Source organism: Notechis scutatus, chromosome Z, assembly GCF_049901735.1.
Source record: "Notechis scutatus isolate UNSWTSFEM ecotype Mainland chromosome Z, rNotScu1.2, whole genome shotgun sequence".
Taxonomy (NCBI): Eukaryota; Metazoa; Chordata; class Lepidosauria; order Squamata; family Elapidae; genus Notechis; species Notechis scutatus.
This window is the reverse complement of record NC_142025.1, coordinates 135,877,602-135,949,690: the sequence shown is the minus strand read 5'-3', so window position 1 is coordinate 135,949,690 and position 72,089 is coordinate 135,877,602. Positions and strand designations below refer to the sequence as shown.

The 72,089-nt window shown below is 42.6% G+C and overlaps 1 protein-coding gene across 2 annotated transcripts; it reads left to right on the top strand.

Annotated features, from left to right (window-relative positions):
- Nucleotides 1–13,097: 13,097 nt before the first annotated feature.
- Nucleotides 13,098–59,444, top strand: CACNG7 (calcium voltage-gated channel auxiliary subunit gamma 7). 2 transcript variants are annotated; one of them, XM_026677587.2, is made up of 6 exons: nucleotides 13,098–15,011; nucleotides 24,349–24,587; nucleotides 28,958–29,062; nucleotides 44,069–44,209; nucleotides 48,865–49,010; nucleotides 59,002–59,444. In XM_026677587.2, the coding sequence occupies exons 2-6, from the start codon at nucleotides 24,392–24,394 to the stop codon at nucleotides 59,257–59,259; spliced, it is 846 nt and encodes a 281-aa protein (XP_026533372.1). In that variant the 5' UTR covers nucleotides 13,098–15,011; nucleotides 24,349–24,391; the 3' UTR covers nucleotides 59,260–59,444. The 2 variants fall into 2 exon arrangements, with proteins under 2 accessions (XP_026533372.1, XP_087804048.1); XM_087947922.1 differs by lacking the exon at nucleotides 44,069–44,209.
- The last annotated feature ends 12,645 nt before the right edge of the window (nucleotides 59,445–72,089 follow it).

Below are 72,089 nucleotides of genomic sequence, written 5' to 3'. Positions count from 1 at the left end.
AATTAGAGAGACAGCATGGTGAAAAGATAGGTTTTTTAAAATTCCTTTTTAAATCAGTAGCAAGAAATTTGAATTGTATCTTAGAAAAGAGGATCCATTAAGCAAATAAATGAATGCATCTCTTCTATCTCTCTCTCTCTCTCTCAGCATCCCCTCGAAGTTACCTTCAATCTCTTTGCAACTACCTGAGTGAATGTATTAGCAATTGAAAGAGACTCTATGATCCTTGCTGCTGTCTTGGAATAAAGAGAAGAGGAAACAGGCAATAAAAAGGGGGCCATCTTTACTTTGGGTTTATGATGGTGGTCTCCAAGCAACCGAGTCGTAAATACCTTAAGCCACTCTGCATGGAAACCAACCCCCAACCTAAAGAGGAAATCTGACTCTAAAAAACTGAAAAAGGTGTTCCAGCTTGTAGCTAAAAGAAAGTTGCCCTTCAATGTCCTGTTGTCTTTTTTCCAAACTGGACAGCCCTTTGTCTGAAAAGTTATAGGGGCTCCTTCTTGAGCAGGGAATTGGACTAAAAGACCTCTAAATACCCTCCCAAATCTGTTATTATGTTATTCTGTTAGACCAAGCCAAGTCCAAAATCGCTAGAGGATTCTTAGAAAGCCGCATTCAGCCAAACCAGCCATCAGTAGGTACATAGAGATAAACAACATTCACATATCATTCAAAAGAGACAACCAAAAGTCAAAAATGAAACAAAGAGTTCAATCCCTTCTCATCTGCAATCAACACTGATGAGCAGAGATTAACACCAAGATTAGCATTAGGCCCAACAATCCACAAACAAGAAGCAGTCAAGAAACTACCAACCCAAACAAAGAAACTAACAGTAAACAGCCCAATCAAGGAAACACCAAGTCCACTCCCACTAGCACTGATAGGGCAAGCCACAATTCTATAAAATGAGAGCAAACCCTATTCACTTACTAGTACTGATGATATTACCTAGTTTGGTAATGAAATGTCTGCAAGAAAATTACGTCTGAAAGCTCAGAGAGCACCAAGAAATCTACTGTTCAACCTGAGCTACACATATTCTGTTCTATTGATTCTATAAACCATACTTCAGTATTGTAACTTAGTATGTGTTTATGAAATAGAAAAGGAGTATTTAAGCCATTAAATATGGACAGTATAGAAAACCAAATTAAAATATCCCAGAAAGATGGCTACCTAGCCTTGGGACCAAGACTTCCAGTGAAATGGATCCCACTGCCTCTGGGTAAATGGTTCCAGCTTCCTGCCAAAGTATTGAATTGCTATGCAATCCAGTCCACAATTAAGTAGTTTGCGAATCAGCACATTTTCAAGTACTCAAAGTCTATATATACTGTATGAAAGCATTTCCACAATCTATTTTGGAAGATACCTGATCAACGCAAATAATTTATTCTAAGCTACAAAGCAGGTTTGAAAAACTATAGCCTCTTAGTTCATACTACACATAAAGTCAAAATTAAACTGTAATATACATTATTTATTTATTTATTTATTTTTAAAACAAACTTTATTGATTATACAACTAAAATATCAAACAAACACATACACTACACACAGAAAAAAAAGGAAAAAAGAAAATGATTAAAAAACTAGCAGTTCTATTATCGACAGTTCCTTGTTTGTTATAAATATTGGTGATACATTTACAAATACATCTTAGTGCAAATATATAATTACTACCTCTTTTACATTTTACATTGTTTACTAATATATTTTCTATTTTTGTTCTATCCAGTCATACCAGCATTCCCAGCTTCTATAATATTCTGATGTTTCTTTTTCCTTAAGTGCTAAGGTTAACTTATCCATCTCTGCACAGGCTGTTATCTTCTGAATGACCATTTCCTCTGTTGGAATATCTGCTTGTTTCCAACACTGTGCAAAGGTTATTCTGGCTGCAGTAAGAATATGCAATATTATATATTTGACTTTTTTAGAAATTTGTCTATTAAATATCCCCAATAAGAAGGATTCTGGTTTTAATTCAATTTGCTCCACCGTTATTTCCTCTAACCATTGTTTTATTCTATGCCAGTATCTTTGGGCTTCAGTGGAGGACCACCACATGTCAAAGAATGTTCCGTGTTTCTTTTTACATTTCCAGCAATTCGGATTCATGTTAGGAGACATTTTCGCTATTCTCGAGGGTGAGAGATGCCATCTCTAAAACATTTTATAGGCATTTTCTTTATATGTTGCTGATTTTGTAATTTTATTGTTCCTTGTCTAGACCTTTTCCCATTCTAATAATGTAATGCTACATGCTATGTTTCTACTCCAAGCTATCATGTTGCCTTTGACTACTTCCTCTTCTAATTCCATCTCTAATAAATAATTATAAAATTTGGTTATAGTTTTTTATCTGGACCTAATAGGATTTTATCTAATTGTTGTGCCTTAGCATAAATTCCAAAAATTTTCTTGTCCTGGCTATATCTATTTTGAATTTGCAAATAAACCCACCGGTCTACTTGTAGCCCTTGTTCTTGGAGATCTTGCTATGATTTTAAAGTTCCTTGCGCAACAAGAAGATCTTTGTATTTTATCATTTTATTAAGATCTAGATGATTTGGATGTATCATCGCCTCCATCGTTGAGATCCAGATTGGAATTTTTAAATATTTTTTTTATTTTGTTCCAATTAGCTAATAAGGAATCTCTAATTATATGTCTGTGGAAATACTTCTGTTTAATTTTTCCAGTGTCCCATAAAAATGCGTGCCATCCCCTCTGTAAATCATGGCCTTCTAGAAATAAGATTCTTTTATTTGACAGATTTACCCACTCTTTCAACTAAAGTAATGAGGCTGCACTATAGTATAATTCCCAATTTGGGAATGCCATACCTCCCCTGCTGTTCATATCTTGCATTGCCTTTAGGTTTATCCTCGGTTTTTTCCCTTGCCAAATAAATTTGTGGAACTTAACAAGATAATTACCAAGTAATTTTTATGTATTTTTATTGGTATTGTTTGGAATAAGTAAATAAATTTGGGCAGAATGTTCATTTTTATAGTGGCAATCCTCCCTAATAAGGAGATTTGCAATTTAACCCATATCTCTAAATCTTTTTTGACTTGCTGTAATAATTTATTATAATTATTTTCCATTAGAGATTTGCATTGAGCTGTCAACCAAATTCCTAAGTATTTAACTTTTTTACTATTTGTTGTCCCATTATCCTTTCCAATTTTAGTTTTTGTTTTTCTGTTAAATTTTTAGTTATTAATTTTGTTTTTTCCCTATTAATTTTAAGCCCTGCAACTTCCCCAAATTGATCTAACTCTTTCAATAGTTCTTGACCTGTTTCAATTGGTTCCTCTATGAAAAATACCATATCATCCGCAAATGACTGGAGTTATATATTCTTCTTTTTTAGAATATATTCTTGTTTTTTAATTTTTAGTCCTTTTATTCCTGGGTTCTGTCTAATTTGTGTAAGCAATGTTTCCAAAGATAATATGAAGAGCAGGGGAGATAATGGACATCCCTGCCTGACTCCTTTCTCTATTTTTATTGAGTGCGTGTACTCTCCATTAATTATAATATTCGCCTTTTGTGAATCATAAATTGTAGTCACGGTTTTCAAATTTAGTGCCTAAATTCATATTGTAAATTTGTTGGATTAGGAATTGCCAATTTAGATGGTCAAAGGCCTTCTGCGCATCCAAGAATACAAGGGCTATTTGTTTTTCCAGGTGGGCTTCGTAGTATTCCAAAACATTTAATACTATTCTTAAATTGTTCCTAATTTGTCTATTAGGAAGAAATCCGTTTTGATCTTTATGTATATATACATTCAATATTTTTCTCAATCTATTTGTTATAATTGTGGTAAATATTTTATAATATAGTACTTAACAGGGAAATTGGTCTATAATTTTGTATGTCATAAATCTGAATCTTCTTTCGGAATCAACAATATCAGTGTCTCCTTCCATGAATCTGGCATTCTTGCTGCTAGTAGGACCTCATTATATACTTCCACCATGAGAGGTCCTATTTGTTCTCCTATTTTTTTTATAAAGTTCCCCTGGTATCCCATCGGGTCCTGGGGTTTTATTGTTCTTTTGGTTTTCTATTGCTGCTTTTAACTCGGGCCATGTAATATCTCTAATTAACATTTCCTTCGTCTCCTCCTTGATTATTTTATCTTTAGTAATACCCAAATAGTTTCTTATCATGTCCTCATTTACCTCCTTCTTTTTATAAAGATCTCCAAAAAATTTACATGCAATTTCTTTTTTCTGTTCTATCCCTTGTTGGGCATCCCCATTCTCATCTATTAATTGGTAGATCAATCTTTTTTGTTTTTCTTTTTTAAGTTTATAGGCCAACCACCTCCTCCTTCAAAAAATATCTGTCTGGCTGTATTTAACTTTGAAACCATTCCTTCTTGTTCAATTAAATTTAATTTATGTTTAGTTATTATCATCTGTTTTTTTCAATTTACAATCTTTTGGGGTGTTTTGCAGCTGAATTTCTAATTCTTTGATTCTTTGTTCTCATTTATTTTGTTGGGCATATTTTTCTTTATTTCTTTTAGCAATATATGATATCGTTTTGCCTCTTATTATTGCCTTCATTGTATCCCAAATATTCTGTTTCGTAGTTGCCTCATTTTTATTTTCTTTTAAAAAATAATCTAATTCCTCATCAAGTCTATTCATAAATTCTTTCTCTTTAATTAGCTGTGTATTTAGGGTCCACCTTTTCCTTGGTTTCTTCCTACCTTTCCACACTATCTGAATCAGATTGTGATCTGCCCATTCGTTTGGTAAAATTTCAATCTCTTTTAATTCATTTACTAACTCACCATTCATCCACACCATATTGATTCGTGTCCATGATTGGTGAGGATTGGAGTAAAATGTAAATTGCTTTTTCTCAGGATTCAATTTCTTCCACATGTCTTATCAAATTTAGTTCAATCATCATTTCTTCACATGTTTTTGGTAATTCTCTCTTTTTTTCTCTCTCCCCCCCCCCCACTACTGTGATCTTTCTGGTGGTCCACAATAGCATTGAAATCCCCCAAAATACAAATATTCCTTTTATCTAATTCCACTATTTTCCCATGTAATTGTTTAAAAAATTCCTTTTGGTTATCGTTAGGGGTATAAATTACCACTAGTAGAATTGTAGTGGTAGTTGTAGTTGTAACACCAGAATTCTTCCATTGGGGTCTATCCAAATTGGCTCTGCTTTCATATCATCTTTCACATATACTACTATCCCTTTCTTTTTCCTAAAATCTGCTGGCGACATATACAAATTCCCTAGAATGGGGCATTCTAGATATTTTTCTTCTTCGTTCCTTATATGAGTTTCCTGCAAACATATTATATCTGCATTTTGTTTAATTAATTTAATATTCTTGTCCTTTTTATCCTAGAGTTTAGGCCATTTATATTAATTGTTAGTATTTTCTTTTCTTCATCCATCACCTAATTGACTCTTGCTCTTTGTCTTGCAGTTACTCCTGTCTCTCTTTGTGGCTGATTGTGCGTCTTCGGTTCTTCTCTCTCTTGATGTTGTTTGTTTTTCGAATTCCTATGATTCCCATCTCTATTTTTTGATAGTCTTGGTCGTCTTGAGAATTTGTTTCTGATTCGTCTCTACTACTCAATTCTTCATGGCCTATCAATCGTTCATAGAATTCTTGGGCTTTTTCCACGGAGTCTACTTTAATTTTTCTTTCTTCTCAAGTGATTAGCATTCCCTCTGGGATTAGCCATCTGAATATGATACCTTTTTGGTTTAATTGGTTCACCAAGAATTTATAATCTCACCTCTGCTCTCTCACTCTTCTTGGGATTTGTTTAAGCACCAAGATTTCTTCTTCTTTATATGTAATTGTTTCTTCTCTAGAAATTTTGTATATAATATCTCGAACTTTCCTTCTGGCAAATCTCACATGGACCTCTTTTGGATGTTTATGTCGTCTTGCGTAATTTGTGCTCACTCTATATACTTCATCTAACTCTTTCAGAATATCATCCTTTTTCCAATAGGTCTGCTAATATTCCTGCCATCACTTGTTCTAAGTCCTCTTCTTTAGATTCCATTATATTTTGGAATCTCAGATATGCTGCAGCCTTGTCCATTTCCAGATATACCAAGGAGTCATCCATTTCTTTACTCACATTTCTTAATTGCTCACCAACCATTTCCAGCTTCTTTTCCATTTGTTCCGTCCTTTTCTCAACGTCCTTTATTGTTAATTCATTCCTTTCTAGTGCTTGCTGTATTGTTTCAATTTTTTGATCCAACTTTAAGATGTCTAATTTCATTTCTGCCTTTAAGTTTCCCATCTCTTCTTTTAGTTCATTTGTATCAGCTCTTGTTTCGGTATGATTTTTCACCATTATTTCCTGAAGCTTCAGCATGGACTCTTGTAAAGTAAGAAGGGTCGATTGGATATTGGCATTCGTGATGGTAGGTTGTTTTTCTCCAGGTAGAGTTTCTTTAATTGTCTTTTGTGCCATCGCTGAGGGTGATGGCATCGGAGTTGTTTGTATTGAAGAAGTCTTCTTTCCAGTTTTAAGCGTTGTGTTAGTGACAGAGGTCATTTCTTGTAAAATTTGTTTTTGTTTTTGTATTATATTAAATATGTTGTCCCAAATTAACATTCACTATTGAGAAGTATCAGCTATAAATGGCCACTAGCTTATCTTACAGGGCGAATCAAAGTTCTCCCTTGAGGCACAATTGACTTCAGGCTCAAATTATCATATTTTGGACACATAATGTAAAGGTCTAGCTTCCTTGAGAAGTCTATAATAAATAGCCATTCATTCATTCCTTCTTTCCTTGGCTGCCTCCTATGATTCAATATATAATTCAATCTCATTCATTCATTCATTCATTCATTCATTCATTCATTCAAAGGGTGCCCAACTTGAACTATTGGGATTTTGGGCAGCACACAATAAAATACAGGAAACAAAACTCTTTAAAATAACAGAAAAATTAACAACGATCAGAGCTTGGATTCCTATTATAGCTCACCTTATGGAAATCAAACCAACCAATCCAATCAGCCCAATACCTAATAAAAGAAGCAAATTTTTAGAGTCTTTATAAAAGCCAGCAGGGTCTGGGCCAGCCACATATGCTAAAGGAGGACCCTTCATTCCAGAAGGAAAAAGCAGGATTCCTGGGTCTCACCAGATGACAGGGACCCAAAGCGTGCCCATCTTTACTAAAATGTGTAGGACAGGGAGACAGCAGTGGGAAAGGTGTGTAGAAAAGATAGATCTATGTTTCTCAACCAGAGATGGCATTCAGCAGGTTCTGACCACTTCTGGAGAAACAGTAGCAGAAATTTTGAGTAGTTCGGAGAATAGGCAAATACCACCTCTGACTGGCACCGCCCCCATCTATTCTCTGCCTCCCATTGAGTCCCAGCTGATCGGCTGGATCTTCTTTTGTTGCCCTGCACAGGAGAACAAAGCTGGAAAGCAGGTTAGTGGAGTGGGGAGGGAATAGGGATTTTGCAGTAACCTTCCCCTGCCATGCCCACCAAGCCACGTCACACCCACCAAGCCACGCCCACAGAACCAGTAGTAAAAAAGTTTGAATCCCACCGCTATTCTTAACCTTGGTGAGTTTAAGTTGTGTGAACTTCAACTCCCTGTGCTGACTGAGGAATTCTGGAAGTTGAAGTCCACACACCTTAAAGCCACCAAGGTTGAGAAACAGTGAGATAAGGGGATGGCCTTGAGGGGGAGAGAGAGAGGGAAGATCCAGTAGCAAGGGAACAAACCGATAAACAATAAAGAAGACGGGGGAAGGGGGAACAGAAACATCTCAGATGGACACCCCTGAATTCACCTGCAGTTAAAAGAGAGAAACACTTTCATGATTTGCAAGATTCTGATACTTCAGTTCATCTTAATCAAAGTAGATATTGGCACATGTTTCTTGATCTGTTTTACTTTGTAGGGCTGGCAAGGTGGAAGGTAAGAGGGGAAGAGGACAACCAGCATCTAGATCAGAGGTGTCAAACTCTGCTTAAATCCGGCCCACAGGGCCAGCCTAGAAATATCAAGGGACCAGACTGCGGTGCCTCTGGCAGCTATAACAGGCCTCGTGCGGGGGGCCCCGCACCTCATTTTCACCCTCCTTGGCCTCTTGCAGCACTCTGCCTGCCGAAACTAGGCTGAAAAACAAGCCCAAAACAGGCCAAAAATTGGCCCCAAAACAGACCATGTGACACGTTTTTGGCCAGCAGAGTGCTTCAGAAGGCCATGGTGGGCGAAAACAAGGTGCAGAGGGGCTTCGTGCAGACCCCCCCCACACACACCCCTCATTTTGGCCAGTAGGGTGCTGCAGGAGGCATCCGGTCCCTCCCCCACTGCCCTGCCACCATCCCCTCCACTGCCTGCCCACAGAGAAGAACTACAATGCTGATCCGGCCCTCAAAGAAATCCAGATTGACACCCCTGATCTAGATGGATGGACTCCGTTACGGCAATAATGGGGCACCTTTGGAAGACCTGTGTGGCCCAACTAAAGAGAGACAATCCTGGAAAAAGGTATGTTTAGACCAGGGGTCTCCAAACTTGGCAAGTTTTAAGATGGTAGACTTCAACTCCCAGAATTCCTCACCTAGCCATCCCCCATGATTCCTGGGGAATTCTGGGTGTTGAAGTCCACCAGTCTTAAACTTGCCAAATCTGGAGGCCCCCAGCTTAGATAGTTGCTAGGATTCATCACCAACATAATGGCACATAATTAATCATCAGGCAATATCTTAGAAGAAAAATATCATTTGAAGCAACCTGCAGAATTCAGGAGAGAAGGATAAAAGGTGTGTTCTGTTCTATTATTGCTTGATGATAAATATATCTCTACCTTCACCCCCTCAAACTGGCAAGAAGCAAAAACCCATTCGCTGTTTTTGTAGCACCTGGTGCAACAGAAGCTCAATTCTGCAACAGAAAAAGCTGGTAGATGTAGAAGGGAGGCTGGAAACAGGTAGCCCATGAACCTGGTGTTTCAAGCCTCAGGAGTCAGGACTACCAAGCGTGATAATGGAGGGCTTCCCTCTTGTTTATTTGTTTATTTGTTTCCAACTCTTCTGGACCTTTAACAGTCAAAAGAGTGGGCGGAAACTTCCTGCTGTAGGTCAGTCCTAACTTCAAGGGGATGGGAGCAGCGAAACCTTTTAAAAACATTGGCCCTTGCTTTCTTCCTCTGTACAGACATCCCTGAACTATATAAATACATAGGGATTGTTAGTTTAAAAATAACTGGAAAAGAAATCAATTACTGCTCTGTCCTACGGTAGTGCATTACAGGTTTTTTTGCTCCTTCTGCAAGGAGTTCTACAAGGAGTTTCATGCGCTTTCTCCCGTTCTTATTACCCTGTGGAGGCAGGGGATCGTTTTGAATCCTCCAAAGTATACTTCCATTCTATATAATTCCATTTTGCAGTAATACAGGGAGTCCTCAACGTAAAACCACGCTTGGGATGAGAATTTCCATTGATAAGCAAGGCGGCTGTTAAGCGAAACTGGCTTCCCTCATTAAAATGCTTGTTGGAAGCCAGCTGGGAAGGTTGCAAATGATGATCCCTTGACCCCACAATAGTGCAGTAGGGTCTCTTGCTTGAGCAGGGGGTTGGACTAGAAGACCTTGAAGGTCCCTTCCAGCTCTATTCTGATTGATTGAAGAGCACAGGAGAAGCCAACCATGGGAAAGCATCCCATGTCTTGCCTGTGGATTGCCAGTGCTCGAGAAATGGATGGGTTTGTTACCTTACCAAACCGATGGGCACCAAAGCACTTTAGCTTTTTTTACCTTTTACCTTTTTAGCAATAGCAATAGCATTTAGGCTTATATATCACTTTGTAGTGTTGTGTAGCACTATCTGAATGGTTTACAAATGTCAGAATGTTGCCCCAAACAATTGGAGTCCTCATTTTACCGACATCGGAAAGATGGAAGGCTGACTTCAGCCAATCGGGATCAAACTCCTGTCTATGGGCAGAGTCAGCCTGCAATACTGCATTCTAACCACTGCGCCACCATGGCTCTTTTATATTTAAACGAAGTCCGACCTGCCTCTGGAGCTTATGTAGTGAGACCCTTACTGTGATGAATGCAGCAAAGTTCACGAAATGGTCCAGATATGCTCTGATTGTTACAGAAAGAACTTGCTAGCTGTCCTCCTTTAACTGAACAGATTGAAACAAGGAGGTGTGTATTTTTCTCCACACACATTGGATGTTGGATGACTTTATATATAAAATAAATTAAGCAAATATCAGTTGCGGTATTATTTGTTCACTCATATTTCCCTTTGCATATTCCTAGGACACTTTGAGGCTCTGATAACATTCACAGGCTTGTGCAAACATTAAGCAAAATCCAGAAGAGGATGAAGACATTTTCATAGGTATTTTTCATTTACTTATTTTCATCCCACCTTTATTATTTTTACAAACAACTCAAGGTGGCAAACATATCCAACACACCTTCCTCCCTCTACAATATTTTCCCTACAACAATAACCTTTTGTCAGTCTTGAATGCTGTTTCTCCATCACCCCCCATTTCAGCTCTACACCCAAAGTTGAACTCACCCTTTTTCTTCCAAAAAAACCCCCCTCTATTTTCTGAGTGCTGCAAGAGAAATAGAAACAAAAGAGGAGAAAGACTGGATAAAAATCTGTCAGGTTATTGAAATGGAGCTGGATCGGTGGTATTTGGGACTAAGAATTGTTGGTTCTAATAGCGCTGCTGGAAACAATTCTCCCATTGCTTTGGTCCCTCTAATACTGCATATCCCTTGGAAAAATAAAAGGGTTTAATCCAGGCTTTAATTTATACAGGCTTTAATCCAAACTGGCATTTCTTTTCCCTCTGCTTAGTTTGGAGTATATTCTTCTGTTTGCTTTCTAATTCTCCTCTTGCTACACAGAGAACACAAAATGTTTATTGTGTTCCACTTTTGCATATTTCTTTTCTGTGCCCAAGAGGTCCCAACAATTCAAGTCAAACAGTCTGAACTGTGCTTAGAAATTCATAATCTGTAGCTTCTCCCAATTTCTGCCCAATTTCTGCAGCAATCCCTGTTCTCATTCTCTGTACAGATCATTCTCCACCCGCAGCAGTTCATTTCGTGACCATTCATAGTTACAACAGCATGTGAACTATGACCGTTTTTCACACTTAAAACCATTGCAGCATCCCCATTATCAGATAACCAAAATTCAGACACTTGGCAACTTGACTCATGTTTGCGACTGTTGTAATTTATTATCCATTTAGCCCGGGGTGGATTCTACCGGTTCAGACCGGTTCAGTAGAGCCGGTTGTTATGATTCTGTGCAGTTTGGAGAACCAGCAAATGGCGCCCCTGGCTGACCCCACCCCTCTCTGCCCACCCCTCCCCACCCAGTCAGTCCTTACCATGCATGCGCGACATTGTGTGCATGTGTTACATCACTGACTGCATTCTCCCACGCCCATCCCACCCCGCCCAGTCGCTCCTTATGGTATTTCTTTTTTTTTTTTCTCCTCCCAATGGTCAGCTGTTCTGATAATCAGCTATGCCAGGATCCTCGTAGCTGTCTTACTGTTTCATCCAGGAGGCTTCCCTGAGGCCCAGGAGGCCAAAAAATGGAGCACGAGGGCGGGGGGGGGGTACAAAAAAAAAAGAAGAACCATGCCCACCCAGTCACATGACCATGCCCACCTAGCCACTCCTACCTAGCCACGCCTACAGAACTGGTAGTAAAAATATTTGCATCCCACCCCTGCATTTAGTCTATGGCATATCATACGTGTTCTAGCAATAAAAATTATAATGAAGTAACCGTATAACAGTTGCAGTGTCCTGGGGTCAAGTGATCACCTTTTGCAACCTTCTGACAAGCAGAGACAATGGAGAATCCAGATTCACTTAACAACTGGGTTACTAACTTAACAACTGTAAGTTGAGGACTACCTATATAAAACCTCTATCTCCCCTCCATGGGGAAGACAGAGGGCTCTTATTAAGTATGTTGTGCTTCTGGCTTTTCTTTATTAATCCCCATCCACTCTCCTTTTCCTGATCAGAATAATAGAGTTGGAAGGGACCTTTGAGGTCCTCTAATCTAATCCAATTCTCTGCTCAAACAGGAAACCTCATACCATTCCAGATATATGGCTATCCGGTCTCATCTTAAATACTTCCAGTGATGGAGTAGTACCATAACTCCTGATGGCAAGATGTCCCACTTGTTAATTGTTCTCACAGTTAGAAAACTTCTCCTTAGTTCTCGGTTGGATCTCTTGATATGTTTTCATCCCTTACTTCTTGTCCAGCCCTCAGATGCTTTGGAGAATAGACTTACCCCCTTTTCTGTGTGATAACCCCTCAAACCTATCAACTCACCCCTAGACTACACATACCCAGTTCCTGCAAACTGGGTATCATCCTACATTTTAGTCTCCAGCTCTCCAATCATCTTTGTTGCTTTTTTCCTGCACTTTCAGAGTTTCAACTGTAATAAATAGGACAATCTCCCCACCCCACCCCCTCTATGTGTGTGAGAGACAGGGGTGGGTGGGGTGAGGATGGTAGACAATATCTGGGGCTCCCCTAAAGTTCTGTGAATGAAACAACAAAGACACAATTAAAGCAAAATTTGAGGGCACTCCCCATTGTTTCCCTTACATGAAATACGAAGAAGAAAGGGGGGAATCTTAAAAGCCACCCAGGTCTTTTAAATATCAGTACTCCCCCCAAAAAAAAAAAAAAAGATCAGACTGATGGAGTTAGGGGACGCAAGAATTTCCTCTCAAAGGTTATTTAAACGTTCAGTCCAGCTTTTGATATTTTCTAATTGTTTGGTGGTTAATTAACACCTTTTTCGAGTGTTTAAAAGGTTCTCTGCCCGAAATCGCTCTTTCACTTCAATTGTCTGCCTATCCCCCCAGGGATGCACACGCACCCCCTCCCCTGAGCTTGTGATGTGGGGTCTGGGAAGCCGTAGCCGACCTAACTCCGAAACTTCAGGATGGCTGGCAAGTTAGGACACAAACAGACACAGGCACGAAATCTATATAATATACACAAATCAGAATCCCCGGACGTTTACATTTTCACAGCAGTAGTTCTTGAACGATCCAGCTGAGCAGTCGCATCCATTAAACGAGCGTGAGTCAATGGGCAAAATCCGGTGAGATTCTCTCAGTTTGGGACCTCCTCTCTCTCCCTTCACCACGACGCTCTGTCGTCCTGCGTACCCTTCTCGTTTTAGATCCTTTCCAAACGCCACTCGCATATCAACACGCGCGCCCCAATTCCGCGCGCTCACGCGCATACACACGCACACCGAGTCAGACACCGGCTGAGCGGGCAAAACTGCGAGGGCCAGCCGGTCTGTCGGTCCCTTTAAGAGTGGTACCTCTGACATCACGGCCAGCTGCAGTGAGCCAGGCTGGGTGCTGCTGAGCTGGGGGTGATTGTGAATTCTCCTCTCGCCCCTCGTCAGTTCCCAGCCAAGCGGATCCCGTGATCCAGCGGGATCTGGCAGCGGGGGCGCCCAGTGCTTTCCCTCCTGGGTGTGTGGGTCTGTGTGTGTATGTGTGTTGGTCTGTGAGCACGCGCGCGCGCGCCCGTGTGTGTGTGTGTGTGTGTGTGTACGTGTGCGCGAAAAAGCGGGGGAACCGACTCACAGACAGCCCAGCCGCCTCTCGGCAGCCGACTGCGGCACCAGTGCCCGATCGAAGCCCCCAGGACAAGCTCGGTAGCGGCGGCGGCAACTGCCTTCCTGTCCCTCCCCGCTGCGGCTCAGCTCCCTCTCGCTCACCGCTACGGCCACTGGCTGAGAAGAGCCGAGCCTTCTTTCTCCCTCGCCATCCGTCGGCGGGATGCTGTCAAGAAACGGGGAGCTCTGTGGCTCGTAGAGGCCTGGGCATTTCCATCCTCTGATCTTTTTGTCTTTCTTTGCGTCTCTCTCTCTCTCTCTCTCTCTCTCTCTCGCGCGCGCGTGGTTTCCCCAGACGGCTGTTTCCCCCTCTCTCCCCTGCTGCGATTTTTTTGGAGGCTTGTTGGGTTTTCTCTCCGGTTTTCCGCCCAGCCTTCTCCTCTTCCTCTTACGTTTCGCTCTCCCTCTCCTTCCCCTAGCAATTGCGTCGCTTTGGCCTCCCTTTGGACCATCTGCGATCGTCCCCTTCCTCGCCCTCTCTGGTGCTTCACGCCTGCCGACAACCTTGCTTGCTCGGCGCCGGCTTTTGTCGCTCCTCCGTCCGCTGAGGCGGCTTTCCCGGCTGCTCCCCTAGCCCCCTCCTCCCGCTGCATTCATTCTCTTCCCTCCTCTTTCTTTCCACTCTCCTGCCTCGCACCCCCTTTCTCGTCCTCCAGCGGTCCCCTCTTCGGCGTCCAGCCTTTCGTCTGCCGCTGCCGCCGTTGCTGCTGCAGCCGTCCCCCTTCTCTACCCACCGCCGCCTCTTCCTAGCCGCTGCCTGCCTTCTTTCACTGCTTTCCCCTTCTGTCATTGCCCCCTCCCTGCCCGCTGCTGCATTCCTTCCTTCCTTCCTTCCACCCTCCTTCTCCCTCCCTCCTTCTCTCCAGCTCCCCAATCGAGATTTACCACCCGCTTGTCCACTGCTGCAGCGTTTCCTTTTTCTATTCCGTCGCCCTTTCGAAACGCTGCACCCGTCCTCTCCTTCTCTCCCCCCACAACACACACACACACACACGTTCATACACTCTTTCTTCTTCCTCACTTTGGAATGAAGCAAACTTCTGGATGGGGCGTCCAGCAATAGACCCCTGGCCTTTAGGCTTGCAGAGGGCCGGCCCTTGAAGCCGGGGGTCCCCCATTTCGCCTCCCCTCTCAGAAAAGGGGGAAAAGGCGGTTTTCCCCAAACCTGCTCCCCTCCCCGGTCGCCGCCGACGTCGGAGCGCAAAACAAGGCGAAGTAACAAGCAGGGGAGCGATGCAGGTGCGGGGGAAGGCGAGCAAGGAATCCGGAGCCCCCGCGGCGTTCTAACCGCAAGGTGAGACGAGCGGCTGCCCTTCCGGCCGATCCCTGCCATGGTCGGCCAAGCCTATTACTTGAGAATCACTGCCTGCCTTCCCTGAGCTGGCTTCCCCCGGGCCCTGCTGGTTCTGGGGCGGGGGGAGGGGGAAGTGCGTGCGTGCCCCTCTGCATTCATGCCTTGGAACTATGCAGCCTGCCCGGTGTCATTCCATAAACCAGCATGCCAGGCAGAACTACAGAGACCAGAGTTCCGTATATACTGGAAAAACTGGGGCCATCGGCAACCCATTATCTCCACCCCACAGCCCTTGCTGATTTTAGGAAAGAATCCCCTTGTTTATTTCATCCTTTGGGGCTGATTCGTCCAGATGTGACTGCTACTTTGTACAACTTCGGCTGCTTTACCAGTTTGTGGCCTTTCTCACACTAAACAGTGCAATGGTGGTTGTGGACTACCTAGGTATGTGGCAGGTGTGTAATGGTTGGGGTCTTGAATCCTTGGGGTTTTGTTTTTTTTAAAGGAATTGGCTTCAACTTGAAAAATCTGCACCTTTTAATTCCTTCTTGATAGCAAGTGTGTGGCTGAATGCTATATGCTTACAGAGTTGTCTTAAGTCTGCTTTTGGGTAGTGGGTGCTGAAGTACAAGGCAGGTAATTATTGGAATAATAATCACCAGTCTAAGATTGTGGGATACTGCAGGTGGCAACTTTCTTTGCCACTACACGCGTATTGCCTTCTTGGGACAAGTGCAAATTTTTATTGTTTTGTTTTTTTTTAACCATGTTTGGACCAATTGTCATCAACTTGATGCTGATGCTGCTGTAAATACCTTTATTGTTTTCCCCATCTTGGCAAGAAAGATAATCAATGTGTCAGGAGCATGAGATTTTTTGTCTGAGAGTCATACTTCTATTGTGGTGTTCTAGGGCCAGAATGATAGGATGTATCTGCTATGCTACAAGAGCATAGCAACACTAGGGGTGTGTGTGTGTGTGTGTGTGTGTGTGTGTGTGTGTGTGTGTGTGTATTAGGACAGGGGAGAGAATTGGTGTCATACATAGATTTCTTTAGCTCCTCACTGATAGGCAGGCAGGCAATCTGTGATTTCAGACAGAACATGAGACTGGTTTCTTGTAGTGTTTTCTGCTTAGCCTGCTTCTGAGGTTGTGTTAGTGTGTCGTGCAGGTTTAGTAGGACAGGCTAAGGGAGGATGCAAGAACCTTTAACACCTTTCTCTGGATGATACATCAGGGCAGCCTTCTCCAGCCTCCAGATATATTGGTTGGGCTGCCATGATCATCATTCCAATCATGGAGGCTGATCATCAGGAATATTGGAAGTTGTAGTCCAAACACATTTGAAGAATACAAGATTGGGGGTGCTTGCACTATTATGCTGTGTGTGTCTGAGTGTGTGTGTGTGTGTATGCATGTGACTAAGAAACTGATAGAGAAGGTTTTCCCCTCAATTTTTTCCAAGCATTAATCTGCCTATCAGAATAATTTCGCAGAGGGTATTGTACGTCTTTCTTCCTGATGCCCTGATATTTTTGCAATGATTTTTCTTAACTCCTATTTTCCTTGTCTTCGCACATTACACATATCTTTTCAAACACTGGGGTTATGGTAAACCCCACCCCTCCACTGCCCCCTATTAATATTCTTTTACAGGCACGTATGATTTATCGAGGCTGATCCCCACATTATACAGTGAACAAGGGTGATCTTTGTGTGTGCGTGTGCGCGTGTGTGTGTGTGTGTGCGCGCGCGCCCCCTGTCCTGGATATGCTGATGAATTTAAGCTTAGCATATTTCCCACTCCTCCTTGGCTGACTGCCTTCTTCAGAAGAATGTCTTTTATAGGGAAGTTTCCTTCAAGACAGGCATCCATGTGAATTTTCTGTCCTTCTGCCTTGGTGGGGTTATGGGGGAGGTTCTCCCCACTAGCAGAGGAACATCAATTTTCTGAATGGTAACGTACTACCTGGTGCTTAGTTGGGGGTTAGAGACTGGGTGCTTTTACACAAAAGAAGACCAGGACTCCCTCAGGTAATCCTAGAGGTGATATGGCTATGGGCTTCTGGATAGGTGAAGCTGATGTAGCCATGGGTGGAAGGAGAAGCTCCTGGTGGTGGGATGGGATGGAGATCAGTACCAGACTGGCATAGCACACAAGAGCCAAATAGGAGGCAGGCTGGCTGAGAGCTAATTTTACTACCTTTGTGAATCTGTGTCAGGCACAGCATCATTCCTACAATAATAGTAGTATGCTGCGAGTTGGAGCATCGGGCAGTGAAAGGGATGATGGAGGAAATGTTATTATGCCTCCCTTGGTGCTGAGCGGGTTGTGGGGGAGGTAGTAGGGCATAGTGGCTAGACTGCTGGTCTTAAACAAAGAAGACTCTAATTCACTGAGCTTCTTGGATAGGCTGAAATGGTTTCTGTAGGAAGATTGAAATTTATTTGCTGTTCATTTATTGTAGAACGTTTACAGAGACACTCAACTTAAATATTATACCTTGCTCTGAGTGGGAAGCAGTATATTTAAATATAAAAATTCCACCTGTAGTCTGACATATTTGAAGATTGTTAAGGTGAGGAAGGCTTTATCAGGCACAATACTTAGACACCCCCATACTCCCCCAAGGCTTATTTGCTAATTTGGGGATTCTCAGCTCTACCTATCTGACCCATCTGATGTCAAGGCATAAATAAACCAAGCTGGTGAACAAACAGGTGTTCTTTAGGGCGAAAGGGGAGACTTAAATCAGTATTTCTCAAACCTGGTGACTTTAAGACAAATGGGCTTCAACTCCCAGAATTCCCCAGCCGATATGCTGGCTAGGGAATTCTGGGATTTGAAGTCCAAAATGGCATTTATGCTTTCTTGTACGTGGAGCTTATCATTTTGAGTTTGGAAATCAACGGGTAAAATGGAAATTGGATTTTCTACTTCCACATGCCATTTCTTTATAGAGAAGTAAAACAACAACCCAAAAAATAATTAGTCCTGTAAAAATTCATTTGGGGTCCCTTAACATCCCTGAGACGTATCCTGCACATCTAGTGTGTTACAGATACAACCCATCTTCTCAAAGCTTGGGAGAGAACAGATGGGTTAGGCTAGGTATGTTCCCTTTTATTCTAAAAACAGATCTGTGAAACAAGCTTACATTAATTGTATTCTGATTATATCACACAAACAAGGGGCTCAGCACAATATACCGGTATTCACCTCAGCAGGGTAAGGCTGAGTTATCCAGCGACATTAGTGACTGGATGCAGATTTGAAATTCTTTCTCCTTAAAAAAAAAAAAGTGTTTCCCAACTTCAAAGTCTTTATTTATTTTATTTAGCCCTATCCAGCATTGTTTGATAACGAGGGAGGTTGTAGCTCAAAACCTCTGAAAAGCATCACTTGGCTTCACTTAGCTTAGTTTTTCCCTCTATTAAAAAAGGAGGGATTTCACTTGTTACATTTTTGTGGATTCTGCTGCTGTTGAAAACCAAAAGTGAGGCTGGCAAAGATGGCTGCCCTCACTAAAGACAAATGGCTTGGTCCATGCCAAGCAGATCATTTGGCCTAACTGCCATATTATTTTCACTGATTGAAATAACATCTTGATATTTTTTTTGCTCTGGAAAGGTAATAGTCAAAGGCACTAAAGTCTCACATTCTTTCAAAATATATAACAGAATGACAGAGTTGGAAGTCTTTTAGTCCAACTCAGGTAGGAAACCCTATGCCATATCAGACAAATGGTTGCCCAGTCTCTTCTTAAAAACTTCCAGGAATGGAGCACCCATAACTTCTGAAGGTGAGCCATTGTGATTAATTATTCCCACTAGAGGAAATTTCTCCTTAGTTCTAGGCTGCTTCTCTCCTTGGTTAGTTTCCCATCCATTGCTTCTTGTCCTGCTTTCAAGTATTTTGGAAAATAGGTTGCCCCTTCTTCTTGGTAGCAGTCCCTCCAATATGAAGTCCCCTTCCCCAATCTGATGTCCTGCAACCTTGCTGGTTGGACCAATGAGAGATGAACAAATCTGGGAAGTATCCAGTTGGAGAGGTCTAACAGAACTGTGGGCAAACGTAGTTCTAAAGTGGTTACTTGAGCACAGGATCAATGTTTCTTGCATATGGATACCAGAATTTTGCAAGTATATGGCTTGCCATTCAGAATGTGTATTTAATTGTGCTAACATATCCCGCTGGGTGTAGTGTGTGAAAAAAAACACGTTTTTGTAGGCCAACATTTACAGTAGTGATGAATGTCCAATGGAAGGTGGCATAGTTCCCAGTCCATTTCCATGTGCTAGGTTTTTGGTTTTTTTTGCCTTTTGTGTCAATAGATCTTGTGCATATGTTTTGCTTAGTCTGCTGGGTGAATTCTGTCAAGCACAGTATGTGACAAATCATGGAGAAATAGATCATGGGTAATTAACATCATGCACAAACCATATGTATGTAATATTTAATCACAAGGACTGGTATATGGGTGAAAGACAAGTGCATTTTTGGGTATGTTTTGCGTCTTAAATGTTTAATCTGTCCTATCTTGCACATAGAAAATAGTAAACTGCACACAACAAATTGTAAGAGAAGACAGGTTAACAGACAGGTAGGTAATTATTAAAAACCCTAACAGTAAGTAACACTGTCAACTCTGTCAACTGTCAACTCTGAAGTGAACCTGGCTGAAGCCATCTTTTTCGGTCTCACAGTTGCCACAATACAGGTATCGCAACACAGGTAGTCCTCAACTTATGACTACAATTGAGCCCAAAATTTATGTTGCTAATCAAGACAGGTGTTAAATGAATTTTGCCCCATTTTACAACATTTCTTGCCACAGTTAGGTGAACCACCAAAGTTGTTAAGTTAGTAACACGAATGTTAATTGAATCTGGCTTCCATAATGACTTTGCTTAGGTCACAAAAAGTGATCATCCTGGGACATCGCAATTGTCCTAAATATGAATCAGTTGCCAAGTATCTGAATTTTGATCACGTGGCCATGGGGGATACTGCACCTGTCATAAGTGTGATAAATGGTCATAAGTCCCTTTTTTCAGTGCTGTTGTAATTTTGAATATTCATTAAATGAACTGTTGTAAGTTAGGACTATCTGTATGACTAATTCATTGTATTTCCAGATATTTTCTAAAGTGCCCAATATTCTCTTAAATATTTACCTTTTAGTCTTCCACTACAATCATCTAGTTATCCAGGAATGGCAATGGGCAAAACAGGAAATCAAGAATAGGCATCTCTTAAGATTACTGTCTCTTTACAAGTAAAGAGACAGTAATCTTAAGAGATGCCTATTCTTGATTTCCTTGGTTTACTTGTAACCTACTTGTAAAATAATGAAAAAGCTATCTTCCCAAGTATCATCCATCTCTTTAAACATCCCTCTGCATTGAAGTATGTGTGTGTATGTGTGTGTGTATGAACTTAATTGTCTGTTAATCCATACCTTGGTCTCTGGCTATAAACATAGACATCCCTTTTCTCAGTAGCTGATATAATCCCCCTCTTTCTTCACACATATACTGCTCCACGCACGCACACATAGAGTTATGTGCCTGATTGTGTTATATGCGTGTGCGTGTATGTGCTGATTTGGAACAGGGTTTGTGTAGGATGGTTTGGGTATTGTGTCACCTTCTGTAACCAAAATAAACCCATTGCAGATGGGAGACATCAGATGAAGTTTCTCAGCTAGCAGCTGGGATAACACTACACTGCCAGGAATTATCAACAATGTATAAGAAAGCAGTAGGGCCATTGTACAGACAAGGTTCATCCTCGAGTCCCTTCAAGGGGGCTGCAACTCAGTTTGTGCCTGGATTCTTTGCCATTCTCCCCTGGTCCTCTATCTTCTATCCAGCCCAAATGCTACTTTTCTATCTTAGGTACACATATGATAACAGATAATTATATCCTGGGGAGGAGTGGTGGTTATCTCCATGGCACAAATATGGCCAAAGAAAAACATACGGTACTTAGAAACCCCAGTAGATACAAGCTAGGAAAAAGTTCCTGAAAACTGCATTGCAAGTGGGGATGATATTAGATGTGAAAGTGCAAAATTACATCCTGAGGAGAATTATAAGTTTGTGCTAGAAAAAAAAATTAAAGCTTGGTAATATTTGTGGATAACCAATAAGCAGGTACTGAGGAAAACGGGGCGCGGAACCTGGTCCACATCACTGAAGGAGATTGGTGCAGTTATGCTGGCGGGGGAATTCTGGGAGTTGAAGTCCACCCATCTTCATATTGCCAAGGTTGGGAAACCCTGCACTCTCAGGGGCCTGAGAATATGTGGCACTTATATGTTGACTGTTTTCATATGGCACATTGAACCACAAAAATAGTCGGCAAGATCTTAAATTTCCATCTTCTGTAAACAAAATCCAGAATACCATCCAATCCCAGATTTGGCCCAATCCAGAAAATCACGATTCAGTTAATCATGGGTAAGAATGTTCCATGAAAATAACTTTTCTGTGTCTCCACCTTCTACAAAGAGAAATAAACCAAAGAGATTAAACTTCTTAAAAGCATTTTTATATAGCTAAAACTATAAAATATTTATAAGAGAAATAGAAATCCTGTTTTTTGAAATTCTTGTCGGATGCTATGAGAGGAGAAAGAAGCATGTTAAAAATGTGGCAGATGAAAACCGGGATAGTTGAAGGAAATCTAGAATCAATATTTTATGTCTGGAACACAAGTTGTTCCTGTCAGGTTGCAGACGCATAATATCTCAAGGGAAACTAAGCATGTGTGGTGTTTCTACTCTCTGAATATGAAGCATGAAATGCAGTAATGCAGATCCAAAGAAGTGCATCTTATGACATGATCTTGAGTAGAAAGAAAAAACGTGGTATTCGCCTATTATCTTCAAATCACCAGATAGATCTTTGGCAGAAATTCTGTATCGAACTGTTAACAAACACTCTTCCCTAATAATTCCAGTGTATAGGAGAAGAGCAAGCAGAGCTGGGGGGCAGAGCTAAGCACGTCATCAGTTTAGAATCAATAAGTTGTCATAAATGGTCCAAGTTCAACTCCTCTTGAATTCCATTGACCCTTATTTGGTACCAATATAGAATTAAACTTCAGTTAATTAGATTCTTGTGTATAGGCTTGAGCAGGAAACTCTTTTTGAATTGCAACATAATTTATGGTCCTAATCTTTGCCTGACAAGCATCAGCTGAAAGTTTGGGAAGAGGAAATTGGGCAGGTTCTCCTTGGTGGTTTCTTTCCACCTTTAGAAGGAGGCTAAGTGGAAAAAAGTTCCTTTTACTCACTCTTGTCATGGCTCACATTTCTGGAGAAAGTAAGTAAGTCAAGGAACAAGAGCAGAAACAGTGGAAGGTTGAGCTTGGCAGATTATCCTCTTATTGGACTAAATTTCAGCAGATTGTGCCAAGTTACATCAAACTCTGTTGCTTGTCCTGGTCCACCAACCCTCTGCAAAAATATTTTTATAATAGAGTGTGAAACCTGTCTTCCCACACACTAATCAAACACTGCTCTCAAATTCTGGTCTTTAATATCCTCCTTAAGGGGTGAAAACCTTGATAAAAAAATGAAAACTATACTGTGTTCTCTTCACCTTTACCATCTGTGTTCTTAGAAGGTTTTCAGGAGGTTTTGTTGTTCAAGCTTGCCCAGGAGCTAAACTGCAAGGACAACATATGGTAGTTCACAGTTCAGATCCTTTCTGCTGTATTGCACACTGTTGGATTCAGGAACATGGCTTATCTTTGGATTGGTCAATATCAGCTATACAGGAATTGATTATTTTATTGGCTGGAACAAAAATGAACTAAAATGGTCCTGCAGTGTTTATGTTAATAAAAGACTAAAATGATATATCCTGTACTTGAACATACTGTATATTCAGAAAAACTATAAGAAATCTAGGGTCTTCTCCATATATATCATTTTACCACTATTTACAATCCTTTGAGGAATGTGTTTTCTACATAGGGTCCAACAAGACTCCTATCTTTTGGGAGAGAGATTTGTTTAAGAGAATCTCCTCTGACAAGATGGGTGATATACAAGATAGATAGATAGATAGATAGATAGATAGATAGATAGATAGATAGATAGACAGACAGACAGACAGACAGACAGACAGACAGACAGACAACATTTTTCAAAGATAGTGCGACAAAATTATTATCACAATGTTGCATACTGGTAAAATGCTATTTTTTATATCTGTAAGAGATATTCTAGTCAACATCCAGCTATTGAATCCAGCAATCACATTTAGTTTTCCCACAATGGCTCTCACCTAAACAGCAGTTAAAAACATTTTAAGAAATCAGAAAATAGTGTTCTCAGATCTAGTTGCCTGATGTTATTCAGTGCAGCATGGTTGTCAGTACCACTGCAACTATCATGACCAGCCAAAGTTGTGAAGCCTCATCCATAAACACTTTGCCAAATTTAGAGCCAGCCATGGGCTAAATAGCAAAGCTTGGTAGATATCAGATTACTCTTTAAAAAAGAAGAAATCTTCTGTTGGAAAATGACTCCTGTGTGACACTTGCATAATGTCAGAAAATTGGTTAGGCTAAATACAAGCAATCATAATTCCTCTGTTTTATTGGTATGGGAGGAAATTGTCACTTTAATGTGCAAGACTAGAATCTAAAATTCCTGGCACATGAGAACAATAAGAAACCAGAGGCAGAAATCCGGGTTCCTAAGAAGAGATTTCAAACCACATGGAGCCATTCCAAGTATTTTCTTGCCAAATGCTGGCATACGATTTTTACACCCTGTATTGATAAATACAAATCCTGACGGGCTAGAAGTTATGGGACTTGTAATCCTGGTTCATCAAGGCTTCCCTTCTTTGGGGAAACCTGCTCTAATACATATTACAAAAGGAAACTTTACCACTCCCCTGGATTTCATGGTCAAAAATATTCAACCTTTCCAAGTCGGAAAAATGTGAAGATCCTTTCAGAATTTCAGTATCAGGCTCCTTTGGGGCCTGGGGAAATTTTTTTAATGAATTTGGTCGCCCTGCATGCTCAAATGATCCAAGACAGCATAAAAGCATTTGAGAACCAGCAGTTCTGGAGGTCTCTGGGAACCAACACATTTGATTCAAAAACAGGCAACAAATGTTCTGGTAAAAATCACAAGGGTTTTTGTCTGAATTTGTCTGAAATGCCATAGGGTCTCCTGCTTAAGTAGGAGGTTGGACAAGAGTCCTCCAAGGTCCTTCCAACTCTTGTTATTCTGTTCGTTGCCTGTTTGCTTCGGTTTTAGTACCCCCCAGGAGTTTTGGATTGATTGGAGTTTATTTCTCTTTCCAGGTCCTTGCGCTCATTTGGCCAGTCGCTCTCTCGGTTACCTAGGATGAGTAACTGCAGCAGTCGCGCCCTGACCCTGCTGTCTAGTGTTTTTGGAGCGTGCGGGCTGCTCCTGGTGGGCATTGCTGTCAGTACTGACTATTGGCTGTTCATGGAGGAAGGGATTGTATTTCCGCAAAACCAGACCACGGAAATAGTCATGGCACTCCATGCTGGCCTCTGGAGGGTTTGCTTCTTTGCAGGTAAGGGCCTGAGGACTCTCCTCCCATGCTGCTTTCATTTATGCCTCTTAGGACCAATCTCAGTATCTCGATCTTAGGACCTCAGGACTAAACCGGAGTCAAGCTTCCTCATTTCCTAAATTCCTCTATAATCTTCTGCCACCTATGTTGTAAGCATCTCACTAATCAGCTTGTCTTGAGAACAACCAGATTAGGCTTCATGGATCTTGAGGGAGGACTAGCTTATGCTGCTTGCAGCTGTAGAAAGACTCCAAGCTAGGCTCTTGCTTGACCCTTCTTTCTAGCCTAGCTGGTAATTTCACAACAGATCAACATTTGATAGCTAGAGTAGCAAAACAATGCCTTGTGTGAAGGGCAAAATTCATATTTGTGTAAATTCTAGTCAACTTAATTCTGGTTGACTACATGCAAAGTTGAAATCACTGGGCAAGGTGGAAACGCAAGAAATGGGGTTCTTCCCAGAAGGTCTGGAGTGGTCTGCAGCTCAGCTCTTGACAAACTTCTTCAGAGAGCTGTCATTCATCTAGATTTGGCTTTAAAAGTTGGCTCTGAATTCCAAGCTAAGCTCATCAGGCGGGGGAGGCAGGGCAGAGTTGACTTAGGGGTATATTATTTCCAAAAAAGGAGAATTCATTAAGGGTCTTGGAATAAAAGGTCTACTTGTCTTCTTTTCATTGAATAATGCTAGAAATATTGCAAATGCAGCATTTACAAATACTGCATTTGTTTAAATTATGCAACTGAACTATTCACCCATGCACATTTAACTATCTTGTCCTTCCTATGCAAGGATATCACCCTGTATTCCTGCCTCTAAGCCAAGGATTTTTATCCTTTTTGTGTCATGGATCCCTTTGACGGTCTGGTGAAAGCTGCAGACTGTCCAAAAAATACATTTAAATTAGCGTCTCTCAATCTCAGCAACTTTAAGACGTGTGATATCCCAGAACTCCCCAGCCAACTGGCTAAAAAATTCTGACAGTTGAAGTCCACACATATAACATAGCTGAGACCGAGAAACATTGACTTAGATACATAAAATAACATGCATAGAGATAGTCCTTGACTTACAACCACTGAAGCGCTGAAAAAAAAGGGGACTTATGACCAGTTTTCACACTTTGCAACCATTGCAGCCCATCATCAAAATTTGACTGCTTGGCAACTGGCATGTATTATGATAGTTGCAAGGCCCCGTGGTTACATCGTCACCATTTCTAACCTTCCCAGACAGCTTCCAACAAACAGTCAGTGGGGGGGAAGCCAAATTCACTTAATGGCTGCCTGATTCTCTTAACAATTGCAGAGATTTGCTTAACAATTGTGGCAAAAAGAGGTCATAAAATGGGACAAAACTCGCTTAACAACTGCCTTGCTCAGCAATGGAAATTTTGGGCTTAGTTGTGGTGGGTCGTAAATTGAGGACTACCTATACTAGGAACTCTGTGACCCATTGGGCCATCCTTTCAGAAGCATTTCTTCACCAGATTCTTCAGAGTTTTTAACAGTGAGAGAATTCCTAAGGCGCTGCCTTCATTAAGGAAATGCATTCAGAGGTGCGTCTGTCTTGAAAACAGACCAGGTTGAACTGTACATAGTACAATCAAAAACATCACCACAGGAAATGTTTTGTGACATTTTGTGTTGCACCATAAACTGTTTTATGATTATTTTTTGTGTCATAAAATGTTTTATAAAATCTGCCAAATTTCATTTGCATGGGAGTCCTGGGCCCCAGATTTTGGACACGTTCTGTAAAGCTATCCCGTCTGAAGTACCTCAGTTCAAAAATTGTTGCCCTACGAGGCAGTGTTTTGCTCAGTTAAAGGTTACAGGAATGAGAGCTTTAGTGTGTGTGTGTGTGTATGTGTGTGTGTGTAGACATGCATACATGCACACATCCACACCCAGTAATTTAAAACAATTTGATGGCATATAATCAATCAATCAATCAATGTTATTGGTAGTGACAATATATCTTTATTACATCTAAGGTAGTGCAATAAACAGGTGCACATAAGAGACATGTCTTAATTTCCTTGTTAGAGTGTTATCCTGGAGCTCAAAAGTCTGTGCCCTTTAGTTTCTCCTCATCTTTTTCTCCACAACAATATCCCTATGAGATGGTGATGGAAGAATGAGTTGCCCAAGGTCACCCATTGAACTTTCTCACGGTTGGAAGTAGAACTTGAATCTCCAGTGCTGGTTCAACATCTGAACTATAAGATTTCATGAACAGAGCAGTGCATAGTCATACCCTGTTTCTCCAACAATACGGCCTCCCCCAATAGGAAGTCCCAGCATGTTTTATAGGCATGAAATGAAATTAAGCCCCTCCTCCCAAATTAAGGCCTATATTAAAACATGCGAAATGGGGGGGGAATGGCGGGGGGGCTTGCCGTTAGGAAGTACTTTTGTTGCACACCTGGATATGGTGCTGCCTGTGTTGACCCCAATACGAAGTGCCCCACCAACGCTGAGGTCAACATCCAAGCCATTGCCGCCCACCCGCCCGAAGATGCAAGGGGGGAAAAAATTAAGTCACCCCCCAAAAAGACGGCCTAGCCATTTTTTCGGGGCTCAAAAAAAAATAAGACCCGGCCTTATTATATGAGAAACACGGTAGCTGATGCTCCTTTGGAATGTGGGATTTTGGCTACTTGTTCCTTGACTCAGGGCCCTTCCTAGTGGCCTTTCCTGTTGCATGCTGGTAGAACGGGAGGGTTAACTGGCTGAATCAGCTGCCAGGAAGGACAAGGAGTGGCAGAACCTGGGGGAGGAGTTAAAAGAGAGACCAGTCTAGAACCCCTACGTAACAAAAGTGAGCTGTGGTGGCACAGTGGTTAGAGGGCAGTACTGCAGGCTACTTCTGCTGCCTGCCGGCTGCCTGCAATTTGGCAGTTCAAATATTCCCAGGCTCAAGGTTGACTCAGCCTTCCATCCTTCTGAGGTGGGTAAAATGATTGTTGGGGGCAAGATGCCGATTCTGTAAACCACCTAGAGAGGGCTGTAAAAGCAACTGTGAAGCAGTACATAAGTCTAAGTGCTATTGCTATAAGTGAACAAAGCCCAACCTTCCTTGAATTATTGGCCCTAACCCAAACAGATATTAACTGTTAGTTGAGAAGATTCTTGTGTGTAGACATAATTTGCAATAAATCAGTTCAACTGGACTTTCACAAGAGGATCTGAGGATCTGGTCTTTCATGGCACTCACTAAAAAGGATCCCCGCTTGTCTCTGACTACCTCCTTTACTGCTCTCCTATCCATAGAGGTGCACATATTGGGGCCATTGGTTAATTTTTATCCCAAGATGAAATAGTAAAAGAAAAGAATTACATCTCCTCCAGGATGGTTCTTGGGGCTGTAGGACCATAACCGTTTTATGTTCTGGACAGCAGAACAAAAGCTGACTGCCTTCTTTCTAGTCTAGCTTGGGGCTTTGGAAATGGTCAGAGGCATCCTGCTTGGTACTAGCTTTGAACTGCCTTATCTTACAGAAGTGGCTTGTTTGAATGGAAATGTATGTGACTACATAACGTGTTTCCCCCCAAAATAAGACCTAGCTTGATTTTTACACATGGACCCAATACAAGCCCAACCCCCCAAAATAATTCCTAGTTAAATCCCTGCCCACTCCATTGCACCTGGTTACACAAGGTGGGGCGAGGCACAGGTAAAAATCAAGCTAGAGTGGGGATGGAGAGTTGGAGTTGCCTCATGTGCCTGCATCTGCTTTCCTTAGGACAGTTGCAACCATGCCTCTCACATCCCAACACCTGCCTCACCTTGCTGGCCCACTTCTGCGGCTTCTTGCTGCCACTCACATGTGGTGCCCCCCAGCCTCCGTTTCACCAATCAGAGGTCTTCAGGAAAGGCCTCTGACAGTGAAATGGAGGTCGGGGGTGCCACACACATCAATCCAGAGCCAGTGGGGTGTTTCCCGGCAAGTGGCTGCAGAAGAAGGGGCTGGCAGAGACCACGTGGGCTCCTGGTGGGCAGGGCTGTCAGTGCCACCATGAGGTGAGACAGTGGAAAAGACATCCCCTGAAAATAAGACCTAATGCCTCTTTTGGAAGGAAAACAATAACACCGGGTCTTATTTTAGGAGAAACATGGTAGATTTGGGACTTCCTTCTACAAAGGCACCATATCTTCCCTGAGGGTCCTATATCAGTGTTTCTGAACCTCAGCAACTAAGAGGTATGGACTTCAATACCCAGAATTCTCCTGGGAATCCCCAGCTGTGCTGGCTGGGGTATTATGGGAGTAGAAGTCCACACTTCTTAAACTTGCTGAGGTTCAGAAACACTGTCCAATCTGGGCCACTTTTGCTGTCTGAATTTTTATGCGTCGTCTCTCTTTCTAGGTCAGAAAAAAGGCAGCTGTGTGGCTTCCGAGTACTTCCTTGAGCCAAGGCCTGACCCTGATCCCGAAGGGCCCCTTGTTACGGAGAACACAGAAAATATCCTCAGTAAGTAGACAAGACATCTAGACTTGATATGATTCCCAGAATTAACAATGGATAAATTAATATTAAGTTAATATTGGAGAAGTGAGCCAATTCAGCACAGCAGCCAAAGGAAAAAGTTAATGCTCTACCTACAGTAGGTCCCTGTGCACCCATATATACCCCCCCAGGTTTCTAACTTATATCTCAGGGGCCCCCCCTGTTTCATTTTTAAAGCCATTCTCACAATTGCAAGTCCATTGCCTGAAAAGTCTCACACATAAAATGCAGGTTCTTTCCATTTAAAGAACAGAAATCTCATTCCTTGTCATTATTTATTGTAATGCATTAATGCATTCCTTGCCATTATTTATTTTATCAGATACCCATCTCTATCATTTCCAAGATTTTAGCAACCACAAACACCAAAGGTATTATGTTAACCCTTTGCTGCCACCTGCTCAGCAAAGTTAAGAGAGAGACAGAGAGAGACCACCAACTTCCTTGCCCTGCCTGGCCTTTCCCTAACTGTCCAATAGCAGTAGAAACAGGTCAAGGCAACTGGCAAGTCATGGGCAACTGACAGAGCGTGGCAGGAGAGCATCTCTTCCCCTCCAAACCCGCTGGATTTTCAGACACAGCTTCTAGGTTGAATCCTGCTTTGTCAATGGTTTGTCCATAGCATTTGAAAGAAACCTGCCATGTGCACAAGGGGCATCACGGACCTGGGCACTAAGCCCCCTATGGCTGGGGTGCACATAAGAAACTATAGCATTTGCCTAAGTAGGTTTGTATTGGGCTACAAACCAGCTGAGTGCTAGTCCCACCTTAGGCATGAAAGCCAGTTGGGTGACTTTAGGCCAATCACCAGCAACCTATGAGTGCTAGTCCCACCTTAGGCATGAAAGCCAGTTGGGTGACTTTAGGCCAATCACCAGCAACCTATGAGTGCTAGTCCCACCTTAGGCATGAAAGCCAGTGGGGTGACTTTAGGCCAATCACCAGCAACCTATGAGTTCTAGTCCCACCTTAGGCATGAAAGCCAGTGGGGTGACTTTGGGCCAATCACCAGCAACCTATGAGTGCTAGTCCCACCTTAGGCATGAAAGCCAGTTGGGTGACTTTAGGCCAATCACCAGCAACCTATGAGTGCTAGTCCCACCTTAGGCATGAAAGCCAGTGGGGTGACTTTAGGCCAATCACCAGCAACCTATGAGTGCTAGTCCCACCTTAGGCATGAAAGCCAGTGGGGTGACTTTGGGCCAATCACCAGCAACCTATGAGTGCTAGTCCCACCTTAGGCATGAAAGCCAGTTGGGTGACTTTAGGCCAATCACCAGCAACCTATGAGTGCTAGTCCCACCTTAGGCATGAAAGCCAGTGGGGTGACTTTAGGCCAATCACCAGCAACCTATGAGTTCTAGTCCCACCTTAGGCATGAAAGCCAGTTGGGTGACTTTAGGCCAATCACCAGCAACCTATGAGTGCTAGTCCCACCTTAGGCATGAAAGCCAGTGGGGTGACTTTGGGCCAATCACCAGCAACCTATGAGTTCTAGTCCCACCTTAGGCATGAAAGCCAGTTGGGTGACTTTAGGCCAATCACCAGCAACCTATGAGTGCTAGTCCCACCTTAGGCATGAAAGCCAGTTGGGTGACTTTAGGCCAATCACCAGCAACCTATGAGTGCTAGTCCCACCTTAGGCATGAAAGCCAGTGGGGTGAGCCAATCACCAGCAACCTATGAGTGCTAGTCCCACTTTAGGCATGAAAGCCAGTGGGGTGACTTTGGGCCAATCACCAGCAACCTATGAGTGCTAGTCCCATCTTAGGCATGAAAGCCAGTGGGGTGACTTTAGGCCAATCACCAGCAACCTATGAGTGCTAGTCCCACCTTAGGCATGAAAGCCAGTGGGGTGACTTTGGGCCAATCACCAGCAACCTATGAGTGCTAGTCCCACCTTAGGCATGAAAGCCAGTGGGGTGACTTTGGGCCAATCACCAGCAACCTATGAGTTCTAGTCCCACCTTAGGCATGAAAGCCAGTGGGGTGACTTTGGGCCAATCACCAGCAACCTATGAGTGCTAGTCCCACCTTAGGCATGAAAGCCAGTTGGGTGACTTTAGGCCAATCACCAGCAACCTATGAGTTCTAGTCCCACCTTAGGCATGAAAGCCAGTTGGGTGACTTTAGGCCAATCACCAGCAACCTATGAGTGCTAGTCCCACCTTAGGCATGAAAGCCAGTTGGGTGACTTTAGGCCAACCACCAGCAACCTATGAGTGCTAGTCCCACCTTAGGCATGAAAGCCAGTTGGGTGACTTTAGGCCAATCACCAGCAACCTATGAGTGCTAGTCCCACCTTAGGCATGAAAGCCAGTTGGGTGACTTTAGGCCAATCACCAGCAACCTATGAGTGCTAGTCCCACCTTAGGCATGAAAGCCAGTTGGGTGATTTTAGGCCAATCACCAGCAACCTATGAGTGCTAGTCCCACCTTAGGCATGAAAGCCAGTTGGGTGACTTTAGGCCAATCACCAGCAACCTATGAGTGCTAGTCCTACCTTAGGCATGAAAGCCAGTGGGGTGACTTTAGGCCAATCACCAGCAACCTATGAGTTCTAGTCCCACCTTAGGCATGAAAGCCAGTGGGGTGACTTTGGGCCAATCACCAGCAACCTATGAGTGCTAGTCCCACCTTAGGCATGAAAGCCAGTTGGGTGACTTTAGGCCAATCACCAGCAACCTATGAGTTCTAGTCCCACCTTAGGCATGAAAAGCCAGTTGGGTGACTTTAGGCCAATCACCAGCAACCTATGAGTGCTAGTCCCACCTTAGGCATGAAAGCCAGTGGGGTGACCTTGGGCCAATCACCAGCAACCTATGAGTGCTAGTCCCACCTTAGGCATGAAAGCCAGTTGGGTGACTTTAGGCCAATCACCAGCAACCTATGAGTGCTAGTCCCACCTTAGGCATGAAAGCCAGTTGGGTGACTTTAGGCCAATCACCAGTAACCTATGAGTGCTAGTCCCACCTTAGGCATGAAAGCCAGTTGGGTGACTTTAGGCCAATCACCAGCAACCTATGAGTGCTAGTCCCACCTTAGGCATGAAAGCCAGTGGGGTGACTTTGGGCCAATCACCAGCAACCTATGAGTGCTAGTCCCACCTTAGGCATGAAAGCCAGTGGGGTGACTTTAGGCCAATCACCAGCAACCTATGAGTGCTAGTCCCACCTTAGGCATGAAAGCCAGTGGGGTGACTTTGGGCCAATCACCAGCAACCTATGAGTTCTAGTCCCACCTTAGGCATGAAAGCCAGTGGGGTGAGCCAATCACCAGCAACCTATGAGTTCTAGTCCCACTTTAGGCACGAAAGCCAGTTTGGTGACTTTGGACCAGTCCCCCTCCTCTCAGCCCAACCTACTACTCAGGAAGCACAGAGTATGCATGCCACTGTGAGTTCGATACGAATAAAGGCGGGATAGAAGTCAATCAATTCATAAAAAAATGGAGCCAGGTTTCAATGCTGAGCATCATATTGGTAATTAAACCAAACTTTGCCTCTGGCCACCTTTCAATTGGTGGGCTAGGACATCTACCCAACCCAGATTCAGTTGATGTCTGGATCTGAGCAGGGCAGACTTCCACTTGACGGTGAGCAAGTGTGCCCCATCCATCTGTCCTAGTGGATCTGGTCCCTCTGCTCTCTTGTGGTTCCCCCCCTCTCTTACTGTGGCTGTCTCAACCCTCTGGGATGGCTTGAGAGTTGTGGGTCAGTGCAAAGGGTGTGTGTGTGATGTAAGTCGGAGCTTGCATGAGTGATGGTGTGAGTACAACAAGCATTGCAGCATCAGGACAAGGCTAGCTGAGCAGCAGCGAGCCAAACAAACCCAGTTTACCATGAAGTCACTGTCAAATTTGGATTTCTGCAGGGGGGGGGGCAGCATTTTTCCTTGACACTTCCTCTTCTATCAGCACCCTCTCTGCATGTGCCCCCATTTTCGAGCCACCCCTGTTTATAGTATATTTAGAATGCTGGCAGATTATGGAAATGACTTGGAGGGTCAGGCGAAGCTGCTAGTGTCATATTCCCATTTTATACTTTGTTAAATACAGCTAAGGGGACAAAATGGCTCAGTGGTTAAAGATGCTGAGCTTGTCATCTTGAGAGCTGACAGCCGGGGTTTGAGACCCGACGCTTCACGCAATGGAGTGAGTTCCCGTTTACTTGGCCCAGCTCCTTCCCAGTTTGAAAGCATGCAAATGGGAGTAGATTAATAGGAACCACTTCAGAGGGAAGGTAACAGTGTTTTGTGCACCTTTGGCCTGCAGCAATGACCATGGAAATTGTCTTAGGACAACGATGGCTCCCTCAGCTAAGAAACGGAGAGTTGGGCATGACTGATAGAGAAACATTTACCTTTAAATACAGTTAGTCCTCAACTTACAACTGAAATTACAATAGTACATTACATTGGAAATTACAACAGCACTGGAAAAACTAACTTAGAACCGGTCCTCGCATTTACGCCCATTGTAGCATCCCTCTGGTCACATGATCAAAATCCAGGTGTTTGGCAACCCCTTACCCTGGTTGCAGCTTCCCGGGGTCATGTGATTCCCATTTGCAGCCTTCCCAGTTGCCTTCCGACAAGCAAAGCCAATGATCATGAAGCTGGATTTGTTTCATGATCACACAATCTACTTAACAGCTGCAGTTATTCGCTTAACAAACAATGGCAAAAAGGATCATAACATTGGGTGCAACTTACTTACTAACCACCTAGCTTAACAACAAAAATTATGACCTCAATTGTCATAAACTAAGGACTACCTCTATGATTGCAGACCATCAAAAACGACCTGGTTAGGTTGGCTGGAAGGAGTTCACAGGCCACAAATCTGAAGACTTCTGCTTGAAGTTGCAGACCTGTATAAATGTGCAGAGCATTTCAGCCTAAGGGCTTGAGGTCTGGCATCTTTAAATCTCGCCTCAGCTGTCAATGCAACTAAGGTGATCTCGGTCAAGCCGATCGTTTTCCAATGGAGAGATTGGGGTCTGCATGAAGGCGATCAGAAAAACCAAGATGGCAGTCATAATCCTGTCATCAAAGCACCACCCCTTTTACATATGTGTAAGAGGAGCGATTGGGTTTGTTTTTTTTACCCCTAACATTACTCACTGGCAGGAAGACATCCACTGGCTTTGGTAGTCATAAGGAGATAGAGAAGGTCTAAAAATTGTGCCTCCCCTTGTTGCTGATCCCTGCTTAGTCCCTTCGGAACAAAACCATCAATGGTTGCTATCCATAGGGATTTAAAGGGGGGGGGGGCGGGCAATTTAAAGAAAAGCAATTGACTGATTTCCCCAACTTGTAAGGTGCTTCAAGAAGAGAATCCTGTAAATTAAATAAAAATAAATAAAGTTCATTTTCTCCTCCCACCAAAAGTAAACTGCTGGCAGGAAAACAACAATCACTCTCCCTAAAAAAGAGGCAGGCTTGAGCACATAAGAATGTGCCTGAAATGACATATTTGGCACACTGGCAGAGGTGCCCAGGCTTATGACGTGTCCCTCGGCCTATTTCTGAACATGGGTCTACCACTTTTCCGAGAGGGTGCTAAACCCCTGTCTGAAAATAGTCTGAATGAAAGACAAAAGGCCTGCTTATGAGTTGGGGAGAGGGGTGAAATGGAAGGAAGTGATGGATAAACTTTATTCTCTACTAGGGCTGCAAGGCGAATTGATTAAGAATGATTAATAAATCCAGTTCTGACTCCGTCGCTGGCCTTAGCCAGAACTGGACAGAGCAGGAGTAGGCAACTATAGCCCCTTTATGCCTTATGGTCTTCAACTCCCAGAATTCCTGAGCTAGCCATGTTGGCTCAGGAACTCTGGGAGTTGAAGTCCACAGGGCATAAAGGAACCACGATTGCCCATCCCTGGGCTAGTAGATAATGGTGCAAAACATGCAATTATGATTGCCCTGCACATAATAACAACAGTCATCACCACTGGTCAGATTACAGCAAAATGGGCCCGCCCTACCCATCAACTAAAGTAAAAAGAAAGAAAAAGAAAGTCAAATAAAATACAAGGTATAGCCCTGCAAAACCAAGCCAAAGCTGTGCAAAATCTGTAACGTACGTAAACACAAAAATATGACTGGGAGGAGCCAGTTTTATTTCCTGATTTAAATTAACCTTTTATGCATGACAGAATTATCTCTCTCCCTAAGAGGACGCTAAACCTGTTTTCAAGCAAAGATCTAGTGGTCTTTCTGGTGCGTTTATAAGGGGCCAGCATAAGATATGACAATGTTTTGGAAAAATGTCTTTGCGGAAGCCAGATTTCTAGGTTGACAGTCTAACACTGGTTATGAAAGGCAGGTTCCCACAACCAACAAGATCCTCATTAGTCTAAAATGGTCAATAGGAGCTGAGCGGGTCTCATCCCCTGACCAAGTTAGCAACCATCTTCTCAATGAATCATTCCAGATTGTCCCCATAGCAAAAATTATGCTGGGAGAAGAGTGAAAGCACCAAATGGAACATCTAAGGTTGACTTGAAACTGTCTCAGATATTGGTTGGGATTGAGATGTGGACAGTGTCATGAAGTCATGGCAGAGCAAAATGGTACCCAATGCATTAATGGCTACCTTGTTCTAAGTGCTAACAGATTTAAAATATTTTCTACTTTGGAGGCTTTAACTGTCTTCTTCCCAAATGCCCCTGTATTTCCTTCAGGTAAAGTCCAACAACCAGCTACTTCAAATAGTTATATCAATCCTGTTTTCCACATTTTGCTAAGTTACTGCATCCAAATTATGGGAATTGGTTTGTGGTGTATTTTTTCACGCCCCTGTGTAGACGATCAACTAATCAGGCTAAACTTTTCTAGAATGCAGCAGTGTTTCAACATCTGTTGATTTCACAGACATGCAGTTTATTTCCCATTCTGCCTAAAAAGTGTGATAATATTGTCAAAATGATTCCATGCAAGGAGCAATAAATAGTGCCACAGAATCTCCATCCCTCTCACGTACAAACAGAATGTTATGATGCATGATGCTCAATTCGACATTAGCCCTCGTCCCAGGATACCTCTGTTGAAAATTTTCGGATTCTGGTTTATTAACTAAAACTGTATTCTCCCACCCACCCAGGAATCATGAATCCTAAGCATAGGATTGCTGCTTCAAAGTTTGTTTGTTTTTAATCCCCCATTTTCTTATTAAGGGATTAGTAAAATCTAACCCAGATTGCTAATTCAAAATATATCAAGTATTCTTAATATGGGCCATTTTCTTGGCAAAAAAGGAGATGATTAATGGAGCCTTGCAGAAGGCTCCGTTATAAATTCTTATCCAAGAATTCCAGAAGAGTTAACAAGCTGGCAATTATTTTTGTGGAGAAAATGGGATGGGCGTGGCAAAACAAAAGAAAACCTGTACATGGTTCTGTTGGAGGTTGAAAACAATAAAGGGGGCCTTGGAAGAAGAGGTGGGTAGTACAATGCATTAATTTGAGCTTTAGAGTACCAGCCAGGTTCCCAACAGTGGACTCACCAGGCTCCCAAGATCTAATGGGTGTGGCATGAATTACCGGTAATGTTAACCACTAATAGGAATCGAGTGGATCTGGGATTGAGTGGGGAAGGGGCAGCGACTTAGCTCTGGGTTCAAACTTAAGAAAGTGCTAAAACAGGAACATACCAAGGTGCAGACAATCTTCCATATAGACAAAGAAGAACTTTGAGGATATTTTCGAGCAAAATCTAGAAGCTGCCCACAACAGGTTCAAATATCCTACTTAGACTGCAAAACATCCAAATAACTACATGCACTCCTCACTTAATGACATTAATTGGGATCAGAAACTCTGTCACCAAGTAATTACCAAGGCAATTAAACAAAACACCAGGCGATTGCCCCCCTTAGTGACAGCAGTCCCAGTCTCGGTTATTAAGCAATTCACCCACAGTTGTTAAGTAAGGTGTCATCTGATTGTGACTTGTGACTCCTGCTGGCTTCCCCAGTGACTTTGCTTGTCAGAAGCCAACTGGGAAAGTCACAAGTGGTGATCACATGAGGGGGAATGCTGCGACTTTCATAAATGCATGGCAGTTGCCAAGTGCCCGGATACTGCAATGGTGATAAGTGTGAGGATCACTTGTAAGTCATTTTTTTTTCAGTGCTGTCATAACTTTGAATAGTTGCTAAGTGAACGGTCGCTATGCAAGGACTACTGGTAAAGATGGCAGCTAAAGCTTAAGGATTCCTGTCTCTTGGCTGCCATCCAGCAATCATTCAGAGCTCTGCAGACCAGATAGGATACACCTAGGTATAATGGAGAACAGCTGTTTGGAAGGTCTGCTTTGCTAATGAATTTAGCCTCTTCTGAAGAACGGTCAGCTTAATGTCCTAATAAGCAGAAGAAAAAGCCATGGTGGCGCAGTGGTTAGAATGCAGTATTGCAGGCTAATCCTGCCGATAGCAGTTCGAACCTCACCAGCTCAAGGTTGACTCAGCCTTCCATCCTTCTGAGGTCAGTAAAATGAAGACCCAGATTGTTTGTGGGCAATATCCTGACTCTGAAAACTGCTTAGAGAGAGCTGGAAAGACAGATGATTGGTGAGGGGAGAATCTGCAGAGCGAAATTCATAGTCCCAGTTTTTGGAGGGTTGTAGGCCATGGCACCTCTTTTTATCCCAAGGAGAAAAGGCAGAATACTACCTGAGAATACCTGTGGATAACTTACCTGTGGCTTATCTAGTTGTGCCAAAGAAATGCACAACAAGATTTTGAAAGTGCCATGGATTGCAACTGGCATAAGAGTGGAAAAAAACACACTCCTTCAGAGCAGTCACCGAGATTGAGATTAAAGTAATTTTGTGGGAATTTGGTAAGAAAGAAAAGATCTCCATGGCAGCAGTTAGGACAGTGATGGCTAACCTATGACACGCGTGTCACTCATGACACGCCGAGGCACTTTGACTGACACGCCTGTTGGTGTGGGGAAAACCTGCACATTTAGAGGCTGCCTGTGCTCTGCTCCAATCCCTGCTCCCTGCTTGTTGCGTGGAGGCGTGGTGTCACCGCTGCCGCAAGATCTTTGCAGCAGAGAACCAGTTTTAACCGCCATAAACTGAGGTTTGTCAGTTTCATTACCTCAGGAACGCTACAGGAGGAAAGGAGATCCATGAGGTTCACAACCCTGTAAGGTGGCCTTCCGATCCCCACATCCTGCACCTGCAGCCCTGAGACCAGGGAGATGAGTTTCACAGCCCTGTGTGATCACCCCAGCCCAGTCCGTCATAAACCAAATTATTGATATTTCTTGAAGTGACACACGACCCGAGGAAGGCTACACTTTTCCCCGATTTTCGACACACCAAGCTGAAAAGGTTAGCCATCACTGAGTTAGGAGCAAGTGGGGCTGCCATATCTCTTTTGCACAAATCCAGATAGACATTAGATGGCAATAATGAGTTTAGAGTCTGTCGTGTCTCACAGCGTCCATTGCCATCATCGCTGCCATCAAATAATTTTCTCACTTTTTGCTACAGATGCTGTAGCCCTACACTCTAAGAGAGTGTGTATGTTTCTGTGTGTACGTATCTGTGAGAGAGAAATATGAATATATTTATTCCTACCCCCTCTGCTGGATAAAATAAGGAACTACTTCACTCTTATACTTTAACCTGGGGGAAAAAAAATATATTTCGTGCTCCCAGCAGCCAGCGCCGGTCAGAAAATGGTGCAATCCTGGCATGCAGAGAGTAGAAAGAATTATGCAGCTCATTATTAGTGCTGTCCCAAGCAGAAATTCCAGCAAGGACAAACAGGACAGTTAACAGAAATGTCATTTTATTAGCAGCAAACTCTTGTGTAGTTCCACACAGAAAGGGAAAACCCGGCTATGGAGGCAAAAAGCACACTGAGGATGGATTTTAAGCAGGAAGTGAAGGCACGCAGGATGTTTGTATCAGAATGAGGGAGAAGAAATCTTAAACAAGTGAAAAGGAATGAGTGGAATGTATTGGAGAGGAGATGTTACCGGCAGCTATCAAACCTGCTTTCCCGGTTTTATATATTCTTTTTTTATACTCGGCCATACCCAGAATCCTCTATCTATCAGCACAAGAAATGATTAATGGAATGGAGAAGAGATAGGAAAGGTTGACTGATGGCCTCGTGTGATGTGATTCCTGTAGCCGAGATCAATTTTCCCCAGCTCAGTGCCTGTTTGATCAGCAGGCCTTCTGCTATGATGCCTCTGGGGAGGTGGGAACAGACACGCATATCGCTTGATTTCAGATTTCTTGGCAGCAATACTAAAATGATTGGCCACTGTCTTCTTCTGGGATATGAGTCCATTTCTCAGTTTACTCTAGACCTGTAATGTTCCCTATTGGTCCTCCCACCCAAGTACTAACCTAGCCCCCATCCTAGAGAAGCCACTTGTTGTCACCTGCCGGTCAGAAGATATAATGCTACTAACAGAAGATAATATTTGTAGCCCATGATTGAACTGTGGGGTCTGTTAAGTCTTGCCGCGCTTGGTTTTACCCAATCGCGGCAACCCCTATGCGAACCAATCAGGATTGCTTTATATTGTCCAATCACGGCCCGGCTCTTCCGGACCAATAGGAATGCAGGCCTACAAGCCTGCTAGTATGGAACAGGGTCCTTGGTGCCCTCTGAGCTTGGTGGTTTTCTTGCAGACATTTCATTACCCAAATAGGTAAAATCATCAGTGCTAGCAGAGAGACTATTATTGTCATAGTGAGGGATCACAATTCGAAAGGGCTGGGGCTGGGGCAAGAAAATAAGGACAATAGGGAAAGGACTAGAAACGTGCTTCCATATTTATATATATATATATGGCTACTATGCACAGTGAATTCTTGCAAGGAGATACATTCAGAATAATATATTTCACTTTCTGAGAGGGTGCACTTTGCCCCAAATATTAATGCATGTAGCTTGACCTTGTTTGAATACTGCAGAACTCAGAACAGGGAATGTGGTTTTATAAGATGACTCTAACTAGTTTGTATTACAGGCAACCAATACCAAACTAGCAGTGCACGGAGCAGAGCCATACAGGTAGTCCTTGACTTACGAGCGCAATATGTTGCTAAGTGATTAATTTGTTAAATGAGTTTCGCCCCATTTTATGGCTTTTCTTGCCACATTTCTTAAGTGAATCACTGCAGTTCTTAAATTAGTTACACGGTTGTTAAGTGAATCTGGCTTTTCCATTGACTTTGTTTGTCATAAGGTCACAAAAGGGGATCACATGACCCCGGGACATTGTAACCGTCATAAATATGAACCAGTTGTCAAGCATCTGAATGTAAATTACATGATCATGAAGATGCTGCAATGATCATAAGCGTGAAAAATAATCATAATTCACTTCTTTCAGTGTCGTAACTTTGAATGATGACTAAATGAGCTGTTGTAAGTCAAAGACTACTTGTACTGGCAAACCACCTCCTTCTCCTCCTCCTCCTCCTCCTCCTCCTCCCCTTACTCAAAACTGTACAGCATTAAAAAAACTAACATTATATTCCTCTTCCACACCATAATACCAGGGGTGGGGGCTGCTGGGGGTTCACAGGGGTTCAGGAGAGCCCCTAGATAAGATTCTGTGCAGTTCGGAGACCCCCCCAAATCCCACTTCTGCCTGGCCCCGCCCACCCTTCCCCTCCCAGGAGTCCCCACGTGGCCCGTTTTGGATGCAGGTAAGCGCAGGGTGCGTGTGAAGGCTTGGGGAGGGCAAAATACGGGCCTCCCGGAAGTTCGGGAAGGCCGGAAATGGACCTGTTCCGGCTTCCAGAGAGCCTCCAGAGCCCAGGGAAGCGATTTTAGCCCTCCCAGAGGGTCGAAGAAAGCCTCCGGAACCCAGAGAGGGCAAAAACGCCCTCCTTCGCCGTGGTGCAGGAGGCCGACTAGGCCACGCCCATCATGGCCACGCCCTCCCAGCAACCGGGCTGAGAACCCTTTGCTAAAAATATTGAAGCCCACCCCTGCATAATATATAAAATAAGGTGATGGGCTGCTGAGATAGGAACAAAATCTAATATATATCTTACCCCCATTTCATCAGACTAATACCTCGTTTTGCTGTGTGTGTTAGAGTTGTCTTCGACCAGGGTGGCTTAGGAGAGTTGTCCAATATTTTGATCGGGGCATAGATTGAGAAAGGTGCTATAACCAGCTCCCTAAAATTAATAGCAAAGTCACATTCAGCTCTTGCTGACTATACAGCAGGACACATCCATGTCATTCTCTTGGCAGTCGTGTAGAAGTTAGTGATTGACTGTGTTCCTCTGGCTTCTCAGGCAACTCGGAAGACTTGGGAATTTGGGGTCTACTTTGCTTCACTCGGCCTCCCCTCAAATCTTCTTCAAACTGACAGTCCAGGTTATCTTGATGAGGAAAGTCGTTGAATCCAGAGCTTGAGGGAGCTCTTGCATTATTAATTCAAGCACGAACACGGGTGGATAGAATTTGCCCTGCAGAGGTCAGAAAAGCTGCACTCTCCCAAATAGCTTCTATGCAATTGCTCAGAGGTGCAGGATCCAAATCAGCCTATTCGATTATAAAAGGAACTAATAAAACGTCCAGCCGCCAGCAGGGAACACTGAGGAACAACTGAAAATCGTGAATTATGTCACTTTATTAGAAATAGGATTCCACAAATACAAAGCTTGAACGGAATGATAGAAATGTAGTGTTTATCCCAATTTTGTGTCCTAGGAAACTTTGTGGGGTATTTTTTTGGGGGAGGGGCGGAATTTCAGACAGAGTAATGAAATCAAGTTGAATAGGGCAGTGAATTGTTAGACTAGGATCCAGGTATGATTATATTTAAACAAGAGAGTGAATATAAATATAGTTCTAGGATTAGAACAAAGGCAGATAATCAGAGGTGTTTATGCTGTTTTACAATATGACACATTTACATGCCCCCTTTGGGGAGGGGGGGGAGTGCCTGTGAGTGAGCGCTGACTCCTGGCAACTGCCTGAACCAGTTTCTGCAGTTTTCTTGGCAAGTTATTTCAGAAGTGGTTTGTCATTGCCTCCTACTTAGGGCTGAGTGAGAGAGACTTGTCCAAGGTTACCCAGGTGGCTTCAGGCTTAAGGTGGGGACTAGAACACATGGCCTCTTGGTTGTGTGCTTGGTGCCTTAACAATTACCCCCAACTGTCTCTCTTCTATGTCACTGCAAAGTTATAATAGTCCTGGCTTCCCCTGGTTTATGCTTTGCTAATGGAAGTAACCAAGACCTCAATAAGGCTTAAGACACGTACACATGCACAAATACACACACACACTTATATGTATGTATATACATTATGCATGCATCCGTGTATGCATGTATTCGTGTATGTATGTATTTCTGCACCGCCTTTCTTAGTTTTGCAACAATCTAAGACAGCAAGCATATCCAATCCCTCCTATTTTTCCAACAACAATCCTATGAGGTGGGTTCAGTTGAGAGTGACTGGCCCAAGATCATCCAGCTGGCTTTCATGGCTAAGGAAGAACTTGAACTCAGTGTCTCCTGCTTTCTAGTCTGGTGTCTTAACTACTGGACCACACTACCTCTCAGTGTTTGTGTGGATGTGTATACATGCATATCTGTCTGTCTGTCTGTCTGTCTGTCTGTCTCTATCTACCTATCATCAACTAACTAACCAACGATCTTTAATTAGCAATCATTCTGCCATCCATCCATCTATATTGAGGGTTACATTCCTTTTTATGGTGCAAAATCTGTATTTTTACTTGCAAAAGCTATTTTGGTCATAGATTTTAAAGATTAAATGAAATAATATACACATTACTGCATGCTGTCTCCAAACTTAACAAACTGAATGGATGGGAATCTATCAGTCAGTGCGATGTTTCTGTGGTGTAGATGATATGCAAAAGATTGATGTTTTCTATTGTAGCATATACGCATGGAAGATGTACACTATGCATTTTGTGCTCAAAATTGCAGTAAGGACAGTGCTTCAAGTTACAGTAGGCTTTGACTCACTTGACTGTGATGAGATATATTTAATACTGTGACCTTGTTCCATAAGAAGATGCTATGTACACCTTCATTTATTATTTAAGCTCTAGGATTGGACTTCAAATCTTTATAATATCCTTCTGAGTTCTGCTATCAAGTTTTCTAGCCCTTTTCATCATCACACCCTTCTTTTTGTAGTCATCAGTGTCACTTCAGAAACAGCTGAGATATGTTGCACAGTTTTTTCCAGAATAAGCATTTTACTAACCCTGAGGTGAGAGCGAGTTGATTCGGGTTAAGTTTAAAAACATTTTGGCTCAGTTACTTCACTGTGACAGAATCTGGGAGTTCTTATGATTCATTTGGGATTTTCCTCTCCTTACGGAAAGAACGGATTCAAACTGCAAGGGAATAAAAAGCATTGTGGTTGACCCTAACAAAATTCTGAGGCCATTCCCTACCTTTTAAATATGGGCAGGTTGGTTTTAGAAAGAGGTGTCAGATTTAAATAGGGAGCCTGCTAAACTTATTCACAGGGATGGATCAATAAAGTACAGATTCAATCAGAATATAGAATAATAGAGTTGGAAGGTACCTTGAAGTTCTTTTAATCCAACCGCTTGCTCAAGCAGGAGACCCTTGTATATACCATTTCAGACAAGTGGCTGTCCAGTCTCTTCTTAAAAGCCTCCAGTGATGAATCCCCCACAATTTCTGAATGCAAGCTGTTCCGTTGGTTTATTGTTCTCACTGTTAAGGAAATTTCTTCTTAGTTCTAGGTTGCTTCTCTCCTTGATTAGTTTCCATCCATTGCCTGCTAGTTATTTACCAATGAAGGAAAAGATTACTGTGTATGCTCTTAAGCCACCTCATGGGTGGGACCCCTCTGGTCTAAGCCTTAATGTGAAATAACTCTGAGCGCAAGTCTAGGGATGGACTCAAATTTAACTTTTCCCCCCTCTTTCTTTTTTCTCTTACCCGCTTTCTCCTGGCAGAGACCATTCGCACAGCCACCCCCTTTCCCATGGTCAGCCTCTTCCTGGTCTTCACAGCCTTTGTCATTAGCAATATTGGACACATCCGCCCACAGAGAACCATCCTGGCTTTCGTTTCAGGCATCTTCTTCATCCTTTCTGGTAAGGATTCAGAAGCTGGGGCTGTTCTTACTAAGGGAGATTGATTTGCTAGCTCTGAGCCGATTGTAATAGCAGAAACAATTCTGAGTTGAAGACCAAGAGTGGGAATTTACAATGCGAAGATCTTAGCGTAGTGTTTCCAATTTATAAGAAGCGTGGACTTCAACTCCCAGTTGAGTTCAACTTTGAGTTGAGCTCCAAACATCTTAAAGTATCATAGGATTGGAAAGGACCTTGCAGTTCTTCTAGTCTAAGTCCGTGCCAAGGTAGGAGACCTTATACCATCCTCGCCAAAGGGTTGTCTAATATTTTCTTGAAAACCTCCAGTGATGGAGCACCCACAGTGTCCAATAACAAGCTGTTCTATTGACCGATTGTTCTCACTCTCAGAAAAAATTTTCTTCCGTTCCAGATAGACTTTCCTTCTGAAGAGTCCTCAACCAACTGAAAGTTCCCAAGATTGAGAAACACTGATCTATTGCAGGAATCTCCAGACTTGGCAACCAAGACTTGTGGACCAGTTCCCAGAATTCTTTAGCCACCGTGTCACAAGTCTTAAAGTTGCCAAGTTTAGAGAGCCCCAGTGTCATGGGCATTTGGTTTAAAATGGGTGACCTCAAGGAGGCTTCAACGCCACAAAGCAAAACAGATGGTGATCAGTAAGTGGTGTCAGATCCAAGACCGATACAAATACGGAAATCAATAACTTACATTTTAAATATAAAAAAATGAGTAAAAGAGAGGACAGAAACTTTAGATTCTACCCTGGGGTCACATAAACTACTCTAAATGTTTGGTTTTGAACAAAAACATTAGCATGCTAATTTGGTAAATAAATGAGTAAACATCTATGGATAGGATCCAGATTTGCCTTGCCATTAATAAAATGAAAACTAGTTAATATATATGTGTATGTAAATTTATAACATATGCATATGTGTGGGCACATATGGGAATGTGTCAGTGGTGCATTTCAAAAAAAAAAAAATTACCACTGGTTCAGTGGGTGTGGCTTGGTGGGTGCGTTTTGTGCATGTGCGCACGCACCGAACAAGCACTTTGAGCAGGCGCAGAGGCTTTCCGACTCACCTCCTGCAATCCTGCACCACCCCTGATCCCCAACAGGCATCCGAATTTCATTTCTAATATGTGCCAGTATGCTTACAGAAAAAAGTGACAATAAAGGTTATCTTATCTTATCTTCTTAATGGAAGAGGGTTAGGAAATCCTTTCTACTTGTTTAACTTTATGTATGATGCCCATACTCCCTTAAAATCAGCTCCAAGGTCCCAGAGGGAGTATAGGGTCTGCAGACAGGGTAGAAAATCTGTGAAAATCATGCCCTGGGTCGTATTAACTGAGGATTCTAGGAGTTCAAAAGATTCTGGAGGTATTACTCATTTAATAATTGGCCCTGTTTAGTGACTGTTCAAAGTTATGATAGCGCTGGAAAAGTAACATGATTGCGATGATCACAGCATCCCTGGGACCACAGGATTGAGATTTGGGTGCTTGTAATCAATGTCCTGCAGTCACATGATTGCCATTTTGGCGTTCACAGCTGGTTTCTAACAGGGAAGATCAATGTCGAACCTGGCAGTAAAATAATAAGTTATGGTCATGTGATGCCTCACTTAACGACCCTGATGGAAGTGATGACGCAATCTCATTGTGATCACAAGACGTCTTGTTGAACATTCGTGTTGTTTAGCGATGGAACTGCAGATTCCACTGGGGATCATTCAGCAAGATCTACCAATATTTGTGGAAATGCAAGATTTTAGGACTAAGCTCTTAGCCGCTGGTGCATGTTGGGTGTTTGGTGGGAGGAAATTTGCTATTTTTCCTCCCACTGTTATCACGCAACAGTTCATTGTTCATCTTATTTCAAGCTCTGCTGCTTTTGTCGATATAAATCTGAGTTGCAGCATTGCTGTGGGTTGGGAAGATGCTGGTTCATGGGCTTAAACATCTGTCCCACTGGGCTGGTGGAGATGGTAGAAGAAGAGGTTGTCTAATCATCAAGTATCCTGTCTTGGAAGATCTGGATAAGCTTGGATAAGTTTGTACTTATGACAGCTGATCAGTGCACAACAGAGAAGAGTGCACAAGCCATCTCTTGCTTCCTTACTGTCTGATACTTCACAACTCAGCCAATACCTTCTAGCTGTCAGCTCTTGGTTCAAGCTAATGTTGAATATGAATTTAGTGCTTAGCTAGAAGAGCATTAAACCTGTATTCAAAAGCAACCTAAACAATTGACAGGCACAGGGGTGGTGTGGGGATGTTCAACTCTTCTCTACTACCTAGTTGTTCATGCTGAACTTAGTCTCTGGACGGCACCCTATAGAGGGAAGAAATCCCTTTGGGGGGAAAAACAGGATTTCCCCACCACTCCAAGCAGAATTTCCTGGATGACAATGCCTAGAGCCCAAAATATTGAAATTAACCCAGCATCAATTGGCAATTCTGGTGGGCACCAGTTCAGTCCTTCTTATTTCCTCCAGTTCCAGGTCATATTGATTCCTCACACAAACTATTTGGCAGGAATTGCAATCATCAGGAGGGAGGGAGGGAGAGCGGGAGAGAGAGAGAGAGAGAGAGAGAGAAGAAAATGGCTACCGTTTTATTTTAGGATAGCTAGAATCGTTCTTTTAGGTTAGTTGGTTCGTTCTTTTAGGATAGCCAAAACTACAGGAAAAAGAACTGCAATCAGCCTGCCTTCTATAGAAGACCTATATATTGTGCAGGTCAGAAGGAGGGTCGAGAAGATATCTACAGACGCTTCACATCCTGGACATAAACTGTTTCAACTTCTCTCCTCAGGACAGTGCTATATAGGACATTGTATGCCAAAACAACTAGAGTCAGGGATGGTTTTTCCCATCGTGCCCTCACTCCACTGAACACCTAAACCTCACAGTATTATTTTATGTCTAAGTATATTTACCCATTTTGAATGGCTGTATTATTATTATTATTATCCTTCTCATCTTCTCTACTATTCCCTCTTATTGGTATCATATTATGATTATTATTATTCTGTTGCTTTGCATGTACATTGAGAACTTCTGTACTGGAGACAAATTCCTTATATGTCTAATCACACAGCCAAATAAAGTACTATATTCTATTCTTTTCATACGTCTAGGTAACATCTATGCCAGATGCAAGAGGAAAGGGCAAGCAGAAATAAGCAGCATTGCCTCTAGATATCCATGGAGATTCTCATTCAGTCATCCTGGTCATGGTTGTCCCACAGGTGCCTTTTTGGTTGAAAACATTCGCTTCTCATCCAAGTAGCTTCTCCAGTTCTAACTCAGTTCAGTTAGTACTGAAGAAGCTTCTTGGGTGAGAAGCAAAACGTTTTCAAACAAAACAAAAACAAATAAGTTCAGTTGCCTTTTGGGAAAAAAAATATCTGTGGGATATTGCCTCTAGAACTAGCTGGCTGGCACCCCTGAATATGGACCCTAAGACAACAGGACCTAAAGTGTAGCCCTGTGAAGAATGTCAGGAAAGAAGCAGCAAGTTCAAATTGCGCTTCTCTGGCGCAGGAGTACCAAGGGATGCTCAAGATCAGTAGTTTCAAGACATCGCCAGGAGTAATTTTAACACTAACTCTTACAGTGCAATGTTGATATGGAAGAGAAAGTGGTAGAAATCCATAAAACTGCTTCACAAATTTGTCTTGCTGCCCTGCCCTGTCATTGTGCCATCTGTATATGTGTTTCAGTGGTGGGATTCAATTTTTTTTTTACTACCGGTTCTGTGGGCGTGGCTTGGAGGGTATGGTGTGGCTTAGTGGGTGTGGTAGGGGAAGGATACCGCAAAACCCCCATTCCCTCCCCACCCCACTAACCTGCTTTCCAGCTCCGTTCTCCTGTGCAGGGCAACAAAAGAAGACCCAGCCGATCAGCTGGGACTCAATGGGAGGCAGAGAATAGATGGAGGCGGGGCCAGTCAGAGATGGCATTGGCCGGTTCTCTGAACTACTCAAAATTTCCGCTACCGGTTCTCCAGAACTGGTCAGAACCTGCTGAAGACCACCTCTGCTGTGTTTCTATACTACATGCCATCTTGGCCAAGAAATACAACTGAGTTTGAGGCTGTGCAAGAAACAGGAAGCGCCCTTGATTTTCAGTGGCTCTTTGGCCATTTTTTGAGGACAGCATCCAGCCTACAGTTCGGGAGCACCATTGTGATCCAGGGCAAAAGTTATCCTCATTGAGAGGAATATAAATAATGGGGATGGGAGCCGGGAGCATTATCTGCCAAGGATATTAACATAGAATAACAGAGTTGGAAGGGACCTTAGAGGTCATCTAATCCAACTCCCTGCTTGAGCAGGAGAGTCTACTCCAAATATTAGCCTCTACCTAGGCTCAAACTCACAGCCTCCTGATTGTGAGGTGAAAGCTCCACCTCTAGGCCACCACACTTGACTCAATCTTCCCACAAAGCTAAACATGAAAGACCTGTGGTTGGTTAAGGAACAGTTGCAGAGATTGGACCACGACTCAACCCCAAGTGAGGCTTCTACACAAACCACCACCCTTAGACTTAACCTGGAAGTTGGTAGAAGTGAGATAACAGCCCCTTTTAACGTGTTTCTTCTCCAAATCCCAACTTTTGTCTTTTCTGCTCTTCTTCAGGGCTGTCCCTGGTGGTGGGCTTGGTCCTGTACATCTCCAGCATCAATGACGAAGTGATGAACCGTCCCAGTGGCTCGGAGCAGTATTTCCAGTATCGCTATGGATGGTCCTTTGCATTTGCTGCCTCTTCTTTCTTGCTCAAAGAGGTACAGAAGAGAACACAAAACCTTTCGATTCCAGTAGGCACACCACTTGTTGTTAGACTTCTCTTCATATTTTATTGCTGAGTCAAAATGTAATTAGTTTGGTTTGTATGAACACAATGAACTATGTGCCAGGGCATTTGCCATTGTGACTTATAATATTTTCTAAAGTCCCTCACTTTAGCTTGTCCGCACTGTTGTTATATCAGCATACTACTTGGATGATTCTATGCACTATAAGAGAGGGGAAAAGTTCAGTTGTCAAAGTGTGATTTTAAAAAAATCATGGCTCACTGCAATGGGTGTATCCCAGGGGTGGGATTCAAAAATCCCAGAAACCAGTTCGCTGACCAGTTGCTGGGTGGGCTTGGCCATGATGTGCGGTGCCTACCAGAACTTCCTGTTTTTGGCTTCCGGCGGTCCTCCAGAGCCCAAGGGAGGCCATTTTTGCCCTCCCAAGGGTCCAAAGGCCTTCCCCGGGCCTCTGGGAGGACGAAAACAGCCTCCCTCAGCCTCTGGAGGTCCACCAGAAATAGGCCCGTTTTGCGATGTCCAGTTTTTCAGGGAAGGCCATTTTTCACCCTCCTGAGGGTCCAGATGCTTCCCACAGGCCTCCGGGAGGGTGAAATCAGCCTCCCTAGGCCTCTGGATTGTTTCCAGACTTCCAGAAGGCCCATTTTCCACCCTCCCAGAACCTCTGCATGGACCCTGCATTGAAAATGGGCCACGTAGAGACTCCTGGGAGGCGAGGGGTGAAAGGGGCGGGGCCAGCCGATCGGTTGAAATACTGGTTCGGCAAACCAGCGGTAACTTTAACATCCAGTTCACCTGAACCGGTCCAAACTGGTAGAATCCCACCCCTGATGTATCCAGAGTGCCTTAAATAGCACTTTCCAGGCTTAGGGTCAGAGCAGAAGGAATTGCTTGCTTCCTGTACCTACCAGATGGTTGGAAAAGCCTCGTGTGAGGTAGCTGCCAACTATCTCCACATTTGAACTGCAACAAGAAGGATTTCCAATCAGTGCTAGACAGCCTTTTAGAATCTGACCTCTGGACTCTGAAATGAACCCCATGTCTTAAGTCACTCTCTCCTGCCACAGTCACTTTGAGGCCAATGATAGGTCCACAAGCAAGTCTTCACTTGCATCGCACCATTGCATTGTTGTTCCTCTTCTGGCTTGTGGAGCACAACATACAGAGAAAAATGCCTGGTTCATTTCAGGCAAGTTTGTAGCATCCTGGACATTACAGTGGGTAGCTTGTGATGAGATGAAATGAGTTCCTGTTATCCTCAGCTTGTTGTTGTTGTTGTTGTTGTTGTTATTGTTGTTGCTGTTGCCATTCCTTCCGAGAGAAATGGTAGCTATGGAGATACAGGTATTCCTAACTTATGGCCAATTGCTTTGTGACCATTTGAAGTTACAATGCACCACCCCTGGTTCTGAAGTTCTGGCAGCCACTGCTGCATTTTAGGCACTTGACAACTGGACTGTATTTACGGAATCCCATGGTCACTGGCCACATTTTACAATGTTTTTGCCAAAACCCTGGCATTTGCTTCCGGTTTCCAATAAAACTAGCCCATAGGGGGAACCATTGGTTTACTTAATGATTATGATATTCACTTAACAATCACCATAAAAAAGGTTGGAAAATTGGATTGGTCATATGAGCCACTTTAAGATTGCCAGGATTTATGACTAGGATGGGCAGACGCCTTTTAACTTTTAATTTGTACAAACCTGTATTTTTGTTTAATCTTGTAAGTTGATTGCTCAATTTTCCTCAGAGAAAGAATAATACCTTTAAATGCTGAGCCTGATAAGTGCACAGAGAAATGGATGCAGAGTAATTTTTAAAAGTGCAGCCAAAAGTGTTTAAATTGATTTACAAAACTTATGAGGCTGCCTATCTCACATAGCAATCCAAAGTGGCTTATAACAAACAATAGAGGTAGTCCTTGTCTTATGACCACAATTGAGCCCCAAATTTCTGTTGCTAAGTGAGACATTTGCCCCATTTTATGATTTTTCTTGCCACAGTTGGTAAGTGAATCCCTGCAGTTGTTAAGTTAGTAACACGGTTGTTAAGTGAATCCGGCTTCCCTATTGATTTCTCTTGTCAGAAGGTTGCAGAAGGTGATCATGTGATCCTGGGACATTGCAACCATCATAAATACGAACCAGTTGCCAAGCATCTGAATTTTGATCCCATGACCACGGGGATGCTGCAATGGTCATGTCATTTTTTTTCAGTGCCATTGTAACTTTGAACAGTCACTAAATAAATGGTTGGAAGTTGAAGACTACCTATAAAAGTAACAAAGTAAAATAGAGCAAATACTAGCCCAATGTTTGGAAGAACAAAATAACAGAGTTAGAGGGGACCTTGAAAAGTAAAGGTAAAGTTTCCCCTCGCACATACGTGCTAGTCATTTCCGGCTCTAGGGGTCAGTGCTCACCTCCGTTACAAAGCCGAAGAGCCAGCGCTGTCCAAAGACGTCTCCGTGGCCATGTGGCCGGCATGACTAAATGCCGAGGGCACACGGAACGCTGTTACCTTCCCACCAAAGTGGTCCCTATTTTTCTACTTGCATTTTTACATGCTTTTGAACTGCTAGGTTGGCAGAAGCTGGGACAAGTAACGGGAGCTCACTCCATTACGCGGTGCTAGGAATTCGAACCGCCAAACTGCCAACCTTTCTGATCGACAAACTCAGCGTCTTAGCCACTGAGCCACCGTGTCCCTTGTAGAAGGGACCTTGGAGGTCTTTTAATCTAACCCTTGCTTGAGCAGGAAACCTTAGGTATCATTTCAGACAAATGGTTGCCCAATCTCTTCTTAAAAACCTCCGGTGTTGCAGCAACTACAACTTCTAAAGGCAAGCTCTTCCGCTGATTAATTTTTCTAACTGTCTGATTTGGTCCAAGGGCTAATCAATAAATAAACAGTAAAATAATATTCTGACAGTAAATTTCTCCTTAGTTCCAGGTTGTTTTTCTCCTTGATTAGATTCTATCCATTGCTTCTTGTCCTGCCCTCAGATGCTTTGGAGAATAGCTTGACTCCTGTCTTATCTGTGGCAGCCCCTTAAATATTAGGAAAGAGCCAGGTCTTCTTACAGGGATTCCTGGAATGAATTTCAAGTAGGAGACTGTTCCAAAAGCCTGGAGCAGATCTAGGGAAGGTGCACTTTTGAGGTCCCGTCAGGTGACAGCATCTAAAGGAAGGGAACTAGAGCATATCCACCCTGATTAACCTAGTGCTGTGATGGCGAACCTATGGCACACGTGCTCAAAGTGGCACGCGAAGCCATGTTGCCTGGCACACACGGCCTTGCCTGTTTGTCTTCCGGGTTTCTGGCTAGCTGATTGTCAGGTGCCCATGCGCGCTAGAACCTGGAAGTTCAGTTTTTCCGGAGCGTGGTCCTGACAAGTGTATGTGTGCGTGACATTTCCGTATGATCTTTTTGGCACTCGGTGCCGAAAAGGTTCGCCATCACTGACCTAGTGGGACAGGCAGATACTCGCAGGGATAAGTGGTTCTGCAGATGACCTGGCCCTGTGCTACATAGAGCTTTAAGGTTGATCACCGGCACCTTGAATTGCACCTGAAAAACAACTTGTAGGCAGGGCAGCTCACACAGCAATACTGTATGAGTAATCCTCAACTTACGGCCACTCATGAAGTTACAGTGGCATTGAAAACGGTTACTTATGACCAATCCTTATAATTAAGACCATTTCAACATCCCCATCGTTACATGATCCACAGGACTACCTGTAGCCTGTAACATGGATGAACCGCAGGGCATCCAGAAATATACAGATCACTGCATTATGGTCTAGATGCAGCTTCCAGATAGTCTTCAAGGGTAGCCCCATATAGAGCGCATTGCAGTCATTGAATGATGTAACTTAAGGCATGAGTGACAGAGGAAGGAAATGAAGAAATGTATTTCAAAAAGGCATATATGTCTGACAGTGGGAATCCGCGGTGGTCGCAATAATTTCGATGTTTTAAGAAAGGAAACTGGGAGGTTTTCACTGCTGATTGATTTGATTCTTGAGTGACTTGATTTGATACCTTCAATTTCTGTTATTGGTGAGGAAAGCTGCCAAATTTCATACCACAAAATATGTCAGTTTTTGCCTATCCCAGTTATTCCTGTTCAAACCAAAGCAAATAAAAAGAAGAAAAACTATGTTTTGAGCACCAAAAGATATTGATATCATCTGGATATTTCCTTCAAACTGTATGAACTTTGAGCATTAAAATGTTAGCTTGAAAATTATTAGCGAGATTTTTTTTAAAAAAAAGGTTTAGCACAAAATGAGGACAATGTTAGAACTTTATTTCTAAGGATGGTTTCATAGAGTGAATCCTTTTGCCCCCTACTGGTTAAATACAGATAGTCCTCGACTTACGACCCCAATGAAGCCTAAAATTTCTGTTGCGAAGTGAGATGGTTGTTAAATGAATTTTGCTCCATTTATGACCTTTACTGCCCTATTTATTAAGTGAATCATTGCAGTTGTTAAGTTAGTAACCCAGTTGTTAAGTGAATCTGGCTTTCCCGTTGACTTTGCTTTTAAGAAGGTCACAAAAGAGGATCATATGACCCCCAGGACACAGTAACTGTCGTAAATATGAATCAATTGTCAAATATATGAATCTTAATCACTTGACCATGTGGGGGCTGTCATAACAGCTGTAAGTGTGAAAACTTGTCATAAGTCACTTTTTTCTGTGCTATTGTAATTATTGTAAGCTGTAAGCCGAGGACTACCTATACCAGGGCTGTCAAACTCCCAGCCTGTGGGCTGATGCGTCATGCGCTGGCCATGCCCACGCCCGGTTTAGCAAAGGGGGCAAAAAATCCTAACACGTCATGGAACACCACCGTGACAACACGAGTTTGACATCCCCTGACCTATACAAATCTTGGGTTTTTGCATTGATGTTTATGGGCATCAGGGTGTTTAAAATGTGAACAAGGAGATCACCTTTGCAGAAAATAACATGGTCCTTTATGTCCCGATTTCTGTGTCCCTCATTCTTCTTTTTCAGAGGAAGGGTAGTACAGCTACTCTTATGACCAGTCATGACTGATTGTTCACGGTTTCAATGGGCCTTCTGGGTTGGGGGTAAGATCTGGTTTTGAAGTTCTGACAGCTGTCCGTCCCCCTGTTATCACGTGACTGCATGTTGGGTACTCAATCACTGGCCAATATTCATGGCCACTCATAGCATCCTGTGGTCACATGACCATATTTTGCAATGTCTTTGCCAAAAACTGGCATGTTACATCTGACTTTCAGCAAAACTAGCCCATGGAAAACTACTGGTTCAATTAATGACTGCAGTGTTTACTTAACGACTGCTGCAGAAAAGATCATAAAATCTGGCCAGTCATGTGGGTAACCCATTTTACGGCCAGCATGATTTAAGACCATGATGGGTAGACTCCTATTACAGTCCTAAATTGAGGACCTCTTGTAATCCTCTACAAAGGCAGGCAATCCAAGAACGAGGGTCCCAAAGGTGCTTTTTCAGGAGGAAACTGTACTTTCTTGTTTTTTCTTTGAAGACATTTCGCTTCTCATCCAAGAAGCTTCTTCAGCTCTGACTGGATGGTGTAGAAGGGAAGGATTTATATTCCTTGCAGACAACTGGTTATTTGATGAACCATCAGAACCACTCAGGTGACCTGGTCCCTGAGGATACAGATAAACCTCCAAGTGGGCTCAATGACCCTCTAAAAGGATGCAAATGACCAGCTGTCTCCAAGGAGTATAAATCCTTCCATTCCACACCATCCAGTCAGAGCTGAAGAAGCTTCTTGGATGAGAAGCAAAATATCCTCAAAGAAATATCAAGAAAGTCCAGTTGCCTCCTGAAAAAGCACCTTTGGGACCCATCATGATGACTGAGAATCTTTATAAACCCAAGAACAAGTGCCATGCTGACGTCTGTTTGTTTTATTGCACTAATTTTGCAAGACTCCATTCCGTTTCTCCCATAGAACAAGTTAAGCTGATTGCTTGGAATACCTTTTTTTTTTTTTTTTGCATTTCAAGGGGGTTGGAAAAGTCAGGGTTGTCTTCACAAGGATGTCTCAGGCTTAAAGGAGTCTTCTGCCTGACACCGTCTGCTGTAATCTCTCTTCTTAATGCTACTTTATGTCTCCCAGAGGCTGCCTGTGTAGGACAAATTATGTTCATTACAGAAAAATCATATTCTGACAATTTTCCTCTTTGGCCAAACAATGTCCTTATCTTGTCCCCACCCATTAAGTCATTGTTAGCTGTACAGTAGCTGTAACAGTAGCTTCCCTCTTGTTCCAAAAGCATCCAGCAATAGTACCTTTAAGGCATACAAGACAAGCCATGACCCATTGGGTCATCCTTTCAAAAATGTTCCCTTACCTAAAGAGAGAAACAGAATGACCACAGGCAGGCAAAACAACAGAGGGAGCAGAACGACCTCTGGCTTCTTGCCGACTTCCCCATTAAGCTTCCTTGTGGGAAGCTGTCAGGGAGCATTGGAAATAACGATCGCACAATTTCTTTCTCTATATTCTATTTCCCTTCCCCCCTTTTTTCTCTGCCCTTTTTAAATCTTAATTTTTAATGCATTTCTTTATTTCGCAGTTGCATCATATAGTCTTTAATAAAACTATTGGGGGGGGGAGAAAACCACGATCACATGATCACAACTAACCGCAGCGCTGCCGTGGCGGCTTTAACTTTGTAAATACATCTAGACTAAGACAATAAAAGAATAACACAGTTGGAAGGGACCTTAGAGGTCTTCTAGTCTAACCACCTGCTCACACAGGAAACCCTATATACCATTTCAGACAATCTCTTCTTAAAACCTTCCAGTGTTGGAGCATTTACAACTTCTGGAGGCAGGTCGTTCCACTGATTAATTGTTCTAACTGTCAGGAAATTTATCTTTAGTTTTCAGTTGGATCTCTCCTTGATTAGTTTCCACCCATGGCTTCTCGTCCTGCCCTCAGGTGCTTTGGAGAATAGCCTGACTCCCTCTTCTTTGGGGCAGACCCTCAGATATTGGAAGACTGCTATCATGTCACACCCTGTCCTTCTTTTCATTAAACAACACATAACCAATCCCAGCAACTATTCTTTATAACTTTTAGACTCCAGTCCCCTAACTAGTGTGAATATCTTTGAAATTTTAATTATGTGGGAGTAATGAGTCTTGGATTTTGTACTTAAGTTAGCAGATTTGGGGCACCCGGATTCAAAAATGTTTGCACTATGAAGCATCGTTCAGGCTAATTAAAGGTTACAGACAAACAGGAGAATTTTAACAGTATATAGGAAGTCCTCAACTTATGATCATAATTAAGCTCAAAATTTCTGTTGCTAAGTGAGACAGGTGTTAAGTGAGTCCCCCCCCCCATTTAATGACCTCTCTTGCCACAATTAAATTAGAAACACGGTTGTTAAGTGAATCTGGTTTCCCCCATTGACTTTGTTTGTCAGAAGGTCGCAAAAGGTGATCACATGACTCTGGGACACTGCAACCGTCATAAATATGAGTCAGTTGCCAAGCGTCTGAATTTTGATTCACGTGACCATGGGAATGCCGCAAGGGTCGTATATGTGAAAAATGGCCATAAGTCATTTTTTTCCAGTGCTGTTGTAACTTTGAATGATTTACTAAACGAATGGTTGTAAGTCAAGGACTACCTGTGTAGATAACATCTATTCATTACCCATTACCTTGAAGGCAGAACCTGCTGACCTGTTATGGGGGATGATCATAAGTATGTTTTGCTAATGTTGGCAAAGCCCACTTGTTCACTCTAGTCACAACAGTGGCCATATCTGTCCCTCTTTTCATACATTTTACTTCCAACCTTCCTTCCCCCTGCACACACAAACACACACACACACACACACACACACACTTATTTTTTCTGATACCAGAGTGTCTCCAGGCTTCAAACAAGATAGAAGAGAGGTCAGCATAACCCTGCCGTTTCATTTCAGGGAGAAGAAAAATAATTTTCACTACTTTTAACAGTATTCTGAAAGATATATTTACTATAAGATGCAGCACTTCTTGTTCTGACCCAAACCTTGTTCCAAGGAAACAAACACGAAACAGAGGTAACAGCAAAATCTTTTAATGATTCTTTACGAATTCCGTTCCTTCACAGTTAAAAGGCTGTTTTAAACTAATTGTCTCTAATAAGAACGAGCCTTGCCAAATTGTGCAAGGCTGCCAAGAACACTAGATAAAATTGCTAAGAAATATTTCAAACACAAAGAGTCTCCAAACATCAACATCATATTCCGAATGTCCAGCAGGCTTGAATGCAAAAACTTCTTTGCTTCCTGCAAAGAACCCCGGTTTCTCAGCTGGCTTTTATCTCATAAGGGAGGGGCCATTACCTTGCAGCCTTACTCCCGAGTCGCCCGTGCTGCTGCAGCTGCTCTTTCCTTCGAGCAGCCCTGCGCACACGTGCACTGAGCACAGGCTCCTCAGGGACCTCTTCATTTCTGTTGCCAGCCTCCACAATCTCTGAAGGCAGCATTCCACTCCCTGATGGTCCTGGCTCCATCCCTGCATCATACGCAGGCCCCTCATCTGAGTCCTTGTCCTCCGAGACCTCAGCCGTCCACACCTGCTGCCGGCAAACCACAACATTTCTGCTTCTTCTCCATATAATGTCCAATAATGAAGGATGCTGAACTGCCCTTTGTTGCTTCTTTGCCAGTTTCCTTCAACCGGTCTGTTTCAATCACTTCTCAATGCCCACCTCCCACATGCACACACACCAACCTGCTCAAAGAATGATTGCTTTAGGAACTAACCACCATCAGTTCTGTTCCTCAGGATCTAGTGATTTGCACAATCATGGCAGAATCTGCCCTGGGGCTCTTTCTGCTTGTTGTCTTCCCACGTAGTTCTTCATTTCATACTATTTTAACTTGAGAGATCCCCAACGGAGTGAGAGGAGGAGATCCAACCTAGAGCTGCCAATGAGAGTCCAGTAAGGCAGACCAGACTAAGGAACAAATACAAAATAAAACCTAAAACTAATTTTATTAGAACAACTATAAAAACAGGATCTTGCAAGTCTCAGTGTGCTTCTCTGAGAAATATTATTATTATTAGTGGTTGGTCACACTGTCAATCAGGTGTTTTAACAGGAATTGCATTTTTATCCACCTACCAAGTCCTTCCCGAGGACCTGGGAGAGGCAGACAACCATCATTTAGTGGCTGTTTGAAGTTACAGCAGCACCGAAAAAGGTGACTTATGACCAGTCCTCACACTTACAACCATTATAGCACCCTCACACAGTCACAGGATCAAAATTGAGGTACTTGGCAACCAGCATGCATTTATGATGGTTTCAGCATCCCAAGGCTGCATGATCATTCTCCCATCATAGCTCTCCCATCTGAAGGTGTCCTATTCAGAGTTACTAATATTGGTGGTGCCTATCTGGTATTGTGCCTTGCACGATGGCTGACTGTTGCATCTTTTTATAGAATAGAATTAGAATAGAATAGAATAGAATAGAATAGAATAGAACAGAACAGAACAGAACAGAACAGAACAGAACAGAATAGAATAGAATAGAATAGAATAGAATAGAATAGAATAGAATTCTTTATTGGCCAAGTGTGATTGGACACACAAGGAATTTATCTTCGGTGCATATGCTCTCAGTGTACATAAAATTTATAAGTGATAAATCATGATCATAGTCATCATAAAAATATATTCATCATAAATCATAAGATACAACGCTTAGTGATAGTCATAGGATACTAAATAAGCAATCAACATAAATCAAGCAATAAAGTAGAAGTCATAAGTAGAAAAGGAGGAAGGTAATAGGAAAGATGAGAAGAATAATAGTAATACATCCTTACTAAATAATTTGACAGTGTTGATTGACATTTGTGTCCTAATTTCGACCCTTCCTTCTGTCACTACTCTGCAGGGTGCAGGTGTGATGTCCGTCTACCTCTTCACCAAACGTTACGCCGAAGAGGAAATGTATCGCCCGCACCCAGCCTTCTACCGTCCACGCCTGAGCGACTGTTCTGATTACTCAGGCCAGTTCTTGCACCCTGAAGTGTGGCACCGTGGGCGCAGCCCCTCTGACATCTCCAGTGATGTTTCCATCCAGATGACTCAGAACTACCCACCAGCCATCAAGTACCCTGAACATATGCACATATCAACATCACCTTGCTAGACCTGCCACAGAACATGGTGGACAAGGAGCCTGGCCTTTGCTTGTAGACTACATTGTCCAACCCACCCACCCCAACTTCCCCTGAGGCTACCCTACTAATGGGGACCTCTTTCCTTTTTTGAAGACCTTCTACCACCTGCTTTGCTATAAATGCCATCTCTCTCTCTCTCTCTCTCTCTCTTCTCTCTCTCTCTCTCCCCCTCCCTCCCTCCCCCCTCTCTCTCTTTCCCTTTCTTCCACTTTCTTCTTCTCCAGCTAGTGGGAGTCTTCCAAGCCACCTATGGAATTGCTGATGCTGATATTGGAAAACTGTTCTTATTTTTGGCTTCTTCCAGGAAGCTCCGCCATCCAACGGAAAATCCTTCCTCAACCGTCCCTACCTTCTTGATCCTCCACTTGATACCAGTGGGAGAAGCGGCACGAAGGAACACGTTTTCTACTTCTGCGATGCTGCCTCAGATGTTTTCTCCTGTCACTCAGAGAGTTGGAATCACTACCAAGTAACAGCTCACCAAACATGCTTCCCTCAACCTTCTCCCCAAAGATTAGACAAAAATGGGGTTGTGAAACCATCTCTGCTTTTCAGATCTCGAGCGGAAGAAGTACCAAATGCTGTTTTGTTTTTTGTTTTTTTTAAAAAAAAAATCAATTCCTGATCGGAAAGGTCCAGTGCCCCCAACTTATCAAACAGCACATAATTGCTTTACTCTTACTGGCACTGTATTTAGTTTCCTGACAGCAAATGGCATCTTATTTTATTTTCCTCCATGCCCAAAAGCCTCATTTCTCCAGCTTTATCCACCTGCAAACAATAAATCTTTCCATGTGTTAGTAAGAAATGACAGATAATATATAGGGAGATACCATCTTTGTTTGACTGAGAATGGCCTGGTCCAATGAAGTATCTTGCTATTTTTCTTTCCTTTACAGGTAGTCCTCGACTTATGACCACAACTGAAACCAGAATTTCCTTGCTAAGCAAGTGGTTGTTAAGTGACTTAGCCCGATTTTATGACTTTTTTTTGCCATGGTTGTTAAAGGAATCCTTCTAGTGAATTACATAGTCCTTAAGTGGCTTTGTCTTTCCCTATGAACTTTGCTTGTTGGAATCTGGCAGGGAAATCTGCAAACGGTGATCACACATGACCCTGAGATTCTGCAACGGTCATAAATACATGCCAATTGCCAAATGCTCTCAGGGTTGCTGTCAAAGTTGTAAGAGTAAGGACTGGCCGTAAGTCACTTTTTCCAATCCTTGTTGTAACTTCAAGCAGTGGCTAAATGAAGGGTTACAAGTCGAGGACTAACTTTATTCTGGAATGAAGCATAGCACTGAGATTGTTGCTAGACTGATCTAGCTCTGGGGGAAAAAACCAGTTTCTCTAAGTTTTTCCCCCCGATCTTTTTTTTTTAACTACAAATGCATTGTAGCTGGAAGCAACCCAAGTCATTTTCTGAATCCTAACTTCAGTTCTTGCTACTTCGTTCTCAACTTCTAGATGGGAGTGTTCAACTTGGCGACTTTAAGACCTGTGGACTTCAACTCCCAGAATTCTGTAGATACGGTATTAAAGTTGTGAAGGTTGGACATCCCCATTCTAGATTCTGTCAACCAATGACTAGCCACTTTTTTTATAGAGTCACAACCGATCCATTTTGGCAAGTTTTTGATACTGCTTCCAAGCCTGTTCTTGAAACCTTTGAAATAACAGGGCATAATCATGGCAGGCTAATAGATGAATCCTATCACGGATATTTTTTCCTGTAATCTCTGTTCTGTCATTGAAGGAAGTAATCTAACATCTAAAATTGCTCCAAAGCTTTTCATACCATTTGCCTTCTTGCTGTCTCAACTTCCTGGCTGTTTCTCCGTTTTTATTTTCTTCAGTATTGTGAAGAACCGATTCTACAGGTTGTTCTTCAAGAGATCTTTTAGAAGAGACATTTTCATTTGGACCCCCCTCCCCCCATCAATAAGAACAACTAATACATCATTATAAAGGGGTGAGGAACTAACAGTGTCTTCCAGCCATCAATGCCTGAAATGCCACCTCCATCTTAAGCGTCCTGGTCATAGTTGGCCACAAATCGATACTCCTTCACAAGACTTTCTTCAGTCATGGTTCCTTCCATCTTGATGCCACGTATGGCCAGCGAGGTGAAAACTACATTAAAAATAATAATCACAAAGAGAGAAAAACCCACATTCATGAAGAAAGAATTTAGTATTCAACTTCCCCTTTTATTTTGGACATTATTCATTTTTGGTTTGCTCAATTTGCCTACGCCTTCTCCATTTTAGTTTGTTCTTAAAATAATTTATATTTTTGGGGAGTCTGCTCCTTCGTACTTAATTTTAATTAACTGCATTTTCATTTTCCTTTCTTTTAATTAACTTCAATTTTCAATTTCTTTCAGTTTTTATTGCTGGTGCAGACATTTATGAAGGATTCCAATGCTAAGTGTTAAAAAAAAACATGTTTTCCTTTCCCTGATCTAATTTAATTCTTTATAATATTCCATTGTTTTAATATATATCCATTATCATTTTAAAAACACACACCTTTCCCTGTTCCTCCTTTCTCTCTGTTATTCAACTACTCCTTTCTAACTCCTCTGTATGGAGTGTTTAGCCAAGAAGAACCAAGTATTGAAAAGCGCAATGAAATTTGGAAGAAAATGCCATGATAAGCAAGCCAATATAATTGCTGGATTTTAAAAAAGGAAAGAAAAATAGAGTGCGTTGGGTGGAAAAGTGAAGGCGAAAACTGAAAGTAGAAGACGTGAAGAATCTTGCTAAATCAAAAGGGATTATTTTTGTGGAAATATAAAATGCTTTTGATGGAAATGAAACACAGGTAGTCCTCAAATTATAACCACACGGAGCTCAAAATTTCCGATGCAAATCAAGACAGTTGTTAAGTTTTCCACATTTTACAACCTACCTTTCTTGTTAAGTGAATCATTGCAGTTGTTAAATTAGTCACCCAGTTGTTAAGTGAATCTGGCTTCCCCGTTGACTTTTCTTGTCAGAAGGTCTAAAAGGGAATCCCACGACCCTGGGACTGTGGGGATGTATTTATGACTGTCATCACCATCATCATCTTCTTTTAACAACCTCCTAATCCCTTGTGGGGTGGAGCCTGGGCAACTGAATGGAGCTAGCAGAGTGTTTGAATGGCTGGATGCCCTTCCTGTCGCCAGTGCGGAAAGAAATATCTGCCTCTACCTAGACTGTCATAAATACATGCCAATTGCTAAGCATTCAAACTCTGATCACATGACCATGGGGATGCTACAATGGTCATAAGTGTGAAAAATGGTCATAAGTCATTTTCTTTCAGGGCCATTGTAAGTTTGAATGGTCACTAAACAAATGGTTGTTAAGTCGAGGTCTACCTTTACTTTAATCCCTGCCCTATGCATACATCTTCTGTAAGCCAAAGGCCAGCATTTTTCCTTAGTGATTTTTTTCCGCATCAGCCTATTTTTCTGGCCCATCGTACAAGCAAAGGAGGGGAGGAATGTTCCATTTTTTTAAATAAGGAATGAGAAAGCAATCCTTATTGGATTAAATGGCTCATCCATACCTATTTTACAAGAGATAAATCAACGTTTTTCAACCTTGGCAACTTTAAGATGTGTGAATTTCAACACCCAGAATTCCCTGGCTGGCTGGGGAATTCTGGGAAGTCCATCTATTTTCTGAGGGTTGAGGGTTGGATCAGATGTTCTAATGGAAACAGAGGCCATTCCCAAATACAGAAGTTTCCCTACATTTGCAAAGAAGCAAAGACCATCCCGCTCCTTTTTTTTAAACCAGTTTGAAGCCAATGCGATCAACTGCATTGGAAGGCAGTTGAACAAACGAATGGGCCATTGTGCACAGACACTGTAGAAGTATGAAGAACAAGGATTTGTGAAAGATAAAAGAGCATCGGATCCCTCTGAATGGCTTTGAAAGGGAGAGGAAGAAAAATGCTGCTGACTCAGATCTGGCACAAAAAGAGCTTTCTGAATCTCCCCATCACCACCACTCCCTTCCCCCCTCCTCCTGGGCATGTCTTCCCTTCCTGCTGTGTCGGCATCAAATGCAGCTGAGTTCACCTTCAGGTACTGCGTTGGAGATCACAATCCAGCACAAGATCTACTTCGTGCACGTGCTTTTTCCTTGTCCTCGCTCAAGGGCATCTCTCCAGGTGTTTTATTTGCCATTTCCTTCTTCACCCCAGCTTTTGCAAAGTGAAGAAGGAGTTGCTAAACTTGCTCTATTGCAAGAGGGTGTACCTGGTTCAAATAAGTCTTCCTCTTCCCTGCATTTGTTTACAAAAACAAACACAAACAATCTCCCCTCGTGCTTCCCGGCAACAATCCTGTGAAGTAGGCTGGGCAGAGAGGCAGCGATCAACCCAAAGTGAACCACTGCATTTTCATGGCTGTATATAATGATACTATAAGACATTCTAATCTTTGGGTGGGGGAATGGGACTGTGGTAGGAATTATGGAAACATCTGCCCTCTAGGAGGTGCTGTGAATGAACGGGATTGTACCAATTACTCTTTGCCCTGAATTTAGTTTCTAGTCCTTTTGATCTCATAGCTCTAAGAAAACATTACTGTGACAGATGCATAGTAATATTGACTTCTGCTTCCTATTTAAAGGCTGCCTTTTTCAGAAGAAGGACCACGGCATAGATAAGAGGAGCGAGCCACTGTAAACTCTGCATGGCAAAGTCTGAAGGCCTAGCTTTGTTCTTTGGTGTGTGCTCCAGATTTTGTGTGGCTTCGGTCAGGATCACTTCTCCTAGGTAGACCCGTTCTGTACCTATTTATCTTGGACATTGTCCATAAGCCGGTCCATACAACCTCCATGAGCACAAAATGTTCTTTCACAACTAAGCCTAACCAAGCCTAACCAAAGGAAAGGAAATTGGTAGGCAATCAAACGAGAGGGAAGACAAGACCTCACATTTTCCAAATCGATTTCCATCTCCTGGAAAAAAATCTCTTTTTACGGGGGCCAGTGGTTTTCCTTTTGGAACATATCTGGCCTTGGGGAAGCTCTGATTTGACAACTAGGAAAATCCTGATGATTGGCAAAAATTCATAGAAACCTTAAGGCAGGAGTCCTCAATCTCTGGGCTACAGCCCACTTCTGGGCCATGGCCCATTTGGAACTGGGCCACGCAAGTGGTGGGTGAGCCTGTGCATGCATGCAGCTCTATTTGCATGAGTGGTGGTCACACTTGTGTGCAAAGCTCCATTGGCACAAGTGGCATGAGTAGCACCTGCCACTCAGGCGAATGGAGTTGGTTCGCTCGTGAGGATTTTGCTGCTTTCAAGGAAGTTTTCCCTCCCACCCCCACCACTGATCTGCCAAGGGAATCTTAGATTTTTCAGCAGACATGTTAGCAAGTAATCAAATACCGAGTAACATTGCTGTGGGATTAAAGTGGTTTTACCACTCAGTCCTATGCATATTTACTCAGACATTACTCAGTTGCAGAAAGCTAAAAAAGAATTTTCTTGTTCTTAAGTAGGTCTTATGTGAATTTAGTCACTATCTAAACCCCCAGCACGGTGAACCTGCTGGGATCTTATGACAGCATATTCAATCATGCATTTTCAGAAAACAAACTCTTCTAAACAAATAAGCATATATACTTTATTTTATATGTTTTTAACAGATGCACGTGAAAAGATTAGTTCATGTCATCCTGTTTATTCAGGATTGCAGCCTCATTTATGATAAGGAAACCTGGGGGGGGAAAGGTTTATTCCTTGTATCTCCTTAAAAATAATTAAAGACTCAGAATATTCAGGTTAAAAAAAACCAATGTTTATACCTCCAGACCAATTTCAAAATATATGTAACAGCCATAAATGGCTGAATGACAGATAAAAAGATTTGAATGCAGGATTATGTTTTTATAAGGAAGAAAAAAATATCATATTCTGATTGTTCATATAGAAATAAATCCCACTAAAGTGGCTATTTGCTGTAGTAATCAGGTGTGTAAAATCTTGCAGCTTTGTATAGGCTTGCTGACACATGGAAGATTAAGATATACAGGCTGTGAATGAAAATTCACACCCACAAGCAACTGCAAAGATAGTGTGAAAAATAAAAGTGCCCACTGCTTTCTTCCCATGTTTTTCTAACTGATAGTTTGTGGGAAGGTCATCCTTTTGTATCCTATGGATGATGTGCAAGGAGCAAGCTTCCAGCTGATTCCTGGCTCCGAGATACAGCAACAAAATCGAAAAAAATCAACATTGCAATCTTGGCTGCCATGAATCTCTTTGAGAGATGGGTCCAAGCGCATTCAATTAGGGCAGTGTTTATTTTCTCACGCTTCTGTCGCAATCCACCTTTCTAAACCACCCCAAAACCAGGAGCCCTCCGTAGCACCGTTTCCAATTAATGTGTTGAATTAAAAGGCGTAAGTTTTCAGGAGCTTCTGATCATTTTGCTACCAGCGACTAAGCACGGCTCTCCTCCTACAAGGTCTGCATAAAATCCAGGGATTGCTGGAACAGCTTAAAGGAGGGATGCATTGGAAGAGAAAGCTTTTTGCAGTTCAAGATATAAAGCATGGAAGAATAAGGAAGGTGGGAAATCACAAGAAACAGTAGGGAGGAGACTGGGGTCATTAAGCAAAGTGACTGTGCAATGTAACTCTTCAAGTTTTTTATATCATGCCTTCTGACTCGGGAATAAACCTTTGGATTGTTCAGAGTTCAAATGGCATGACTGGACACCTGCATCTGTTGTGTTTGGACAGTTTGCTGATTCACCTCTGAATGAGAGGTGGAGAGCTATTGGTGATGTGTGGCCTCGGATCATTGCTTCACATGGGCTCAACACCCTAGCAGCCACCAAGGGGCACTTCAGGCTGGGTCTACAGGAGGCAGGTACAAAACTAGCCATCCAGATTTCAGCTGAGTGTATTGTTAAGCGACTGTACCCGAACTGAACACTAGATGGCATCCAAGAGGTAGTATTTTATATTTCTGCTGCTGCATCTAGAGGCCATCTAGGGTTTTGCAATCTAGATAAGGCAACGTATGATTGAGTGATCCCACTTTTATGGCTAATTTAAGTTTCAGCCTGTTATGTGAATCCAGAAATTAGAATATTTCTACGTACCGTGGCAGCACAATCCGAGTATATGTGAATCAGGAAAGGACAATTTCTCCTCTTCATCTATCCATGTTCCTATCCATGAGCTTTCTGAGGAAGGAGACAGAGCATACAGAGAAAAAGGAAAACTCCAAATAAATATGACAGCCTGGTTTCTGGGATGCTTCCAATAACTTTAAGAAGGGCAACTCTACAGCGTTGGGGAAATATCTGGTGAGAATTCCTCCTGAATGTAACTTTGAAAGTTGCGAGTGTCTTTTCAAAACCTCAGTTTGTTAACTCTACGTTCGTGATTTCCTGCAGAAAAGTTCTTAAAGCAGCAAGAGGAGAGCTTTTATTTTTATTGTGCTCGGAAAGAGCAGGGCTCATGTGCCTTTACAGATGAATGAAAAATCAAATAATTGAGTCGTTCACCAATCCTACATCTCATGGCTGGGAAAGTTGCACCTGTTCAGCTTCCATCCAATATAGAATTGCTAAGACACAGACATTCTGCAAGACGAATAAAGATGGTGCCTCTGTCTCGTGGATTTTGACACGGAGAGAAATAACACATTTGTCAAGACTTGGGTTCCACATGCATGGAGCTAAATATTTTACATAATAAAAAAGACTTTCAAGGGCTAAACGCCATCTTGTACATTTACACAAATAAGAGAGGAGGAATTGGGGATGTCAGCACCGAAGTTAGAAGGATGGCTTGGGAAAAAATTTATATGATCAAGCCATATACTTCCCTAAAGTAAAATATTGCTATTCATAGCAGTTTGACCACATTATGGAAGAAACAGAAATGTTCTGCTTTGTGCAATACAGATACACACACACACACATCTTGGTATCAGCCCAGCATTTTATTCTCTATTAATAGTAAAGTTAAACAGAATGAAACTTCAAATATAAAGCAAGTAGGGAGCTGCTATTGTGAGAAAAATGGGATCTGCAACAAATGAGGCAGAGCCACAGTGCTGGTTTCAAGAGACACTGATGTTATTTTCTTAGTCTGCATCCTAGATTTTTGGGTTGAATGGGGTAGGGGTCAAGGGAATTATAAGGGGAGGGGTTTAATGAACAAAAGAACCTGGGATTTTTAAATAATTACAAGGAAAATGTTATTAATTACTATGATTATTATTAAAACAGTGTCCCAACCCCATCTCCCTCCTTGCAATGAGGAGGGATTGGGACAACAAAATATTATTTACTCTGTATTATACTGTAAATACAACTTCAATAAACTTTATTTCAAACAAAACAAGTTGGCATCTTCATGACTATGGATTTCCTTGTCTGGTACAAATTCCAGAGTGCTTGAGGCTACGAAAATCTATCCAAATGATTAGGAATCTCTTTCTTTTAGCCCCAAGAAGTTAAAAGAATGGGTCAGTTTGATCTAGTGATTAAGGTACAGCAGGTCTAGAAACCAGGAACGTGGTTTCCCACCTCAAGCATGAAAGCTGGCTGGAAGCCTTTGGGCCAGTCCCTTTCTCTCAGCCCAACCTTCAGGGCTGCTGTTGTAGAGTAAATATGAAGAAGGAGTTATGTTAGCTAATTTAAGTTATTTATATAATAAATGAATGAATGAATAAATAAATAAATAAATAGAAGGAAGAGAGGAAGAAAAGAAAGAAAAAGAGAAAGGAAAGAAAGAAAGTTGGGATATAAATAATAATAATAATAAAATAACAGGTACCTTCTTTCTTTGGTTCACTTATTCCAGAGCAGAACCAGCAGAATTTTGATTCTTGTGGGGGGAGGGATTTACAGAAGGCAGGAAAAGGAAGGAAATGCATTTCCAAAATTGGAATGAGAAAGGGTTACTGTTATCAGAAAAGGGGGAATGGGATCTGGTAGGGTCAGTTGTGAGGGTTAGGGGACAGGGAGTTTTGGACCCTTTTTTCCACAGAGCTCAGGGGAGCAGAAATCCAGAGAGATTGGAGGTCCCTCAACTTTCTCACTCAACATAAGGAAGCATCAAGAGCCGCTCAGCCTCTTGGCAAATATAGAAGGGGTTAATGGTCACCATGGCAATGAGCTGGGAATGTGGTACCTTGGATGCACACGTGGCAACAGAGGAACTGGCAGAAACTGTGCCGCATAGAAGAACTGGGTGGGGATCGAGAGGGAATGAAATCAGGAAGGATGCAATTAATGTGGCATGTCGAATAGGGAAGGCTTTTTTTTTTTGAGGGGGGGGAGACTGAAATCTTTGTCTGATGGGGGAAGAGGGGAGAGGTCTAAGCTAAGCCAGGAAGATTACAATAGGAGATGATGCCTGCAATTGGATGCAGCAAATGTGAGGTTTGGGCTGGAAAAAGAAAGGAACAGATTTCCAGAGAAAAAGACGATAGGATAGGTAAAGTTCGAGAACAACCATTGCAGCAAAAATAGAGAAGGAGGTGGGGAACAGAAAAAAAGAGAAAGAAGAAAGAACAGCAGGAATTGTGGGAAAGGAAAGTGCGATTGGGAAATTTTTAGAAAGTGGGGGGTTGGAGTTGTGGTTCAAAACCAAACCTAAGATTCTGCATTAGGGGAAGAAGTGGAAAGAAAACTTTTTAAATGGGTGGGTAGGAAGAGGAAGTTGTGCTAGAATAAAAACCAGAATACAGGCCTGCCATATTCCACTTTTCTCTCACTCCCCCTCCCTTTTTTTCTCTCCCTCCTTCCCCCTCCCTCTTCCTCTCAACCAAGACAAGAGAATGCAGACAAGGACATTATTTAAATAGGAAAGAAAAGGAAGGTTTAAATTTCCTAACCAGAGGCGGGGGGATAGGTAGAAGTGAGATTAATTGGAAAGTGGGATGCACAGAGGTTGCAGGGAACATTCTGTCAAAGATCACTGCAGATAATAACCAGCCATTCCTACTTAACCAGGAAGATCTGGAAAGAATGACAACTCCAGGGTTGTGAAGCTTTGTCGTTTTATGGGATGTTGCACTATGCCTTTTCTGTAGCTTCCCCTGTAGAGGCACATTCCCCACCTCAGCCCTAGGCTTAGATACCGGTAACTCTGATGCTCCATTGCAGGGGTGTCCAACCTTGGCAACTTTAAGACTTATGGACTTCAAATCTTAGAATTCCTAGAATTCCTCAGTCCTGATGGCTGGCTGGGGAATCTGGGAGTTTGAGTCCACAGATCTTAAAGTTCTGTGGACTCAAACCAAAGGTTACCAAGGTTGGACACCCCTGCTCTATGATTTTTCATAAAACTGTAAAAAAGTATTTCAGCTCTAGGATAGGACGCATTCCCAGATAATTTATTCTGACCAAGATCAATGTGTTTGGTTATCCTTCTCCAACGCAAGTATGTATTAGAGTTTTGGCTTTTATTTTTCTTGCTGCTGTTTTTAATTTCAATATGAAAACAGCCTAAATGGCCTAAGACTGGTGACTGAGACCCCATAGAAATTGATTAAAAATAGCAATAAATATAAACCCCTTACATGTATGTCAAAAATTGCAAATACACTGGACAGTATTTTTTTCAGAGGTTTTGCTTCTTGAAAGACTTGGTGATCATAACAGACCTCTTCAAACTGATCACAAATATAATTTCAGAATGAGTGTATCACACAGGGATCTTGAAAAAGATTAACTTAACTTTTAATTACTATGATCAGGGGTGGGATTCAAATAATTTTAACAACTGGTTCTGTGGGCGTGGCTTAGTTGGTGGGCATGGCTTTTGGTCATGTGACTGGCTGGGTGTGGTCAACTCAACATCACTCACATCGAGGCATGCATCTCCTCACCTGGTCTCTCATGACTATAGGGATGCTGCAACAGTCATAAGTGTGAAAAACGCTCATAAGTCACTTTTTTCAGTGCCATTGTAATTTTGAATGGTCACTCCACACAAGCAAAGTAGCAGCAAAGGAGGGGAAAAAAAACTCCAGAGAAGTTCCTGAGATAGGAAGTCTAGTCCTGCCAAGAATGTAATAAGGGTTAATGCAGAGGCAGTTTCTGTAAGCAACACCAGAATGTTTCCTTCCTGCCTTCCTTACAGGATTAGGCCAGTAATTTCTTCTAACAACTGGTTCTTCGAACTGCTTAGAATGTTAACAACCAGTTCTAGCGAATAGGTGCGAACCTGTAGAATCCCACCCCTGACTATGATGTATTTAAGTGCAGAAAGTTTCTGACACGCTGCTTGAATTCAACAGGACCAAAAGTGTTTGCTACTGATTTTCATTTGTACTGAGTGTCTGATGTATTTTACTGCAATGTCTAATAATACACCAGTCAACAAGCTTTGATGGATCCTAGTTGCCCTGATATTGTTTTTCCACTGTAGCAATGTCCTGGTAAAAACATACACCATGTTTGTCACTGACTGCATGAAGATATTCAGAAAAGAACTCGTGTGAATGCAGAAAATCTTCAATGACATGTTGCACTTCATAGTCTTCTATACTGTACGAACTTTGCCAACCATCTGGATGTTGTTCAGTGCTTTCCAGTTGCCAAGAAAATTCTCAATAACATCCTTGTATGCTTTCCAGGTGATGTTCTCTGGCCCCACTAGCAGATCTTTGAACCACTTGTCACTGCTTACATATCTGATTTGCAGACCAACAAAACTGCCTTTCTTAATCTTGGTATTAGTTATTCTTGGAATAGTTATTCTGTCTGAAATAATGAAAACTTTCACCTTCCTTGTTTATCACTTTCACAAAATTTGTTATCAGATTGAGTTTTATATGAAGCAGAGGCAAAAATACAAAATTCTTTTGGAGTGATCATTTCTTTTTAATGTAACATGACTCTCTTGCTGTCCCATTCACATTTATAACAGTAGTTGCTATATCCAAGCTGCATTCTAAATAGCAGAGCTATTCTCTACAGATATCCCAGTTGTACTTGGTGTATTGCATGTGCTTCAATAATAGTTCCATGTTTTTATCTGTTTCTTTCGTGTGTTCAACAGAGCCAACAAGTATTGAAAGGTGTACATTTGCCATAGTATAAAAACAAAAGAGTCCATAAAATTGTACAATAGGTTGAATTATAGGTTGTTTTCATGATTAGCAGCCAAAAATCTATCTGTTATATTCTGAGCATGGGCGCAAGGAACGGAGACGAGTCAGAGAACTAGTGAACTTCAACTCTTTATTAAGGATTAGGAACAGAGCAAAAACCCTGGGCAGCACCAGCTCATTTATAGAGCTGGCTGCTGACCTGTTAACCAATGAATTGTGTCCAACTGCTTAAATTGTGCCCAATGAGAGGTGTTCAACTAATAGCCAATCAGGCTGCTCCGTAAGGACCAATCCCTGCTCGCTATCCATGGGCCAATCAAAGGTGCAGGATTACGATCCTGCTTATTGTGAGGTTGACAAGTTTTATTAAATAGTTTTTATTAGTTCATAACACCCCTCCCCCCTAGGTTCCGTTTGAGGGGTGCGGTAACATACTCGCGTAGATATGCAGGTCGTTTCACCTGCCTGTTTGATTTTCGCTGTTCCACCGGTTTTTGTCTGCAGTCCGATTCCGGTGGAACGCTTTCAAGGTTTTCTGGTACGGCTAGTTCTGTTTCTGTGCGGGAGGACTCGGCGCGGCTATCGTTGTTGTTATCCCCGTCTCCTAGGCTTACTTCCGGGTCCCGTGGGCTTGCCTCCCTCGTGCTATTTTTCCCGCGGTGATGCCACCCCGCTCCCTGATTCTTCTTCAGGTTGCGCGTTTCTTC

Excerpts from the sequence above, each read along its gene's own strand:
- CACNG7 (XM_026677587.2), top strand. The coding sequence starts at position 24,392 with ATGAGTAACTGCAGCAGTCGCGCCCTGACCCTGCTGTCTAGTGTTTTT. Across the intron at positions 24,588-28,957 it reads GAGGGTTTGCTTCTTTGCAG|GTCAGAAAAAAGGCAGCTGT; the intron begins GTAAGGGCCTGA and ends CTCTCTTTCTAG. Across the intron at positions 29,063-44,068 it reads GAACACAGAAAATATCCTCA|AGACCATTCGCACAGCCACC; the intron begins GTAAGTAGACAA and ends TTCTCCTGGCAG.